The following is a 70,652-nucleotide window of genomic DNA, read 5'->3' as shown; positions in this document are numbered from 1 at the left end:
TTTTTTAACTTTCTGGCATGCAGAACAATTATATCTATGCTTCTGTAGCTAAACCTTGTGTCATTGCTGTATTTAGGAAGGATATATGTTGGAAGTTGGTTCCTTGTCCTCCACCAGGCTAAATATTTTGCAGCTGAATGATCTCTTACTTTAGTGAATCATATTCAATTAAAAAAAAAAAAACCAAACCATTCAAAAAAACACAACTCTCCCTACCCACCCCCCCACCCTCCCCCCCCCCCCAAAAAAAAAAAAAAAGAAGTTGGAAGACAAGACTCATTACAAGAGCTTGTGGAACTTGGCCAGATTTGGTGGTGGTTGTTCAAACCTAGATAGTTAGAGCTTAATAAACACAGCTGAAACACAGACTATCACCTGCAAGTCAAAAGGGTAACTGTCAGATTCTTTCCTCTCTGCTCATACATTGCCAGTTAGTTTCAAATATAGATGCTGCTGGATCTAATTAGGGCATGATCTTTCCTCTACTGAAGCAGATTCTTAGGCCTTGGTTCAGTAGATGCCTAAAACCAGATCAGGCTTCTTTTTCCTTCAGAAAAAGGATACGTTAAACCTTATCCTAATAGCTTAGAAGTTTGTGTCCCTTGTACTTGGTGGTGAGGGACAGATGTGAGACACAGAAAACCTTTATCTATGGTTACAGAAAGAAGTTAAAGGCACAAAAGCACTGCGTTATTTTGATAAGCACAGAATTCCACACGTGCTAAAATCTTTTCAGTATCTTTTGATGTTCCTCATGTTTCACCTCAGAGCTGTCAGATGTCACAGAAGGCTTGGCACTGATTACTTGAGCATTGTAGTAGCTGCAAACCGCTTTTACTGGTTTCCCTCCAGAAGTGACTCAGATACTTAAAATAGTTAGTTTTGAATAGGAAAAAATGGATCTCTTTACTACCATGTAAAAACCACTTTGTTAAAATTACCCATACTGATTACTGATACTGTCATTCTATGTTTAAGTGAACTGTAGCATGTCTAAAACTGCTTTATGAGGAAAAGAACTTGTTACAACAACACAAATGCGTCAATATAACATTCAAATTTGAACATGCTTTTCCTTTTTCAAGCAGGTTTGCAGTGTCAGTTTTTAGGAGAACGAATGGGGTAAAACATCTTAAAAGATACTGTCATTCTTGTCATTTTTGTTATGGTATCCAATGGTCCTATATGTTAGGCAACTATTTAACAGCTTTTAGCATGTATTATAAAACAAAATTTATAAATTTTATTATTTTTGAGGATAGCCTTTTGCACTTAATGCATGTAACATATAAATATATGTTACTCTTCCAATACATATTAGACAGAACTGCAATCTGAAAGAGTTCATAGAGGTACTCCAAGAACTGGGCAATTCCTTTTGTACTGAAAAGTTACTGTAAAGTGTTTGGTACTTCTTTATTTAGGTGGCTTTTATGTAACTCTCCAATCTTAGCTTCCTGGAAACATCAGTTTGTTGTCCAGCGTCTCATTGCTCTGTCATATAGGGATATTCAATATCAGTTGGTCAAACAGGAACTATATTTGTTGGTGTTTATAGCTACATCTATTTATACAACTGCAGAAGAATATAATTTGCTTGTGGGGATTTGTCTTTTGGGGTTCTGTATATGATGATAAATTTACCTGGAATTTCTTTGCAATGATCTCAGAAACTGCTGACTTAACTGCTGAAGTTAGACTTCATTTTATTGTGAGGAATATATAGATATTTTAAAGAAGTATCTTTCTATTTGCATTGATCATTTTTAATATATATCAAGAATGCTTGTTAACAGGCCAGCTGCACCACTTAATATTTTTAAGCTCTAAAATTATACGCCAACCTTCTAAAATTTAATTACATTACATTAAGGGGACTATTGATCTGTTGATTTTCATCAACTGTCAGCACTGGGGTTCTATTGCATGACTAGAATGAAGTGTTGTCAGAGAAGTGGGTGATGTCTGAAGCACTGTGCCACGTTTTAAATAATTTTGGCACAGGGGTTGCTATGGTAAACAAATGTTTTTCAACTTCTAGCTTTAAGTGCTTCTAGTACATACATGTTAATAGGACTTATTAAATGTGGTGACAGCTATTGCTTTCCAATATCAATAGTGTAAATATATTAACTTCTATATACCCAGAGACTACTTCATATTATATTGTCATAGCACCCTATATACTACCAAGGTCCTTTTGAGTGACTGTTTTTGTTTGATTGAAAATGTTTAATATTACCTGCTGTATATGAAAGGTACTTCTGCTGTCCGATAACAGGTATAACTGAAAGATGCTGGTCCTTTTTCTTCCAGGCAACAAGCTGTGCCCTCATGCCCTTTGCAGGCTTTGGTAGAGTGGTTAGTATCCCAGGACCAATAATCCTTTTAGTTCTTGCTAGTACGTGTATACTGTCTGCATAACTAAAGCATGGACAAAGGCGAGTCTCGGTGTGCTTACAAACTGCTTTTGTTGGTGTTTACATGTATGGAACAGTATAATTCAAGAAAGAAATTTTTTTTTTTTTTTTTATTCTTATTAAATGAAAATGCTGGGGTAGACTAAATAGGCTGATACCAAGATTGGAAAAGTTATTGCTTAGCAGCTGGCTTTTCTACTCAGTGATGTGCCTGATCGTACTTAATCTCTGATGGATGTGAATGAAATAATCCCTGGAGACTCCAAACTCTGACTACTGCCTTTGGAAGGTTTTAAAGAGTCCTCAGATTGAAACCTATTGGTTAAGAGAGTGGCTCTCACTTGCAGAGCAGACAAAAATAAGCATGGGTCTTTGACTTTACAGATCTAAAGATATAAATATGACATTACAAAGGCATGAATTTGCATCTTGCTGTATGCAAAAAGTGTATTAGCTAATCAAAGTTCTTTTGCTACTAACTGCATAGATTATGTTTTTTTTACCCTCTTGCTGCAATCTATGGCATGTAATTCCATAGGTACAGCTGATTACTAGGCAATGGCATTGGTGAACACCCGGATTTCTGACTGTAGAAGCAGTTTTCTGGAGTTACTGACACTTGCTATGATTTGATGCCCTAAATTGTCTATCAGTATTGCCGGAGGTTTTGATAGCCCTTTAAGGATTCATATTTCTTCCTACTCAAGAAAAAAATTATTTTCTGTATCTGAGTTTTACATAATTTTATGCTTAAGCTGCAGGTTTTATTTTTAAACTTTTAAATTCAATTTCTGTATTTCCAGTAGTCAGAGGAACGTGGGGTGTTTGCTATTGTAATTAGCATCCTGGTGTTTCGAAGCACCTCAGTAGCGCACAGGGCTGCCACGTGCAGCCCAGCAACCAGCCTCTTGGCAAAGCTGCTGGGTTTTGCGGAGCTCATGGGAGCAGTTTTCCCTGCTCTTGTCACAGTCTTGTGCATGTAGACCATAGTGTGGTGGTGCACAGCGGCTGTCCTGGGAAGCAGCTATGTGCACACGTCCCTAAACTCACCAACCCATCAGTGTGTGGTGTTTGCTCTTAAATAGTGTGCTCCAACCAGAGCTGCACCTGTTGGAAACCAGACAGCCCAGTAGGGAGTTTGAACTGGTTCTGAGGAAAAGCTTGTAGTAGGAATGGAAAGGCATGATGAAAATATTTATCATCACCACCTGCTGCACTGAAGAGGAGCCCAGAGGAGGATGCTCCTTTGGGATAGTATTGCTGTCTTCCCAGATGGTCACTTAGGAGAGTTCACCCTTTCCCTGCTTTCTGTCTACCTGTCTATGTGTTTTAGGTTTCTTTCTTTTGGTTTTGTTTCGTTTTCTTCAAAAGCTTTCATCAGTATATGCTATCAGCTACATGTCCTATTAATAAAATTCTGTGCATGTAAACCTGTCTTAATATCTACCTTTTGTGCAATACTGGATCTTCTACCTTCATGTAAAAATAACGAATGTTCTGTTGATCACATCTATAGCATCAAGTAATTAAGGTGCCATTAAAATACCAAGTTATGATTCTCTGTTTTTCTCTCCACTGCCCTTTTATGAGTAATGTACACTACTTCTGCAAAGGAACAGCTGTGTCTGCTGGGATGCATTTTCAGTGTGACTCCATATGCATTAAGGGATTTACATAATAGAGATAATTTGATCTCCAGTAGATTATAAGGCATGGAGTGTCATATAGTCCTTTTTACAGCAGAAGCTAGTTAGGTTAGAAGGTATTTGAAAATAGTTCTTGTAAACTGGCCACAGTATGAGCTTATTCTCACATTCAGGTGTCAAATCTTTGACTTCTATCTTACCAGTATCTCCAACTTAACAACCAAGCTCCCCATGTTAGCTTACAATTTATTTTATTTGAAAAGATGCATTTTGGCCTGTCTATGTCTATGAATTGCAGCCTTTGAAAACCTTTTTGATGGTCTTATTTGCATTAGAAAATGCATGTGGAAACAGCTTCAGAACTTGAGGAGTTCTAGACTATGTTTTAATTTTAATGTCTTTTATTAGGATGCAGATTTTGGGGAACCTTTTTTTGCAATGGACAGGATGATGTCAAATATGAGAAACAGTATGCTGGAAATGCAAAGAAAATTTGTAAGTTTGTTGTTTGTTGGTTTTTGAGTTTGTTTTTTGTGTTTTTTTTATTATTAAAGATTGGTCTAAAATTAATTGTCTTGGAGAACAACAGCTGTTTAAAACATTACTCAAAGTCCTGCCAAAATAAAGGTTACTAGTCTTAAACAGGAGGAATTTAAAATTTTCCCCCCAGACTATATCGTGGTTATAATTCTTTATGCTGTCATTGATTATTTGCTAACAACAGTACTTTAAGCGTATGCTTGATTTTCTAGGGGCTAGAGCTGCTGTAAGTTATCTGGTCTCTGCCTGTTGCCAGAGCTGACACCTTAAGCGAAGGAGCAATTTAAAGCTTTATTGGACATCTAAAAACAAAAACCACAAAGCCTAAATGTCACCCTCCATATAGGCTTTTCTCTGATTTTATTTGCAGTGCTGCGTCTTTCTTCTTTCTCCACAGTCTTTGAAGTTAACATTGATATCTATTAAAGTGTTGCTCAGTAAATTTACTGTGTTTTATTGGCCTTGTAAAATGGCTTGTAACCATTGTTGCTCAAGTCCTATATCACCTGAACTCTTTACACAACTTATTATATACTGTATGTGGCAAGACTTGTTACAGGTTATGTATCTTCATTACTAAACTATACCAGGGCAAACATTCGAGCAGTTGCTTATTGCTGCCCAGGCTTTGTTACCATGTTCCCTGGCATGAGAGACCTGTGCCCAGACAAGGCTAGGACAAGAGTGAGGGTATATCAAGTGCTGAGGTCTCTTCCCAACAGGCTGCATCTGTGGTGCCAGGAATGAGGGTTAATTTTTCAAGAGGGGTACTCTTTTCACAATGAGATAGTGTCAGAATGTAAGAAGTACCTATTATCCACAAGTTTCATTTCTTATTAATAAGAAGTCTACATTGCTTGTAGGATGACCTGTCCATCCATCCAGATGCACACACATTTAGCTCCTCCTCTGTGATGACATACTCCAAAGTAGGAGATGAACCACCAAAAGTTTTCCAGGCTTCATCTCAGACACGCACAGCTCCAGGAGGTGTAAGTAGTCCTGAGATCCAGCAAAAAGGTGGTATGTAATTACCAAAATTTCATCTATGCCAAACTGCAGGTTCCTTAAGGTTCTTTTTCCTGGAGACAGTTACTCTTATAATTTAGAAAAACATATGTCTTTTTAAACACTGCTTTATATTAAAGGCTTCTGAAGCTGAAGTGCAGTTTTCTTCCTTGTAATTTGTATGCTTCTAAGTATACGTGTAAATAAATCGTATGTATATCAGACTGGAAAAATTGAGTGCCAGAACAGCTCATTCTTCAAGGCAGTCTCAAATGTCTTTCTCTTTACTACAGTTAATCCTCTTCCTGTACATTAAAATTCTGTCCAAAATGTAAGATACAAGACGCAGCCTATTCATGCAAAACATGGCTTCAAGTTATCCCCGTTACTCAAGCTCTTTTAAATGCTTATGTAATGCTTCAGATGAAGATGCCCTTTCATTGACTTCCTTGCAGCTGTTGCATCTAATTCTGCTAAGAAATTTGAATTTGAACCCTGAAGCAAGGTTCACGAAAGACTATTATGTGAGCAGTAAAGACCGTTGAGCATGACTGGCTGTGGGATATGTGCAAGCTCAAGCAGACACTCAGTTATCGAAAAGGTTCTAATAATATACCCATGAACACAGTGATAAGTGGTCACCTGGCTTTCAAGCCAGTCAACATGACAACCTAGTAATTAGTTGTCCCTTCATGCTGAGAATATTGACATTGGTTATTATTCCTTCTGTTGCCAAGGAGAATGTTGAAGACTTGTCTGCACGTAGTATATTTAGATTAGGCTTTTTTTCCCCCAACAATTAATATCCAATATGTATGTTTCTCAAGGAGCTTTAGGAGTTCTTGTTTAATCTTCTTGTCTGTTGGCAAGAGGAACAGACTTGTTTGGTGTGTTTGCAGCTAACACAGTAAATTGGAAAAGCCTGTAAACCCTAACTTTTTCAAAAGAAAGATAAAAATCCTTTGGGGGGAAGAAAAGATTTTATTTTTTTTTTTAACCTTTTCTTGGTTGGAAGGAAATTTACTTCCGTTTTTTGTCCAGGTTAAGGAAACAAGAAAAGCACTTAAGGATTCTGAAAGTGGGCTGGAAAAAATGGCTATTGGTCATCACATTAATGATCGTGCTCATGTCATTAAAAAATCAAAGAACAGCAAGACTGGTGATGAAGAAATGAACCAAGAATTCATCAACTTGGATGAAAGTATGTCTCTTTTATGCAGTTCCCTAATGGGCTTTACACTGTTGTTTCACATACCAATTTTGAAGTTCCAGCTCGAGACATCAACAGAAACAGTTTTTTCAAATATATGGCAGATAAAACCAACACCACAGGTAATGTAGGCCCACTGATGAATGGGGTGGGTGCCCTGGTGACAGAAGATACAGAGAAGGCAGAGTTGCTGAATGCCTTCTTTGTCTCTGTCTACTCTGCTGGAGGCAGTCCTGAGGAGCCCCATACCCCTAAGGACCCAGAGGAAGTCGGGAAATTGGAGGAGTTTGCCTTAGTTGATGAGGACTGGGTTAGGGAGCAATTAAGCAATCTGGACATCCGTAAATCCATGGGTCCAGATGGGATGCACCCCCAGGTACTGAGGGAGCTGGCTGAAGTCATTGCTGGACCACTCCATCATCTTGCCAAGTCTTGGGAAACGGGAGAGGTGCCTGAGGACTGGAGGAAAGCAAATGTCGCTCCAATCTTCAAAAAGGGCAAGAAGGAGGACCCGGGTAACTATAGACCGGTCAGCCTCACCTCCATCCCTGGGAAAGTGAGGGAACACCTTATCCTTGGTGCCATCTCAAGGCATATCAAGGATAAGAGGGTCATTAGGGGCAGTCAACATGGCTTCACCAAGGGGAAGTCGTGCTTGACCAACCTCATAGCCTTTTATGAAGACATAACAAGGTGGATAGATGATGGCAGAGCGGTGGATGTGGTCTACCTTGACTTCAGTAAAGCGTTTGACACAGTCTCCCACAGCATCCTCACAGCTAAACTGAGGAAGTGTGGACTGGACGGTCGGGTGGTGAGGTGGACTGCAAACTGGCTGGAGGACAGAAGCCAGAGAGTTGTGGTCAATGGGGCGGAGTCTAGTTGGAGGCTGGTATCTAGTGGGGTGCCTCAGGGGTCAGTGCTGGGGCCAGTATTATTCAATGTCTTCATCAATGACCTGGATGAGGGAATTGAATGTACTATCAGCAAGTTTGCTGATGACACTAGGCTGGGAGGAGTGGTTGACACGCCAGAAGGCTGTGCTGCCATCCAGCGAGACCTGGACTGGCTGGAGAGTTGGGCTGTGAAAAAGGGGATGAAATATAACAAGGGGAAGTGTAGAGTGTTACATCTGGGTAGGAACAGCCGCAGGTGCCAGTACAGGTTGGGGAATAACCTATTAGAGAGCAGTGAAGGGGAAAGGGACCTGGGGGTCCTGGTTGATAGGAGGACGACCATGAGCCAGCACTGTGCCCTTGTGGCCAGGAAGGCCAATGGCATCCTGGGGTGTATTAGAAGGGTGATGGTCAGTAGGTCGAGAGAGGTTCTCCTTCCTCTCTACTCTGCCCTGGTGGGACCGCATCTGGAATATTGTGTCCAGTTCTGGGCCCCTCAGTTCAAGAAGGACAGGGAACTGCTGGAGAGAGTCCAACGCAGGGCGACTAAGATGATTAAGGGAGTGGAGCATCTCCCTTATGAGGAAAGGCTGAGGGAGCTGGGTCTCTTTAGTTTGGAAAAGAGGAGACTGAGGGGTGACCTCATTAATATTTATAAATATATAAAGGGTGAGTGTCATGAGGATGGAGCCAGGCTCTTCTCAGTGACAACCAATGGTAAGACAAGGGGTAATGGGTACAAACTGGAACACAAGAGGTTCCACTTAAACTTGAGAAGAAAGTTCTTCTCAGTGAGGGTAACGGAACACTGGAACAGGCTGCCCAGGGAGGTTGTGGAGTCTCCTTCTCTGGAGACATTCAAAACCCGCCTGGACGCCTTCCTGTGTAACCTCATCTAGGTGTTCCTGCTCTGGCAGGGGGATTGGACTAGATGATCTTTTGAGGTCCCTTCCAATTCCTGATGTTCTGTGTGATTCTGTGTGATCTTAAAAGGCACTGTTTTTCAGACAGTCTGAGAGTCTGCAAATCTGGCTTCCTTAGCTGATATGAATTTGGACAACTGCGGTTACAGTGGCCATTTATAATTGAAAATGTGTTGTAGTGCAATTGGTATTGTTTGTACAAAGCTGCTTGTATTTGAACATACTTTTCATAATATTTTATGGTTTCAAACAAACTTTTAACAGAATTATGCTATTTGCTGTTTGTTGGTGGCTAATACATGTTTGAGATGTGTGGTTAAAATGTGCCTGTATTTTTACAGCAGTGTCTTTTTTTTTTTTTTTTCCTTAATCTTCCAAACATAAGCCTACTGGCAGTAAGCTTTTAGTAGTCTTTTACAGATCCCCTAGAAATAGTTTGAAGGCCGTGTGGAGAATCATGGCCCACAAGTTTAAAAAACACTGTGTTCAAAACCCCTAATTTTCAATACATTTTATTTTTTCCCCTACCTTGTTAGCATTTATTAAAAAGTGAACTTTAATTGTTTTTTCAGATGAGGCCCAGACCTTTGATGAAGAATGGCAGAAGGAGATTATGAAGTTCAAGCCATCTAGAACTAGATGCACTTTAGAAGCTCCAAAATACAGAAGTACTCATCACATACCCAAGGGGGACGGATTAAGAAGGTAAAAAGAGTTTCCTACCAGAATAAAGAAATACTAGCAGCAAAATGAAAATTGAATTCTGAAGCAATCTGTTCACGTGCAAACAATGTTGCTGGCAATCTGATGAAAAAGTGTGTTTTATTCCTCTTCATGGTGCCACAACAAAGAGTGTAAGGCAGTATTTTGTTGCTAAATTCTGAAGAAATTTAGTATATTTGACTTGGAAAACATCTTAATGAATTGATAGGCTAAAATGGTGTCTTCTTTAGAGAACAGGCCAATGCTCTTAGCTCAGCCATGTACAAATGTTGTAGCTGTCCACACAGTCATTAAACTAGGTGAGTGCTTTAAGCTATAATCCTTATTGAGGGCTAGGCTGATCTCTTCTCTTGGGTAAAAGGGAAGATGTTTTCCATGTAGTTGGAGACAGACACACTCCTCTTTGCAGGGTCAGATTTCAAATCAGATCTCTCCTAATCTTAAAATCGGGAAGTATGTGTAGAAATGAGGCCTTTATCAGTAAATGCAGGAGCTCCCCTGCATAAACTGCTATCTGCCAAGCTTCAGTTTTTTCCCCTCTACTATTAACAAATAGTGTCAGTGCAAGTTGTCTAGCCTTCATCAGCTGCATGTTTCGTAGAGAATGCTACAGAAGGAGATGGTCCTCTTCAGTAAACTACACAGAGCACTTTCCCTGCGGCACCCTTCCAATTCTAGAGGTTTATTACAAAGGCTACTTTACCTTCAGTTTCAGTTTTCAGACTAAGCTGGCTCTTTCTTCTCACCAGAGTGTGCAAGATGAGGAATCAGCCCAACCCTATGGTGGTAACAATGGAAGGAGTTTTTGAGAAAGAATCAAATCTGTGTTACAACTAAAATAACTATACTTTCCACTTAAGTAACTAAAAACCCATATGTTCTCCCATCCCCTTATTTTATGGTGGTTGTGATTTTTGTTGGCTTTTTTTCAGAGAGAAACCACGGGCAGTTGCAGGATCCAGGGAGCCCCGATGTTCTTTGGAGAATCTCAGTGTGAAAGGAACACATGTCCCCATCAGAAGCAGCAAAAAATAAATTGCTTTCATTCTCCATTTGAATGGAGTTTCTTCAGAGAAGATAACGGTGCTGCATTGCTTATGTTCGTATAAGTATATACATATATATGACCAATCTCTGTTTTTTTGTTTTAGTAAGTATTAGTGTGCCTTACTACTCCGATCTTTTGACAACTGAATGTTCTTTAAAACTTCAGATCCTTGATAAAACCATCCAGTTTCAGTAAATTAAAAACATAACAATTTTCCACTTAAAAGCACTTTAATGGGTTATCACTAATTCTGTTTAAAAATTAAAAAATGCTTTGATTTGCAAATTTTTTCTGCTACATCTGTAACAGTCTCAGGCTTCTGATTAAGCCTGCAACTATTAAGTAATGCAAGTATTTTTTCCCCACACTCTTAACTTACACAGAAAGTAAATTCTCCTTTTATTTCGTGTGGCTGAAATAATTACTGATTTTTCTAGGTGATATAGCAATTTGAATGCACTATGGCCACTGTATCTACCTATCTACATATCTGTCTTTAAAATCATACTGCAATCTTTTATAGAATCCCCAGATTTACCCTGCTTTAGCATGAAATGAAATAGTAAATTAACAAATACTTAAAATAAATTTTATCAGTTTTAGTTTTATCAGTGTTCTTATGTTTGTAAGCTGCATTTGCATCTCTTCTGTGCCTAGACTGTTGGTTTTGTGTTTCTGATCCTTTGTATATTTCCTTTGGGGGTGGCCCATTATTTTTAATTCTTGAAGATTCTCTGTAGTAGCTTTTAATTATCCTGTAATAATACTGCTGTGGCCTAAAACACAGCTGTAACTACTAGTTATTGACCAGAAAAAATGTGTGAGAAACTGGTTGAGCTGGCAGTAAATTTAACTGAATAATGAATGATTACACTATTTCTTCTCTCCTGAAAAGCTAAAAGAGCCCTGAATACTGGGCTGAGATGAAACATGTTTGTATTCTTGTGTGTCCTGTTTTAGCAAATGTTGGATGATCTTAAATCTAACACTTCATCTCATGCTGGTATTGGTTGGTTAAGGAGTCTAATGTTCTAGAGAAAAGCAAACTGTGTGACTGAGGACAGGTCTTTGTATCACAAATGTTGAGTTCGTATGCTGTTTTATCACACAGAATTGATCCCCATGCTGTATCACAAATAATTTCTGTAGACTATAATGTTATAGCATCAGCATATATTTCAAGGCTAAAACATTATAGCCTTAAAAAGGCACTATTTGTATGAAAAAAGATGTTTTGTAAGTTAATCTTTGTTTGGCCAAAAAGCAAATGGCCTCTAAATCATATTTAATCTTTCTGCAGATTCTGTGGATTATTTAATTCTATGCTTATTAATGTGCAAATAATCAAAAATACTTCTATTGAACTCTGCCAAGTGCAAGACAGTTGTTTATTTGCTTGTTTAATGCAATAGTCTCTTCCTATTATTAGAGCAAACACTAGTGACAATAAATCTCTGCTGTTGAACCACTCCACATGTGGGCAAGGTAAGAGGGTGGTAAGGAGATAGTAGCAACTCCTGATGGAAAGACGAGCTGGAACTGTATGTAACAAAGTTGCACCTGCCAGAACCCTGAATCTTTTACTCTCCTTCAAAAGTAAGAGTACACCCGTATGCCCTGATCTTCTGTACACTGAAGACGACATTGATTTTGCAATTAATGTCATTGAGAATGTGAGGCCGTGGAGGCATTTTCCATGTATGTCACTTAAACTTCCCAGTGAAAAACAGTCAAAACCTTGTTACTGTTGTAACTTCAGAACAAATCTTTAGTTTGGGAGCTGCTGCTATTTAACAGAAAAAGAGTGTTCATCTTACAAGTTACTTTTTTTTTTTTTCCTATGCTTTACTGAGGTTAAAAATACCCAACCACCTGCCACATACATATAATCAACAAAACCAGTACATACTTCAGTTTTAAAATTATAGTGGAAGGAATCTGAACTTACAGGTTACTTTGTTATACAAGCCAGTCTTCTAAAATGTAATGCAAAAGAAGCTGTTCTATATAGAAACATCAGAAACTGTAATTAATAAAATTATTTATTTATGGTTATTGTTTGGTTTACTCTACACCACAATGTTGACTAGTGCATTTTTTATTTTGGCTTGCTTAAGAGCATTCTTACGTATGACACCAGTAACAATGCAATGAGGTAAAGTGTGCTGCTCTCTTTCCAGAGGGGGAAAGGTGCATTTACCACACAAAAAGCATGGTGCTAGGAGGAAACAGATGGGGGAAGCATTTGCGTGGGGGGTGGCCAGGCTGGGTCTCTGCTTCAGACCTGCTCCTGGAGTGGTCTTTGGTGTCAAAGACCAGCTGTGCTTGGTGTAATCCTCAGCACTGGGCATTTACTTTTTTGTAGTTGAGAATATAGGTGCACGAATCTCAGCATGCCATCCATTCTACCAACCACCATGGACATGCTCTTACCTGATTCTAAATTCTCTATTATTGTGGTATTTATAGAGAGAGGTCATGCAGAGGACACCTGGTGTATCGGTAGTGCTGACTTAACTGAAATTTGGCTATTGTAATGCAACGGTCACAATGTTACAAGCTGGTACCTGGGCTCCAACCTCCATCCTCCTACCTGTCATGAGTGTATTTTCCTTTCGCTTGAGTGCTGCCACACAGCTGTTCTGATGAGGAGTCCAGCTCTTGAGGTGTCTCTAATTAGTGATGCCTGTGAAGGGTAGCCCTGTGCTCAATACTTGCCTGCATCATGTTGATTTGGTTTGGTGGAGTCAGCTAACCTTAATCTGCAGTTACAGCACTGCTCTGATGACTCTGTGTCTTCAAATATCGCCTTCGGTGAGCTTAAACTCTAATCCCTGTGTCCAGGTCGTTAATTAAAGGAGTGACTGGGGTCAGTCACAACAAATCATCAGGGCCTGGCCCAGCACGAGTCTCCTCCGCCCCTTCCCCCCACAGCTTCAGTCGCTCTGACGATATCCGGTCTCGCTGCATCTTCCCCGAGTTTCTCGCCCCCTGCTGCCACCGGCCCCGCTCCGCATGCGCGGAGCCCCGGAAGCGGTGTGGGGCGACTTCGGCGGTGGACGGGAGCCATGCTGCGGGCGCTGGGGACGGGCCTGGCTCGGGGGCACCTGAAGAAGCAGCAACGGCGGCGGCGGCAGCAGGTACCGGCCGCGGCCATTTAGTGAGGGGCTGCAGCGGCATGGGCCGGGCTGGGACGGGACAGTACGGGCGCCCTGCGGAGGAGGCCAGGGGACGCGGCAACTCGGGGCCCGGCGAAGCCTGCGAGGGCCGATCCCGCACGCGGGCTTGGGGACGAGGGGACTGTGAGAGGCCGGACACAGTTGTCGGTGTTCGGGCGCGCCCGCCTACCCTGTTACTGCGGCGGCGGGAGAGGAGCTGGGGTGAAGACATGGTGACGGGAAGAGAACAGACCTGTTCGAAAGCACCGTATCAGCCGCAGGAAAGCGTGCATTGGGTCGGTCAGAGGAACAGGAGGAGGAACAGAGAAGTCGAGAATATAAAGTGGGATTTGAAACACGGGACTTGGCGTGAAGGGGTCAGCTGGGTTTTTTCGAGTATAGTGTGGAGCTTAGAGGTGGCTCTGTGGGAACTTGGAAAGGCTGTTTTGCTCCAAATGACCCATTGATCGTAGATTGACCAGAAGCCATACAAAGGCAGTTGACTGAAAGTTTATTTGTTGACGCAGTGGTCTGTGTTCAATCTGCTCCTAGCTAAACCAGCAACATTCTCTTGTCTTTCAGTTTCTCCTGAGCTCCTGTAGGCACTGTTCTTCAGGATTCCTTCCCAATGAGAGGATCCGGAACATTGGGATCTCAGCCCACATTGACTCAGGGAAGACGACATTAACAGAGAGGATTCTTTTCTATACGGGCAGGATTGCACAGATGCATGAGGTCGGTTTTCAGAGGACTCCAGAGACACTCTGCCTGGGCCGAGTGTGCTGGATGTTGTAGTGTTGCTCTGACTCATTTGTCAGCACGGTGTGAGGGAGCTACGCTTGGTGGGCCCTTCGAGGCTCTTCTGGCAAAGCTGAGAATGAATCCTAAAAGTCTGCTGGTTTCCCTGATACCCCTTTAAAAATAACGGGAGGGCAAGGGGATAAAAAAAAATCCCTCTTTTACTGCAATGTCCTCCCTCTTTCAGAATGCTTCAAATCTTATTTCAAGACTTCCTACTCCTTTACCATCTCCATGGTAATTATATGATTGAAGATATGTGTTTCTTTTGATGTAGCCAAAGATGACTGTGAGAAACAGTGCATAGTGAGGTAATTTTTAGCTTCAGATATGTTACTGTGTTAAATTCACAGTAAAGCGTAATTTCTCACAGACTCCTGATTAGTTTTTTCAGGAATGGACCTCATAAGAGGCAAATACATTAAAGTTGCAGATGAAGCTGAAAAAAAAGACTTGCTCGTAGTTCAAGAACTGCTGGCACATCTGCTTTTCTTCACTGCGTGAAAGATGATGCTCAGTATAGAAAGGATCACTCTTGCATGTGCAAAATTATTGGTAAACTCTTGGACTGAATTTCTTCCACCCACTTTTTTTTTTAGTATTTTATTTTTGTTATTATTCCCTAAGGTGAAAGGTAAGGATGGAGTTGGAGCTGTCATGGATTCAATGGAGCTAGAGCGACAGCGTGGAATCACGATTCAGTCTGCAGCAACATACACGATGTGGAAAGATATCAACATCAACATCATAGACACACCTGGTAAGGGCAGTTCTGAATGTGTTGGCATTGCTGTTCCTTCATGTATGCATAGAACATGGTGCTGTCTTTGTGGTCAGTAGTCGCTCAAGCTGAGCTAATGTGACTCTGTACAGCTGCAGAATGATTCTTTTGGCTGTTGCTCTTTTCTGCTTGTATGAGAAAACAGTTTCTCATTATCTTTTCTCATCTGTGAATAACGGGTATTTTTTATTGTTCAGGGCATGTGGACTTCACAATTGAAGTGGAGAGATCTTTGCGAGTTCTTGATGGAGCTATTCTGGTTCTCTGTGCTGTTGGAGGAGTTCAGTGCCAGACAATAACAGTGAACAGGCAAATGAAACGTTACAACGTGCCATTTTTAACATTCATCAACAAACTGGACAGACAGGGCTCTAGTCCAGCCAGAGCAGTACAACAGTTGAGGTATTTATAATTTAAAATTATTTGTTAAATAAATCTGAAGTATTCACGTAGCAGGTTAAGGAAGAATATTAAAAAGGGATTTTTTTAGATCCGTAGTTGCCATCTAGAGGGTAATACCTGATTTGAGATGAAATCTTAATCTGATCTGTAAAATGTCTCAATTTTCCCAAAAAAACCAAATGTTAATGTCAGCCTGAGCTTGCCGTGGCCGAAATTTGGGGGTTTGGTATTTGTTATTTTGATGGAACTATATTTGGAGCCACTTTGAAAATGGCTTTTTAATTTTTCCCTAGATCCTGGTAATAAATGTGCTGCAGCTTACAGCAGGGAGATGACATGGGGTCGGATGGTTTCTAGTTCAAATAACAGAAGTCCTGCTTGCTCCTTACCTGCAGTCTCTCTGTGCCTAATTTGATCTGTGGGATCAAATGAGATAGGTGCATTAATATGTATTAAGGGAGAAGCAACTCCCATAATCAGGTAATTTATCTGAAACCAGTTTGCATGGCCTTTTTTCCCATGAAAGTCACTTAGTATATCTGCTAAGATATAGAGGGCTGGCTGTCACTCAGGTTAAAATGCAACTGGACATTTTTCATCAGTATTGGTAGATTTTTGGAACTGTCCAAAGGAGAAAAGAGAGTGATTTTGTAGGAGCAATATATTGTTCGAAGACCATCTGGAACACATAATATAGAAACTATTCTTTTTTGTTTGTTTGTTTTTCCCTTGATCTAATTTATATTTGTTCACTTTTTCAGATCCAAGTTAAAACACAACGCAGCTTTTGTTCAGATTCCAATTGGGCTGGAGGGAAACTTTAAAGGAATTATAGATCTCATTGAAGAAAAAGCTATATATTTTGATGGTGAGCTTGGGTAAGTTTTGAAACTTGCATATTTCTTAGCTAGAACTAGCATTTTTTGCAACTACCTACAGTTTCTCTTCAGAGATAAAAAAGCCTGCTCTTTGGGAAGTTAGGGATGTGGCTTGTGGTAGTGCTGAGGTATGGCCTTTCAGCTCTCCAGGTTATGGCAAAATGATTCTGCAGGGTCGGGTTAGTGATGGGCAGTGGCAGCATGAATTGTGTGCTAACTGAAGGAGTGTGAAGGGGTGGTAGCCACACTTGGCAGCCTGAGAAATAGCAGGCTTGCTTTGTAACGGAAAGTGATAACATGGGTTTGGTCTGAGCTTTCTGGGATGAAGATAAGATGTGGGTGAGGTTGTTGAACAGGTTACCCTGCATCCCTGCAAACTCCTACTATGAGTGGGAAGAAACCTGCTAAAGCATTGAAGATAACATGTTGATATTATGTGATTTCTTACCCCTCCCCCATTATCCATGTCAAGAATGAATTTTCTTGGTCAGGCAGGTCATCACAATGATTAGTGACTGAAAGGTTGATTCATGCGGTATTCCTTTAAAGTGGTTATGCTATTTATGTGTATATAGCCAGAATCTTCGGTATGATGAAATTCCGGCTGAATTTAGAGCTGAGGCTGCAGAGAGACGTCGGGAATTGATTGAATGCGTTGCTAACTCAGATGATCAGCTTGGGGAGCTGTTTTTGGAAGAGAAGATTCCTACACCTGCTGAGTTAAAGGTATCTTGTGGTGGTTCTTCCTGTAACACTGTTACCTCACTGTCTTCTGTCCCTATCCTCTTCCCTTTCTCATCCCCCAATAAGAAAGTTCTTGAAGTCTTGAAGAAATTATTTTTGCTTGAGTTCTCTGGTGTGAGTGTCACCTCCCAGAGGTGGACGGCCACTTCACTCCCTGTTGAGGGCCCATTCCAGATTTTTTTCTTGATTTTTCACTGGGAGGTCTGAGCTGGTGTGTGCCCTTCAGAGGCCAGCAAATGGCTCAAAGATACAGCTAATAATTCTGTCATTCTGTTGCCTTCCTGTGTTACAGCTTGATGGTTTTGACTTGCTTCATGTCCCACACCAAGTCAGTTGTTGAGATGCTGTAAGTTGTCTTTGTGCCTAGGAAATCCTGCCTTGTTTTATATTTGCATTGATTACGTTCATTGTAAGTGAAGAGAGCTGTACATTAGAAGGAAACTGGAATGATTTGAGGTGGAAATGCTGGGAGGAAATAAATCTAGGACAAAATACAATTTTCAAAAAAAGGAGAGTTGCATTTCTTGAAAGTGGGAGGAAATTGGGACATGATTAATTTTATGAAATACTTCAGATATGAAGTGGCAGACATGCCAACAAAAAGGGATGCTCACAGAGGTAATGAATAGCATAGTTTTCCGAATATCAGATGGCTGTAGACTGAAAGTTACTTGTTCTTATGACAGTTTGATGTCACTGTTTCCTCAAGAGCATGTCCATGTAGTAAAAGGTGGCAGGAAGCCTTGGAAGGTCAGCTGTGGTTACAGAGTCTTTGTGGAAGCCCTGCCACTGTTCAATCCAGAATGAGATCTGTTGTGCAGTTCCAGGGAGGCTGGACAGCAGGCTAACGTGTGTTCCTTTGCTTAGGCTGTTCTGTGTCAGACTTGGCAATCTGCACATACTGTTGCAGATCATTACGTGTGATGGCGTGTGATGGCAGCCTCTTCTTTAGGGAGTATCGTTGACTAATGATGCCTCTTGAGCTACTGCAGTATTCGCTTTAGGCAGGACAGGTGCAAAGCTTGGCTATCCCAGCATGAGCGTAAGAGAGCCTGCGCTGCATGTGGGCCTGCTTCTACTGAGCCGTGAGCATAAAGTTAACCTGAGGACATGTACCCTTAGAGAAGAAGTGCTAAGCTGTTTTGCATTCGCTTCTCAGCCCCATGGGGTGGATATGTAACTCAGGACAGTGACCTGTGGCTGTTGACATGCAGCAGTTGGCTGGGCTTTGTGTCTTGGCACATGGTAGTTCAGGGGAACCATACCAAAGGCTGGATCTAAACATGGTTGGTTTTTCCTCTTAATGCACCCTTGGTATGGGGATTTGTGTGATGCAGCTTGCTGTTTGCCACCACCTCTTGCTAGTGTTGGAACTTAAGCAGTAATCTTCTAGTGCTCGCTGTTAATTGTTATTAGTCAAAAACTGTAACTGCTGCAGGAAAGCAGTTGCTGATGTGATTAAATGAAAAAGTGAGGTCTGAAGAGCCTTGCAGGCAGATGGCTTTTTGTAAGGGAGCTGCTGTTGAAGATGGAACAGCTTGTCTTTGAGCAGTGATGTTGCACGGAGTCTCCCTGGAGCCTGCCTGACGTTGCACTTTCCACCTCTTTTTGCTTTTCTTTGCCTGCAGCTGGGAGCTAGAGAAGACAAGCTGAATTGAGACATAAACATTATAAGCATGAGCTGTTTCTCTGAGTGGAGTGTGCTAGGCCAGCTGAGTTTTAGTCAGATGTGATCACTGAGGTTGCTACTTTAAAAAATAGCTTTGAAATGTAAGTCCTCTTCTAAATATCTGGCTTGTTAGCAGTGCCTGATTGCCTCTGTGGTTGTCCTTTCCCTGTTAGGGTTTGCAGGGCTTGCTTGCTTGGAAGTTGCCTGCTCTCTCTGTTGGTGTATAGAGGACTGGCAGACCCTGAAAGCTGACGAGTGTTGCAAGTCCTCTAAGGTTTGATTATCTGAATCTTCCTGACCTCTGAATTCTGATTTCTTTTTAACTTTGCTACAAATGTTGGGTTTGGAGGTGTTTTGGTTGGGGTTATTTTTCAATTGGTTTAGCTGACCTACTGGTGATTAAAGTCTCAGGAAGAATATACAGGAATCTGTGTATCCCAACTTGGCTTGAGACAAAAGCACAAGGTTTTTTTTAAAAGTACCAAGAAAACATATCTCTTACTGATAATCAGACATTTAGTTATTCCATTAATTAAATATTACTTTATGAAGCCTGAGCTATTCCTGTTACGAAGCAGCTCTTCTCTACTTTGATAAAGACAGAAATGTAATAGCAATTAGAGAGACCTGTAAGGATCTGTCCTTCACCTGGCAGAGGGAGTGGTACTGGTGTGAATACACCGTATTGCTGTAAGAGGTGAGAGATTTTTAGCAAGAAGCTGTTTTTAATAGCTCCTGCTGGAGAGGAAATCTGTTACCAAGACAAATTTGTCTATTCAGCATGCCTCTGCTTCCCAGTTCTGAAAGCCAATTAATTATAGCTCTAATGGCTGTAGTATTGCAGATGCAGGTTAATTTGTACTAATATGTCCCTGAAGATGGATTTTCTTTCAGTGGCCAGCAGCCAAGTTTCCATTGAAAATATCTTTTTGTGGAAATGATGCTAAGTATCACTGCTGGATGCCACAGTCATAGCATATGATGTTTGCTGAAGATCAGCTGCTTAAGCATCATCTAATTTGCTGCTCTCCATAATGCTGCACTTAAGGAACTGATGTGCCCCAGGTACTCAGTGGGGCACTCAGTGACTATAATCTTTATGTGAAAATAAGATTACTTTTTTCCCCAAGGTAATTGATGAGGACAAATTACAGTCATGTTGCTTTGTTTGAAAACATGTGGCCTAATAAAAACACCAGGCCTCAGCACAGCCATATTTCCAATGCTCTAGGGAACAGACATGGGCAAGATGAGCAGAATTGATGATGTAGGATTTTTACCTTGTATTTTTGTGAAGTCATTACCTCAACAAATTTAAGGAACCACTGTTTTCTCTGTTAATTATGAAGATAGCTTAGCCATCTGTCTTTGGGTACTTTAAATAACTCCCAGGTTAGATTATGTGGTTAACTTGCTCTATCAAGGATAATTCATTTCTTTTAGCTTATCAAAGATGATAGGAGCTGCTTTTGGTTGGAGTGAAGGCCTCGGTAAGCACAGGGAGATGGCATCCTCTAGTGGCAGGGAGAGGTGGGACAGAAGTGGCAATCTCTGTTTCAGTAATTAATTCCGTGGTGGGGCAGATAGCTTCTGTCCACCTCTATGGAAGACATCTACGATCACTGTTACAGAAGCTGGTGGTTCTCAGTTATACTTTGCAACATTGTGTAATGCTTTGGTGAGAGGTGCCGAATAACCATGAGATTACCATGCAGTTTATCTTGCTCAGTTTGCCAGGATGTACTGTTTCCCAAGACCCTTAGTGCAACTTCAGCAGGTTTGTAAATGAATGTGAAGAGGTTCTTCAGTTATACTTTTAAAACATCCTTCATAAAAAAAGTGATGATTCATTGAACATGGCACTTACCAAAATATCACTTCCCTACCCAACTGCCTCTTTCAGAAGAGTTTTCCATAGTTTAAAGAACTATGGAGATACTGAAGCATCTCCTTTTACTTTCACAAATTTAAACATGTATTGTTCCTGACATTAACTAAACATTGGGAATGAGGCATCCAAAACAGAAATAAGGAACCCTGACTTTACCAGCAGAGAATCAAGAAACTTTTTCTGAGTATTTGGAGGTTATCCTGGTATTTATCTTAGGCATTTTCATTTTTAAGTTGGATTTAAGATGAAGGAAAAAGAAAATCTCACTGAATTCTCTAGAATTCTGGTGAGCAAGTTTTATGGGAAGCACTGTGTAGGGGTTGTACAGGAGACTGTGTGGGAGTGGGCGCTTTACTCCAGGAGTAGAGATGACCACCAAAAAGACCATCTGACTGATGCTCGGTTGGTACTGCATCAGACTTCTGAAGTTGTTGGAGGAGAGTAAATACACTGGTATTTTCCAGCTTGCAATCAGAAGAGCAACACTGAAGAAGTCCTTTACCCCAGTGCTTGTGGGAAGTGCTTTAAAGAACAAAGGAGTACAGCCATTGCTGGATGCCGTCCTGGAGTACCTCCCCAATCCTTCCGAGGTTGAGAACTACGCTATCCTTAACAAGCAGTGAGTATAGTGGCGAGCATATGGAGGGGTCTTGCAGTCAGGCTTCAAAGCAGTGTAATGTGTAGCAGGAAATATTAACAATATCCATGATCATTTCCCATTTGTGTTAAGTAATGCCACCATAGTTTAGCACAAACTGCCAAAACTAAGGAAGCTCATCTCTCATTTGAGGGTTTATGCTGGCATTTTTAACACGTGTTAGTTGTTACATTTGAAAAATTATTTGATTAGGTAGTTAGAAATTAGTGGCAACCCTTAAACTCACGCTTACAGTAGAGGAGAGAGCACATGTGAAATGTGTAAAGAGCATTTTAGTCTTTGGATGTGTTAGTTAAAGTAGATGTATCTTCACAGTTAAATAGCATGAAACCCAACATTTGAGCCAGTAAATTGCCCTTAACATTTCAGTCTTAACTTAGAAGCAGCCATCAAGTCCTCGTAATGTGCTCGAATTGTTCAGACAATATAATCGTAGCTGAACAGAAATGGTGCTATAAATACAGTTTATGACTCCTCCCTGCTGCTGTGCCTCTCACTGCCCCTAATGTCTGCCTGCTGAAATAGACTGAACTTCACATGTGGTGCATTGTCAGGAGAGATACTGCAGTGTCTCTTTCTTCACTCTAAAACCAGACTTGCTAGTGAGTTGTGTCTGAGTGTATGATTAATTGCGTTCAGGGCAAAATAGTTGGATGATACGAAGCACTAGTGAAACTTGTCATAGTTTTGTCCTCCTTTTGGGGATCTTCTGCAGTTTCTCTGAGATACTTGGGATTGGACGAGATGATCTTTTGAGGTCCCTTCCAATCTCTAACATACTGTGATACTGTGATACTTTAGGAGCATATGGGAGCTGCATATGGAAGCTACATATGTCAGCATCTTTAGGCCTCTGTTATAAGCCTGTGGAACTGAAAGCCCTTGGGACTTGCTGGGGTAGGGCTTAGGTTTAGAGGACACTGCTATGTTTGCTTCATAATGTAAACTCCCTCTTCATCCCTGTTTTTAAGGGATTCTGAGGACAAAACCAAGTTCCTCTTGAACTCTGCTCGAGACGATTCCCAACCTTTTATAGGCCTTGCTTTTAAACTGGAGGTAAGCTGTTATCATTTTCCTTCCTAATGCAGCAAACCCAGTAGAGAAGCAAAGCATTTCCTGCAAGAGTTGATGTATGCAAGTTCTACTTGCAGCAAGATACTGATGGCTTGTCATTAATGCCTGGGAAATGCCTTTCATTTTAGGGGAAAAGCACACATTTAAAGCTTTGTATTTTCAGTGTGTCTATCTGTGCATGTGATGGCTTTTCCACTTGGCTGCTCTGTATACAGTAGAGCTAAACTGAAAGTTTCTGGAGAATGGATGTCCAGAGCATTACCTAGCTGATTTATTCAGTTGCTTGCAAGTTTTCCATGATACCAGGATCTGAGCTCTGTGGAGCAAAAGTTGTAATTGCATTGTGCTAACCTTGAAGGAGAAAGGAAGGTATTCAGATTCATTATTGGTGATTTCAGTAGAAAACAGAATGAGTCCAAAAAGATGGTCCTACCAAAACTTGTGTTTAAAAAAAAAAAAAAATCAGCTTATATTTACATTAAATTTTATTTTTTTTTAAAAACTGGTTTCAAGCATAAATTTCATTAATGTGTTGAACACTGCCAAGTTAGAAATTTTAAAATGGGTTATGTCCCTCAAATATTTAATGATTTTCTTAGTTAAAACCTGGAAATTTGGGGGGGTTGTGGGCTTATTTCACATACTTTCAGAGAAAATTCCTGTTTTTTTTGAAGTTGAAAACAATGGAATGCAAGAGAGTCAGAGGGGGAAAAGCACACAGTTTTAACCAAACAAGTTGTTTGCTGCCTAAAGAGTAGCAGTTCAGATTTTGTATGGACAGGGCTGGCCAGATTGGTAGGTAGCATAAGCCTCTGCTGGGAAGGTCTAGGAGTGGTAAAGTTGGTGAAGTGAAGAAAATTGCCAGGAGATGCCAAGTTCCATTCCAGAGCTAAGGGAAAGCTGAGACTATGTCAAAAAAAGTTTCATTTACATATCTAGTATGTAAATTCAAAACACAAACATTTAGTCAGTCAGCGCAGATGATGCTTTGAATAGTAGTAGCTTTGTCTCCCAAAATGATTATATCTGACTTGTAATGAATTTTTATTCCAGGCTGGACGTTTTGGGCAGTTAACCTATATTCGAGCATATCAAGGGATGCTGCGGAAATCCGATTATATATATAACACTAGGACTGGGAAGAGAGTGCGCGTACAGAGACTTGTCCGTATGCATTCGGACAACATGGAGGTGAGAGTGAGAGGTACAATCCGCATGAGTGGCCTTTTGAGCTGCTCTCGCCAAGCGAGCTGATTCCCTTTCAGCTATTTCTGAATGATGTGATATGCGAGAGCTCTGCTTTTGTTGTTAATTCATACTTGCCTCTAGCAAGAAACTGGAATGATTTCTAGTGTATTACTTCCACTGAAGTGGAAGAATCTTTGCCCAAGAAGCATTATGTCGTGGTTTAAGCCCAGGCCACATTAGCCACATTTAAGCCCCAACACATTATCAAATGGCTTTGAGGTGGTAGGTAACAAAAGCCAGCTGTGGTATTATCCTCATACTCCATACTTTTGGGAGAGGGGAAATTGGATTGGCAAAATACGCGCAAAAGTTTTCTTCCACATGAATACTGAATACAATTCTGAAACTAAAACAGCTGCAAATACCAGTCTTTCCTGTTTAGGATTCCTGAACTCTATAGGTGGGTCAGGACTGCCTGATGAAACGTAGTATGTTGCTTGCTTCACATCCTTAAACTAGAGTAAGCTAGCATCCAAGCTGAGGTCTCCTTTTTGTGCTTTGAATAAAAAGAGGTATTTACAGAGCATTTTATCAAACCTTCAATTTTCAAAGGAGCTTAACTTCAGACTTTTTAGCACATTATTTATGTATCTTCTTAAAACCAGGTGTAGGTTGTAAGATGCCTTTCAGTATTATCTAAATAGTAAACTTATCTTTCTTAAGGATGTAAATGAAGTTTATGCAGGAGACATATGTGCGCTGTTTGGAATAGATTGCGCTAGTGGGGATACATTCACTGATAAAACCAGTACTGACATTTCCATGGTGAGTATGCCTTTTCTTCTGTATGCCTCATGCATTGAAATCTGCCAGGATTTTGTCGTATGTAATTATTTATTCAGTTTAAATATTTTATGATGTATATACAACCACAAATACTTCTTCTGACTATTTGTTATACCTCATGGAGCCTGTGTGTATGGAAGTATGGTATGGGCAAGAGAGATACACACCTGTTTACTATGCGTGAAATCAAATATTATTTCAGTGTTAGCAAACTGTTAGAAGTGGATGTTGTTACTCAAAAGTATTAAGCTATGTATTTGTATATGTATTTAAATACATCAGTTTGGGTTGGGCTTTTTTTATTTATATATATTTACAAAATCTCACAGAAAGCAGACTTCTCACCAGTGTGAAATCCAGGGCATCTAGGAAATGGTGTTGGAAATACTGTGGCTGGCAGTACAGCATGCATTATGTTATAGCCTTGTAGTAATCCTCAGGAGAGTTACATAATTTTGTTACACTATGGTATTAGATACAGGGTAGATAATTGAAACAGTCATCCCTGTTTGTAAGCCTGGGTTCTTGTGACCAAACTGTTCTGGAGAAATTACATCAGCAAGTGTAGTGGAACTCAGTTGTATGATCTCTTCCTTTATGGCCATTGCAGGAATCAATCCACATCCCTGATCCTGTCATTTCAGTAGCTATGAAGCCTTCCAACAAGGTAGGAGGAGCCTATGAATCAACCTTCTTCTGACTGAGTTACCTTCCTTTACTGCTCTTATAATTTTATGCAGGTTAGCTGTTAAATATGGAACTGCAGACTAAAATGAGCAGTGTTTTCAAATGTTTTATCTGAAGTACTTAAGAATATATCATACAGGTAACGCAGCATGTGACTGCATTAGATGGTATCACTTAGCCATAAAGAAGGTGCATGTCTTTGACCTGTGTAAACATGGACTCCAAGTAGCTGGAAGGATAAATACAGTTATAAATGTGTGGCTGTGTTTCAGAAAATAACCTCATGAGAGTCAGAGTGATAAGCAGTTAATAGGAAAAATTTCAGGCCTTTTTGTGGTGCAACTTCTGGATATTGAGTTAATATTTTCTTGTGTGTGTGATTGTTTTTCAGAATGACTTTGATAAATTTTCAAAAGGCCTGAGCCGCTTTACAAAGGAAGATCCCACTTTCAGAACCCATTTTGATGATGAGAGCAAAGAGACCATTGTTTCTGGAATGGGGGAACTGCACTTGGAAATCTATGCCCAGGTAATATGGAAAGCAGATTCTATGGATTCTACTTTTGCTGGTTTTCCAGTCAAGAATTCTCCTTCCTTTCTGGCTGCGACTAGAATCTATCTGCAGATGGACTAACTGATGCCAGTCTTTATGCCTGATTTTGTAATTGGGTGCTTAAGCGCACATCGAGTTTACAAGATGTTTGGAGGTGTACAACTCCATTTACTTTAGTGTAATCAGGGTTATCCTGTGACAGCTATTTTGAGATCTTCCCAGCAGAAAGCACTAATTAATGTGAACAACGCTAGCTGCTTAGGGAAGAGCTTAACTTCCTAGTCAGCTTTTGAAGATTCTTCCTCTCCAGTGGTTCTATTTTGAAGGCTTGTAAACTATTTCAGTGAAACTTATGCCTGAAATATTTTTACTCTTTGATTCAAATCCATAAAAAATGTATTAAGCACTATGCTTTGCTTTAGCAGCCTTTGCTTATAATTAATGTTGGCAGTTTCCTACAGGAGAAATACTCTGTTTCTGTGGTTTTAAATGTATCATTCCTTAATAAGAAATTATGCAGGCAGGAGGGAATAGTGATTTATTTGTTTCTTTCAATCTGATGTCTGTATTTTAGTCTAACACAATAGATGTATCTGAAATGTTGACAGAATGAATTAAAAATGGATTTTGTCTTTAAAAACTTAAATTTGAGTAAAATAACTAATGCTGTTCCCTTTTCCTGTATATAAAGCTATAGGCCCTAAACAAGGCTGACTGCAAAATGACAGTTAATAATTTGTGATGTTAAAAAAAAAAAAAAAAACAAACCAAAAAAAAAACCACCAAGACCCCAAAAATCAGTCCAACCCCAAACCTAAAAACCTGGTTAACCCTGATTAAGTTTCTCATGTCAGAAAGATCTGTCAGTAAAATGATTTCCAATAAATTGTTCCACCTGAACAATTATGTATTTATTTTCCCCTGCAGCGAATGGAAAGGGAATATGGTTGCCCCTGCACCATGGGAAAGCCAAAAGTTGCCTTTAGGGAGAACATCTCTGCCCCTGTGCCGTAAGTATTCTTTCTGGTAACACAGCTTTTTTAAATATATTTTGATGCAGACTTTGATTATGTAGCAGGGAAACTGCCCTTTGAATTATCAGATCAAAGCACAATGTACAGGAAAAGTTTAGCTGAGGAAGAAGTCAAAGTCCTTAACTTCTTTGTATCTTGGTTGTGTATCCATCATCATCAACTTATTTGGCCTCCCTTCAAATGCTTATTGTAGCATTTGAGCTTCTTCCATTGTGGTATCAGGTGGTTCGTTATTCCAGTGCATGTTCGGCTGACGGCTCTCCCGTGTCACTTGAACACCATGCTGTGGGTGCCAGAGAACTGTCATTTGCCAGGGAATGATCTCCTGTGGGTAGAAAATAATACTGTAGAAAGTGATACTTTCTTTGAGCGATAACAAACAGGAATTGACTGCTGCAATACAACCATACCTGGGCTGAGTATAAGCAGTTGATCAAGCAACAGCACAGGGTAGGCACTGTAACACACAGTCCTGTGACCTGTCCAAATATCTGAAGGTCTCCTGCAAGTTTTCTTTCAGCCTGTGTTGTGCTCCATGCTGCCGCAACTACATTTTTCTTTCATCTCAGCAAGTTTTGCAGCTCGAGCATGTCTATGTTGGATTTCCCCTCTTACTGTTAGTGCTATTGCTCTTTTGGGACATTTGCCCTTCACTGAACAGAGCACAATGAAAAACCTGTGCTTTTATTCTGCAATGAGTTAGCTACTGCTTCTCTGGAATTTTTCTTCATAGAAAATTTAGGAACTAAAAGCGCTATAGGTACCTCGACTGAGAATGTAGTGGGGTAGCAAGCACTGGAGCTGTAAGTGGGAGTGAGATCTCTGATTATTATCAGTGGATGATTTATTACAGGAGGCTGCACAATTGGGAACTTCTCCTTCAAGTTTTTCTGTATTTCTCTTATGAAAACACTTGCTCAGAACTCAAAATTACGATGGAGAATAGCATACAATGTAAATGCTGTTTTGGGAACCAAAGTTTCTGCTGCTTTCTTCCATGAACTGCTGGGTTAGATGATGCCTCTCTATACTGGTCCAGCACTGCTGTCCTCTAGCATAGAAGCACTCTTTAGCTCCGGCTGGAATGCAGCTAAGCAGTCCTGGATGCAGGCAGCTGCTGCTTCCCTTTATCTCTGGCCAGTCTGGCAATAGTACCTCCCAGGAGGAGAGAGCTGTGAATGACCAGTATATTGGAACTTCCGGCATTCCCAAGAAGGCCCAGAAATAGCTGAAAATTACTGTCTGCTCTGAAAAGGTCTTTTTAGAAATGAAGACTTTACCTGGGACACCATTTCGTGAAGTAGAATCATGTAGTCAAATTCAAGATACTCATCACTTCTTTTCTGGAAAGACAAGATGAAAAGGGCTGAATGAGGGGCTTCCCCTTGCCTTAAAAAAAGTGACTCAGTTCTCTTTGAAATACATCAGAGAATTTTTATGATAACCAAATGAAACAAATAAAGTAAATGGAGCTTAGTCACTATAACAAAACTAAAAGATACTGTTTTCTATTTCTGTGATCTCAGAAATTGCACTGGAGAGACTGAATGTGGAACCTGTGCTAATTCCTCCCTTAAAGAAGCTAGATTTATCTCAGCTTCAGGAACTCATTTGGGAAGGCAACTCCTGATTCTACAAGATGTCAGTTTAACCCAAATACTACTAAATAAAATTGTCAATAGGATAAGACTTGGAATACACTCCAGAGGCTTTACAGGTTACCAGTGATTGTGTGAGCAACAGTGCATGCACTGGCCACTGGAACATACTCTTTACATATCTGTTGTTCAGGGAAAACAAAAGGAACAAAATTATTGAAGAGAAATGGCAGCTAGTTTAGTTTAAGATTCTTACATCTGCCTTATACTTAAATTCATCTGGTTTGTTAAAGAGGGTTTTTTTAATCTTGCTCATGCACAGCCCTGCAGCATCTGTGAACTGCTCTAAAATAGCCATCAGAGGGAGCAAAGCCTTAAACAGTGCTCCCAGAATGAGTTTCTGCATTTCTTTCATCCTCAGAATTTCATGGGAATTCACTGGCTGTTCCGAGTGGCAGAACATTTGAGCTCTAGAAGTCTGTTCTGAAGAATCCTGATCTCTACTGGGTGTTCTTAAATATGAAACCCTTCTTCTTTACCCTGGCTTGCATACTAAATTTCCTTGAATTTTAAGTTGGCCATCCCTTTAGGAGTTGTTCTTAACTTACAGTATATGTTCTCCAAATAGAGAAGAATGGGCAGAATCTACCATTAAATTCTATTAATTTAAAAACAAACCCCAAACATGCTCTAACAATAGCTTTTCTGAAAGCAAGTTGCTTTATTAGTTAAGCCTGTTCCTGGAAAGATGTTTCCAAGGCCTGTTGATAGTGGCAGCTAGTGACTGACTTAATTTGAACAGCTACAGTGAGATTTTCCAGTTATTTTTATTGCTTAGCTTAGGGCAGATCCAGATGTGCTCAAGATAAACACTTCACTTGTAACCACTCAGAAATAAGTGAAAACACAAAATATTTTGCTCTGAAGTATCCTAACCCTAGTAACTCTAACCCTAACCCTCCCCCCCCCCCCGCCCAAATACTTACAAATTAGTAAGTTTGGAGAGAACAAAGTAAACCAGCTAATAATGAGGGCGGAATTACATCAATACTTTCTTTCTTGATTAACATTTTGTGGTGAACTAGCAAATGGATGGAGACTGCAGGAGTGCAAACAGAAGCACTGTTGCTATTTGTCTAGACACAGCTATTGTAGAGACATCAAGCAGTATTACTGTGACTGATTGCTAGATCATGGTGTAGATCAAGATATAAGGGACAGTATTCCAATGCATCTTACGCAGATGCAAGAACACTGTCAGATTGGCCTACATTAAAGATGGAAGGCAGAAAAGTAATATAAAACTGTAATCAATGTGATGACCTTAAAGTGGAGAGTCAATTTTCTTAACTGAGTAAGCGTAAAATGCTGCTCTTGCCAAGAAAACATGGCTTCTATAAGCAAAAATTATGAAGAGGAGTGATCTAAATAAACACTGAAGAACTTATGATTTGTTAGATGGAAGGATTAGGTCAAACAAAAACTAAACTAGGTGTTCCTGCTCCGGCAGGGGGATTGGACTAGATGATCTTTTGAGGTCCCTTCCAATCTCTAGCATACTGTGATACTGTAAACACTGGCTTAAAAATGTAACTTAACTTCTGGATCTGGTTCATCTGAGGTGTCTTGCTTAACAGCTGTAATCCAGTACATGCCACAACTCCTTAGCTTGTAGATGGTATTTTTCTTGCAGGGCATTGATGACAACTTACCACTTGCTTCACATGTTTAATTTGGGCAAGTTGGAACTTAGTGTTCTCAGTCGAGTTCTGCCATATCACATAGCCAGAGGCAACCCATGCTAGCAGCCGGATGGGCTCCATTTCTGGGGATGTGTTGCCGTGGTTGTCTGGCAAACAAAATGAATAACAAAGCAAAGTTCACGTAGTTGCAGACATTAACAGAACCTTATCACCTAATAGTTAGGTTTGGTGCTAAAGTCACTTAGGTTCCTCACTGAGTGTCACAGATCTTCCTTATAATTGTGGAAGAGCTGCTGCATCACTGCTGTGTTTTTCTCCCACTTCTTTCTCTTAATATACATTCTATCAGGTCTTCAAGGCAGCGGTTGCTCTAAAGTAAGAGCAGACCATAGTACTACAGCGGGGGTGTCTGATGTACTATGCCAAGGACAGGCACAAGCAGTAAGCAGTACGCTGGTAAAGGAAGAGGTGACAATAGCAGGTGATTTTCAAGAGAAGTCACATGTAAATCATATAGAGGTTGTGGATTTCATAAATGATGAATAAAACTACTAGTGTTGTGATTAACACATCACTGTGAATAAGAGAAGTGAGTCAGCATGTGTTCAGAGTAGGGCTAATGGCCCGATCTACCTCAGCTCTGGCTTTTGTAGTAGAGGTCTCATAGGGATCATGGACCACTACCAGCTGAGCTCAGGTTTGCTTCTGGTCATGGAGATGTTGCCTTAAAAACTTCCTTCTTGCCCAAACCCCTTCTTTGTACCTGGTATGTTTTCTGCCACAAGCTCTTTTTCCAGGCTCTTGATTCGATTGTAGAATATGTTATCTGCTTCATCTGTGTTCTTAAGTTCTCCTTCAATTGTGAATTGCACATCTGGAGCAATGTTTTTGTTGCCCAGATGATGAAGAACCTCAGCAGTGCATTTAACAGTACTGTCCTGTTACAGAGTTAATTATGTGTATTAATATTTGATTAAATAGACGTATAATATTCGTAATTTGTAGTTCTAAAATTTTTGTTTTCTTTATGTAGTTGCCGTTTTTCTCTATGTCTGGCCCATACAGATTTGCTGATTATCCAAGAAAAGGTTAAATTCATAGTATTTCCATGAATATACTGTAAGGGCAGTTTTCTTTCTGCAGTGACAGAAAGGGCAGTGGTTGTGGTGCAAAAGAATGTTACTTGGGCTCTTCAGGTGGAGTAATGGGTTCAAATAACTGCAGTTTTCAACTGAATGACACTGAAATGTCCCTGTGCTCCCTCAAGCGTTTTCTTGTGTTACAGTAGTAGGTACCAGATGTTCAGGGCTTTTAAGGTGAAAGAAATGGGGGTTCCGTTATGGTAAAATTTAGGTTTTTTTTTTTCCTGATTTGCAGTATAGAAAAATCTGAAGCATGCTGTCAAGTATTATTAACTGGTGTGTACACTGGCCTCATCTAGGATAAGCAGCATAAACCGATGCATTTTTATTGCGTGCCAGTAGTGCCAACTTCTGCCCACAGAATGTGTTAATTAAATAATGTGAACTCACTTTGTCAAGGACATCTTCTAACACCATTTCCAGATAGTACTTATGCCCAACACCATCGATGTCCTAAATATGAAAAACATTAAGAACATTTATTTTGTGAAATGACTTTGCATTGTGTAAAATATTCTAGTTACTGTGAAACGCTGCAATGGTGTGATTCTCTACAGGGCCCATACAGAGCTAGGATATTCTTCTAGTTTTTCCTGCCATGTTAAGATCACTTGTTTAATATGCACCTGATTAGTACCTCTTCATCCATCTCTAGTCTTGTATACTACGTATATGTCCAGTATTTGGGCTCGCTGTGTCTTTCTGTCCAATAATGTGCAGCTTGGCTTAATACTGAAGAAAGTTTTAACTGGGTTCTTTATATTAAGCCTGTGTGTGCCGTTGCTTTCCCGAGGCAGCCTTGCCTTCCTCGCAGCCTGCCAGTCAGCCCCTCCGAGGCGATAAGCAATGCCGCTGCCCGCCTTCGGGAGGCAGATAACCTGCCAGCCGCCCTCTTAGAGCTCCGGCCCGGCGCCGCGGTCTGCCCCGGCTCTTCCCCCGGCTCTCACCTGCCTGCGGCCGCTGCGAACTGCCCGCAGCGCCAGGCCGCGCCCGGGGCTCCCCCGTCGGTAGCTGAGGTAGCAGGCTGCCAGCGCCGCCGCCCGGGTGGCGGAGTGGTGGCTCGGCGGCAGCTCCATGGCGAACGGGAACCGCTTCCTCCTCCCGCAGGAAGCGACCAGGGCGGAGCGGGGCCGCCCCGCCGGCTGCGGCGCCCGTCCCCGCGGCGCTTCGGAGTGGAGCGAGGCCGGGCCGGGTTTGCCCGAGTCTGGCCTCTGCCCTGCTGCGCTGGGCGCTGCGAGGAGCATCCGTGACACACGGGGGTTGTTCCACCGCTCAGGCACCGGACCGAGTGCTCACGGGTGGAACCGGTGGGACCGCGGGCAGATGTTCTGGAGAGGATTCACATCCCTCCAGGTTCGCTTAAAAATGGGTTACCAGTTCGTGTTCACAAGTTTTTTCCCTGATTATCTCCTTGTCAGCGTCTGTGCTGCTTAGCATCAAAGTACTTTGTGGGTGGAAACTGTAGGTATGTGCAGAAACAGCAATAAGAATCTTGTTACTCAAGTCAACAAAAAGCACACGCCTATTAGCGTTGCTTGCTGAGGCTGTGTTTTGTTGGATTTAACTCACCGAAATCTCTCAGCTTTCCTGCTTGCAAGATGAGTCCTGGTGCTCCCTCTTTGGGCATTAAATATCCTCAAGCTGTTGTTTCATCTGCTGTTGTACGGTGTTTAGCCATTTTGTTTACACAGAACCAAACAGAATAAAGCAAAATGAAGAATGGGAACTTCTGTTTTTTTCTGTAGAAAACTGTGGTTTGTGTAATAAACAAAACATGGTTTTGTTCTTAGGTTTGAGTACACGCACAAGAAACAGACCGGTGGAGCAGGCCAGTATGGCAAAGTTATAGGTGTGCTTGAGCCCCTGAATCCGGAGGACTACACAAAAGTAGAGTTTGAAGACAGAACCATTGGCACAAATATTCCAAAACAATTCGTGCCTGCTATTGAAAAGGTACAAAATATTTGTGTGTGTATATCATATAAAAAATACTGGTTGTTTTCCTGCTATACAGTCCGCATTTACTGTGACTGCCTTGCCCAAGGCAAGGCAGCTTTTCCCATTACTTCAGTGGAAGCAGAATCACATTTGTGTGGTTTTCCTTCATTTCTGACATTCCTAGGTTTTCCACTTAATTTAGAAGCTGCTGTTTGTTTTCTTTGGTGGTGTGTGCTTGCTCTATTTCCACAGCAGTGCCTCCATACAGAAGGTAGGCTTTCCTGTCTCGCAGTCAAACAAGCCTCCTGTGGAATCTGCTTTTTAATGGCCCCCTTCTGCTTTTGATTGTGGCCACATGATTCTTATTGCTAACCCCAAAATATGTAACTTTTTTTTGTGACTTCTCTGAGGCCAGCTATGTAGGAAACTATAATTAAGCTCGATTTCCTGCATGAATTACCAAATATTCTTTCTCTTTTCTCTCTTCTGCAGCCTTCCTCTCTGTCTCTCTGAAACTGTATAATTTACCACGTCCTAATTTAAGTAGTACCTACCATGATCCTTGAATTCTTACAATAATGGATTCACCCAAAATAATTCCTTCATTGCTACATGATGCAACACTTAAAGATTTTTGCCAAATACTGGAAAAAGCCTGCAGTCTTAAAAGATTGTTGTTCTTTAGTTAAGTGGTTAGAGTAGTTCTTTCCACAAAGAGCATTCTTTTAGGTTTTGATCGTACAGTCCCTTATCAAAGCAAGGTTTTGAGTTGAGACCTTTCCTTTTCTTGTCCTTAGCTTGTTACGTGATTTCTGCTTTTTAAAAAGAGCAATATTGAACTGAGGTGCCAAAGAATGGTAGCACAAAGTTTTCAAATGCTTGGGAATGGGAAGTTTTCCCTGCTGTTTTTTCTCCCATTATCTTACCAAGCAAGAAGGTCCATTGGGTAGATGCAGGATTGCTGTTAGATATCATGAAAGGTTTTGGTGGGGTTTGGTGGAGGCTTTTTGTTACTACTGCTTTGGTTTTTAAGTTTAATGTCTTTTACAGGCTATTGTTAATGCTGCTCTTTTTTTAGGCTTTGTTTTGGTCTACAGACTGCTAACTTGGGAGATGTTATTTCACAGGGATTCCGAGAAGCATGTGAAAAAGGTGTAGTGTCAGGGCACAGGATCTCTGGAGTGCGGTTTGTCCTAGAAGATGGTGCACATCACATGGTGGACTCCAATGAAATCTCTTTCATCAGAGCAGGAGAAGGAGCCCTGAAGCAAGGTATAAATCTGATCATTTGGATCTGTGGTCCTGCTCACTTCCTGATTCTTGGAGCTGAATCTAATGTGCTCATTTCTATAGGTTCATTGTTTGCCTGGTGTATCCTATGGATACACTCAAAGTTTGGCCAGTTGTGTAGAGCAGAATATCTGCAAGAGTTTATAGAAATTTTAAGGGAGGCACAATAGTTCTTTTGGTTATTTGGAGAAATCCTGTTTATAGTACAGAAATACCAACAGCTTCATTTTTAGACAGTTACAAAAAGAACATTTTATCAAACTGTGTGTATTCTGGCATTGCAGTCTCAGGAATAAAAGGCAGGGGAGATGGAATTCCACATAGTTGATTATTGTTTTCCCCCACTGATGTGAAAAGCACTTAGCATTAACCATAGAACACCTCTTTGGTATGCACAGGGGTACCTTGAATTACGTAAGGCTTGTTCTTTTATGTTTGATTATTTAATTATTTTTTTCTCACCCCAGCTATGGAGAATGCCACGGTGCGTATACTTGAACCCGTTATGGCGGTGGAGGTGATGGCACCCACAGAATTCCAAGGAGCAGTGATAGCTGGAATTAATCGCCGCCACGGCGTGATCACAGGACAAGATGGCGCAGAGGATTACTTTACTCTTTATGCTGAGGTTTGTGTTGTTTACTGATTCCTGACCTTTCCTTTTCTTGTGCTGCCTTTCAACTCCCTTTACTGTTTTACTTCCTGTCTAATGTACGTAAACTTGTAGCTGTGTTTTTCAGTGGATGAACATGACATTAGTTTTTCAGCAGATAAGCATAACAGTGTATTGTTGTGGTGTTAGTAAACCTATTGTAGATTTGCCTTGCTCCAGAGAAGCCAGCTTACTGACCTAAAGTCAGATGATGGCAGAGAAAGAAACAGCACTCTGATGGCTCGAGATGGACCGCCTGTGCTACCCGAAACAAATCTGGGCAGCAGTACAGGCACACAGAGCTCAGGGGAAGATCTTTTTGTCTGCTGTCTTCCTTCAGCTGTTGCCTGTGTTAATGTAATAATTACAGATAAATGCAAATTACTTGTCTTCAATGTTCCTTTTTTTTTTCCCCAAAAAAAAACTTGTGTTCTTGGGGTGGTGAGGTAAATCGTCATTTGCCTTAGCTAAGGGCAGGCTACACACTGCATTGCTTCTGCTTCATAAATTGAAAGCTTCATAAATTTAGAGCTCCAGTCTTGAGTTATTTCAAGCGCAATCTTGTGCTGAGTGTCACAGATTACTGAGTCTGGGGTATTTCAATATGTGGGGCGTTCAGACTCTGGTGGAATTTTGGGGGTTTCCTGCTGGAAAAACGTTGTGAATACAAATTAGTTGAAATAAGAGGTAATTTACAAAAATAGATAATTAGATCACTACTGTTTCAAAAGAGCACCAGATTTTGCTGACTCTGCAATTGTAATTGAGATTAATTGGATGATGACCAAAGTTGATGGAAAAACATGTTGTTTTTACAAGAAGAGTCTTTTTGGATTTTAGGTGCCACTGAATGATATGTTTGGATATGCTACTGAGTTGAGGTCTTGCACAGAGGTATGTACTCACTGGACTTTTTGCTAAAACATGTTTATTTCTGTAAATCAAGTATGCTAATTTGCATCATTGTACACAGTGTATGCAACAATAAAAGCAGTAAGAATCAAGTGCAGAATCAGAAAATAAGCTTAGAGGTTTTGCTGTTACGTTAACTGTAGCTTTTTAAGTAGCATAGCTATCATCAGCTGTGTTATTTCTGGTCAGAAAATTCTTTCATGCTTTGAGGATAGAAGAGATTCAGAATTGTAAGCGATACAAAGTGGTCGGTATCAGTAAAGGTATTAAATTCACAGGCTGGAAAAGTTTAGGCGTACGCCTTAAAAATTATGGATGTCTGCAGGTAGAAGAGATTTTTTTGCAGCAGTGCCAAAAGGTTAAGGTGTCCTTTTTTTATAATGTATATGCCTGTAGTTATGTGCTCTTTGAATGCATTTGAATTGGGTAAGTCTGTGTGTGACATAAAATCCACTGTTCCACATCTGGTGACACAAAAGTGTTGGTTTTCTGTGGGCACTCAAATGAGTTGGTATGAATACCACAGTCACTTTTAGGTTTGAAGCAGAATTGTCACACTCATGTAGTAGGAACCACAGGTGATCTTAAAGCCTTGTTCGCAGGAACAACATCCAGATACTGTGTGGGTTTGTATCTTGTATGTGTGTGCCTCAGTACATGATGTATGGTTCGTCATACACACTTACTGCGTGTATTTCACAGATGAGGGTGTGGCCTGCTAAATAAGTTCACACTGTTTGTGTCCTTACTTTGACTGTTCTTTCTCTAACTCTACAGGGAAAGGGTGAATATACAATGGAATACTGTAAATACCAACAGTGTTCGCCCAGCGCTCAAGAAGAAGTAATTAACAAATACCTCGAAGCAACAGGGCGACTTCCTGCAAAAAAGGGCAAAGTCAAAAACTGACTCTTTTCCTCTCGTATACGTTGAATGTTTTTTCACAATATTCTCCCAAAGCTCCATTGCCCAAGCTGTGGCAACAGTCAAGGCTGGCTGGATAAGTGCAAGCTGCAGCAGGACTTGGACTTGTCATTTCATCGTAGTATCCTTCCTTTGTGGTGTTCTCAGAAGCCACCAGGAGATTACAGAATTGTTCACGTGTAAATGCTACTAATTAACAAAATATATAAATGTTCAAACACGGATGTTAATTTGTCTTAATCTATTTGTAGTAAAATAATTTTAATTTTTTACTTGATACATCATTATTTTGTAATTAGGCCAGTTCCTGTTTCCCTGGTTTTGAAAGTTTAAAAATTTTTATTCGGGAGACTTGGCAAACGCTGACCTGCTGGGCAGGCTTGGGGGGATGAGCCACAACCCCATGCTCAGCGTTGTCTCACATGTCCTCCAAGCACAGATCCTTTGGCACTTCCAGCATCCCTTCAAGAGAATGAATGTCACTTTTCCCTCCACATCCTTCAGAAACCGTGCCAGAAGCCTCCAAAGTCTTTCTTGTCACCAAATCTGCCTGTCTCTGACAGTAGAGGGTATTTGAAGAGGATTGAGGAGAATGTATGTAGAAGTTAACTCTTTCTGACACTATGAGTGACATGGATTTATCTTATGGCCTTGCTTTCTTGTTAGAAAACTAAACCAAAGTTTACTTTTCCCAGAATCTTCCAATCAAGAGGACATGTTACTGCTGATGCTAGCTTGGGAATCACTTGAATGGTTCTTGGTCACTGAGAAGAGAGCTGAGACAAGGGTACTGCAGTTAGGTGAGAAAGAGTAGTTATCATTATTTACTTTTTTGTTAATTGCTACCAGAGGATCCACACTGGGGTTTCTTTGCGTGGTCTCTCTTCCTGTCCTGCTCAGCTTAACAATATTTTTTGCAGACTTCCAGTAAACAGAGAATGAATTTCCAGTTCAAAACCAGCCACATTCCTGGCACAGGATCAGGGTTGATGGTTACCAGACACAGACAGAATTGTAGCAGCTAGGCATCTTCTCAGCCTTTGCAGGCAGACAGTGAAAATTACTTACTTTAACCTCAAGAACAGTGAGAGATTGTTCACGGGTGGTTAAATGCTGTCTAAACACAGGCAAAATGCGTATGAGTATGATACTGCTTTGGGCCAAATCCTTCCTGATTCCCTTACACTCATAGCTTTGGTTTTGTGAGAATACTCAGCTGGGACTTGTTTCACAAAAAGCCCTGCAGGTTCTCGTGACATTTGGAGATTTTCTTAAGCAAATACAGCACGTTTACCAAAAGTCAAAGATGGCTTATAAAAGCAGAATCAATGCAAGGAAGAAATGGGGTAGTTATTATTTTATTTATACATATGGCTTTTATGTTGTGCTTGGTTGAGGCCAGTTGTGCAGTGAATTCCTTGCTTATGGGTGCAGCCAGGGGAGCACTGTTTCTCTGCAGACCTGGCACAGTGTGGTTGGCCCAGCTCAAGCACCGGGAAGAGAATATGTGGGTGAGGAAAGGCTCACAGGAAATGGGGCACTGGAGGTATGGTGGAGAGTGAGAGCCTTGGGACACCCTGGCCTTTGTTTCTTTGAGCATGATGGGGCTTTTATTTAGTCAAATTTTAGGTAGTGCTCACATTATGTCTGAGTTAGGTGAACTCTTCCTATCAGCAAAGAGGGAAAAGAGTGATTTCTCTTCTCTTGCCTCCTCCTCTTCCAAACAGGCTCTGCATAGGTTTTGTAGCATGGAGAATTCACTGTGAACCTGCCCAGGCCTTATCTCAGACCGCATCTGCATTGATGTAACCAAGAATTTTGCTGTATGATACTGGGTTCTGGCCCACTAACTGAAATCATGGCCCTAAAGAATCTGGTGGAAATTTTGTCTTTGAGTTCCAACAGGTTTGCTACTTCTCCAGAAGTTACAGTGCAGCTTCTCATCTGACATGAGTTTGTGTTGATTATTAGTAATCAGTTACATCCATCTGGCAAGTTAGAAGTGCCCAATCCTCTCTTTGGTGTTTGGAGAGTCTCACGAGGTAAGGGAACTGAACTTGTGTTTAGGTGTGTGCTAAAGTAGAGCCCCAAAGTGCAAAATCTGTGCTATTCTTTTAATTCTAAAAAATATTTTCATCACCAGTTTCTTTAAGAAATGTTGCCATTACAAACTCTGATTTCATGCTTTAGATGATGGAGAATGTTTTACCAGCATGAAGGAAAACACCAGGAGTATGTGAAATGCTGCTTCATGGAATTTATTGTAATGCCTGTTATGTGCTGATATAAAAAGCTTCAGTCAGTAAAAGTACATTGGACTGTAATACGCTTGTGTAAAATGCCTGAATTTGTGGGGGTTAACAGATCACCTGCCTAAATAGTTAAAGCTGTCATGTTAAGTATCTTAAATCATGGTTCCAGTTACAGATCAATGATAGTGCGATGTAGCACAAATTATAAAGAACAAAATCATCCCAGAAGCAGAGGCCGTGTTTCCCGAAGGAGGAGGTACTTACTGATAATGAGTTAATTTAACCTGGGAGAAATCTTGCTCATGGGGGGAAGAAAAAGCAAACTGGAGACAGTTTGGCACTATCTGAGCAAATGGAGGCAAGGCAGCAGCAGCTCTGCTGCAATGCAAATGGAGATCTGGGCATGACGGGATAAAACCACATCATTACACAATCATTGCACAACATGCTGTGTTTAGTATAGGCACAAGATGTAGCAGCTTTAATCCACGAGTTATTTGATGGGGTGTTCTGCACCCCAAACCCCAGTGTGGAAATTCATCCGTACAGAGCTGTTGGTAGTTCTCTTTTTGTTCAGAGCAATAGAAAGAACTGCAAATACACAATGATAGTGCCCTCAATTTCTGCCTGAGCAGCACTGCCGTGAAGGGCTCTGGGATGGGGACAAGCACAGGCAGACCCAAAAACATGTTTTCCTCATATCAGTATTTTCTGAGTTGCCTTCACAAGTAAGAGAGAAGAAACTGTCAGCTGGTGCTGCAGGGCACAGCAGTGCCTCAGCAGGATGAGGCCATGCAGAGGGTGGTTACCAGGGCCTCCTGGGGAGATGTGTTGCTGCCTGCGCTCATCCAGGTCCTTCTAGAGGCTGGACAGCAGGAGGAGATGGACAGCTGGGGTCAGACAGCAGTGTCAGAAGGAAACCCAACCTCCATCCTGCGGAACAGTATTGTTTATTGGAGTTGTAAGTTAAAAATCAGCATGGATCTAGCACAGCCCTCCCCCCACCCCCCAAAAAAAAGAATCAAAGTCGGTAGACAAATATTTCTTAGCAACAGATTAATACATTTCTCAAGTTTTTTATCCCAATATATTAACTTTGTTTACAAACTATGTTATTCAGAGCTACAGTAAGTCAGTGACATAAAATCAACTTGTGTATGTTTCTCTGTGTATATATGTAGTAGCAAAGTTTCTTATGTGGAACTGTACGAGTGCAGCAGTTTAAGAAACTATGGGAATTAATTTTGGAACAAGACAGACTAGCGAAAGCACTCATTCATGGTTCAACTTGTATAGAAAAATTGCAGCTCCAGGTCTATTAATACAAGGATTTTTCATTTAATATAGGTATGTAAAACTGACAAGTGCTTTTAAAAATGGGATCCCTTTTCATGTAGAACCCCAGCAGCTGATCCAGATTCCATTCCAGATCCATCTTCCAGCCCACGGTTTTCTGAAGCGCAGAAGTATTTTACTTTCAGAGGATGACTAGGAAGCCAGGTGAGGCGCATGTGACATGAGATAATGTCCTGGAGAAAAGAATTAAAAATACACATCTCTTACAGTTTTGATGCTCTTCATGAAAGGAGGTAGCGCAAGCCTGCATTTTCTTACCTGTGTTGGAATTTCATGAAGCAGGATGGTGTAGTCAAACTCAGTAAAATCATCTTTCCTTATCTGGGCATGTTTCAAAAAGAAAAAAAATACCAAAGACACAAGTTACACTGTTGAAGTTCAAAGGCTATTCAGATTTACTTGACTGTATTTAGCTTGCTTAGAGAGCGAGGTGATGTGAACAGGGCTTGAGATGGCTGTGGTCAGTGGGGCAGGTTTTGTGTGTGGAGAGACAGGGAATTAGGAGCATGTCCTGCCTATAAAAGTTGAAGGCACTAACTGTGACGTGGCTGTACAGTCTGTTTTCTGACCTGAAACTCAGCTGACTCTGGTCCTAATTAATTGACTAACCCTCAAATAACTTTGAGAATCCTCCCTGCTTTTTAATTTTTCCCTCAGATTCTCGTTTGAAATAACTCAGATCTCATTCTAAGTAACTAGGGATTAAAAACTGAATGCTGTTTATTGATCAGAGGTGATGGGGGGGAAACAAAGCTTTGGAAACTCCTGTTCATTACGCTGCAGGTGTAAGGTGTGCTCCCTGAGAACTCAGGTTGGGCACTGGCTGATGCTGTCTTTCAGCCTGGCTAGGCTTCACTTCGCTTACCCACTTCACTTACTCCGCTTACCCACTTCACTTACTCCACTTACCCACTGCTTCACAGACTTCACTTGTGCCATGAAGTAGCCCATGTTTTCTGTTGACTTTTCCCACATTATGTAGCTGCTGCCAGCAACAGCCAAAGCCCACACTGATTCCAGTGCAGGTTCGATATTGCCGTGGCTGTCTGCAAGGGAGAGAAAGAGTAATATAAAATGACTGATTCTGTCTGTTCAGTGGGAAAATTATAAACCTATAGCGCTTCTGCCTGGTGCAGCACTACTCCTGGGAAGCAACGTTTGCTTTTGGTGTTTTAGTCTTGAACAGGGAGGAAGGTGATGCTGAGCCTGCAGTCAGAGTATGAAAGCATGACAGGACTGAAATTGCCAAGAGACTCTGCTCCCTGGGTCCCTGCAGGGAGGGGAGAAGCCCAGTATCCATGACAGTGGAAGCCCCTACCTAGTGGAGAGGAAAAGAGGGACCGGCGTGCTCTGTTTCCAGGATGGAAAAATTCTGTTAGTCATCCCTTGTGAATTCCCCCCTCAGCTGCGGAAGGGGTGTGGGTTAAGGCAGTTGTTACCACTGAGGATGTTTTGCATTTACTTGAATATAAAACTGCACAGGCTTTGCTTTTAAATCCAAAACACCTTCACAACAGGTGTTGGGTTGGTTTTTTTTTCTCCCCAAGAATTGCTGGCAAGGTCACTTGTTCTGATAGTTAGCTCTATGGTATTAGGGTGCTACTGCAAATGCATGTGTCTCCTTTTTAAAATGCATGTACATTTGCTTCTGTTCTTAAAAGCACCCAGGCTCTTTAAGATAAAATGAAATACAGTCAGTTATTTAGAGGAATATACCTGGAATATTGTTTCCAGTTATTGGTTTTGTTTGGTGCCTGATTTTTTGGTAAAGTCTGTTGTCCTCTTCCTGGATTTGCTCCTGGTCTTTGCTCTGCATGCACTTGATATTGACAACAGGCGGAGACTTTGTCTTCAGATACAACACTGTAGCAAGGCAGCTCCCAGCATTTTCCTGGAAAGATAGAATTTAAACCTGTTGTCTTTAATCAAGGTTTTATTTACCAGCAACACGTTCTTAAAAAGGCTCTTGGTACATGATGTGAAGTATACATATGGAATACGCATATGATTTTGTGAGATACTTTGTATAAAGCTGTACAGGGTCAAGAAAGTCTTCAGAAGGCTATAATTTCTATCTTGGGTTTGGTGTGGGTTTTTTTTGTTTGTTTGCTTTTTTTCCAGAAAAGTAAATATGTTAAACCCACAAGGCTGAAGTGATTTAACAGAACTTTTTAATCAAAATGTGTCAGAAAAGCACTAAGTCATCTTGGAAATATGTCTTGAGTTCTCAAAAAATAACCTTAATTGATAACAGGGACTCTTCTTGTGTACTTTAGCCTTGAAACAAAAATAATGCTTCATAGTAAGTTCTGAAAATAATTAGAATTTGATAAAATGTGTGTGCAATGGAAAAGCAGATGCTTACAGTGAAGTTGCTAATGACAACTGTCTGACAGAATGAAGGGGGGGGGAGTTCTAATGAAAAAACCATACAACCTGTCAACTCTTTATTCTCATTTTGGTGTGCACAGCAAGAGCTACAGCTGGATAATGAGGACCATACTCTCATGTTGAGTTTGGACCATTGCAGGTGCGTGTGACTAATATGATTTGAAACACAACAGGCTCTTCAGGCACTGAGCAAAGTGGGTGACTACAGTGCTCTGACCACTTGGACCCAGGCAGAGACTGAGGGCTGATGAGATGAAATACTCGAGTGATCCCAAGCACAAGCCATACCCCATGCTGGACAGACAGGTTGAACCAGAAAGGTAAGTCTTTCCATTGTGAAAGACCCATTTATGACAGCACTTAAATGTAACCTGTTATGAAGATATTGAAGTTCATTTAACACACCAGCAGAAGAAACATGGAGGACCATAAACTCACCCCACTTTTGTAGTCTTCAGTAGTGAACTGCAGGTAGTACTTGTGACCAGAGTCTGGGATGCTCTGGAAGAAAGAAGGATTCAGCAATTGGCATAACTATAGCCTTATGTACTGTAACTTGCCATAAGCGCTGAATAATGGAAACGAGGGCATCATGGCTACCTCAAGGAAATTGGTCAGATGAGATGCACTGAGACGGTCATAGCAGCAAACTGTGAAGGATCCTGATACTACTGTTAAATAGCCCTTATGTTAAGGTATGGTTTAAACCCTTTCCTCAGAGAGATACACAAGTAGAAAAATGCAGCTTTAAGTCCTTCATGGGACGGATTGATACTGAGTAACTTTAAAAATCATAAAATTACAGATCTGTGTTCAGCCTCCAAGGAAGTTTCTTTTTTGCACAGGCCATCACAGTGCCCTTGAATATATAAATGAATCAAACCTTGCTGACTGATTCACAGCTGAACAGGAATTACACTAAGGCTTTACACTAATTTAGCCTTAAGGATGCTAACCTTTCTAGTTATTTTTTTTTCTACAGTGACTGGAAAGAGACTGATTTCACTACACAGCATGTCAAAGCAGGATTCTGATCTGCTCTTTTTGCTCTGGAAATACCAGTCACTAACTTGCTCAATCTACTATCCAAGATTCTGCTTGTTAAGGAAGAAATAAAAGAATACTCCTTGCTTATGGAAAGCAGCCAGTAGCATCTCTTATAGCATAATGCATCAGAAAAGCCTTAAAAGAGTAAACTTTGAGATACGCCATTTTCTTGGATATCAGTTTTTTCTGTTTCTTTATTTGGGTGGGGTTTTTTTGCTGTTGCTGACAGAAATGGTTCATTTAACAAATTGTATTTTTGGTGTGGGATATGAGACTGTCCCAGCCCAAAGCATGCTGAAACAGAAACTGTCTTTTAATGTTGACGATAAAAAATATTAATTACACTAAAACAGGATCAGTGTCTCATTCCATAATGAAAGAGCAGAGCCAATAAAAAGTATCTGCATTATCTGGCCTATACTTCATTAGTCAGTCTCTTGTTTTCCTACCAACTTTTATATTAACTTTAGAAATTCCTGTATTTTTGAGTGGGGAGTCTGAATAACAAATAGTGTGGAAAAGTTTCTATTTCTTCAACTACTTCCTTATAAAATAAAATTATGTGTTATCTAACATTTTGTTACATTTCCAATCCTTTCTTTTGATTAAGTCAGCTAGAAGTAATGAAAGTAAGTCTTTTTGTGTGCTGTACTGTGATTTCATAGACAAGCTTTCTGACATACAAGGTCACTTTTGTGTCTGAAAGTTTATTCCTTTTGCATCTATTGCCTGGCTTAATAAGAGGCATTCTCCCTTGTCATAAACCTCTTCTTGGTTCTGTTTGCTGCTGATGGGGGATATATCTTTACCCAGGCTTTTGTGTGTCGCATGTGGCAGAATATAGAAAATTCATCTTACCGGAGCAGCAAGCTGCCTTCTCAAGCATATGTTTAAGTCAAGTGACTATTCCAGCAACAGCGCTGATTTGTTAGTCTTATTTGGTTTTTAAATGCAATACTCCTCAGATAAACAGGTAGGGAATTCTGGCTGTTTGCATAATTTTGAAGCTTAGAACCCAACGCAAATGGACATGGTTTATTTATCTAAACTTGGGCCTCTGTGTTACTATCATACTTTCTTCCTGGTAGCCATTAATAGCATAACCATTAGCAAAATTTCATTCCCAGTGCAAGGCAAGCAGCCCAGCACTTGCCTTTAGTACACACATGGAGTTACGTGCTGCAGATAAGAGGACAAATCAGATCAGTTGCTTAATTTACTTCTGTAAAACACTCTCTTGAACTTTAAGATGAGGCAAGTCTGGAGCTGGACCCTGATCACACTGTGAAGGAAATGGACAGAGGACGAATTCAGATTATCTCTTTCTTCTCTGCCTCTCCGTTCTTCCCTTCTCCTGCCCTTGTTTTGTGTATCAGCTAAAATGCTGTCCTTGAAATGTCAGAGAATGTGACATGAGGAGATATAGCAAAATAGTAAAAGCTATTCTGAAATGCAGGCTGACAAAAGAATCAGGAATTTGTGGGGCTGAAAGAAAGGTCTAATCTCTTACTAATTACTACAGTTAAGTCCTAAGTTTCTGTCTATTGTAAAGCTACCCAAGAGCTGTGCTACCGCTGTTGTTTCTAACATTCATTTGATTAAGCATGGGTATTTTTTAAGCACAGTGACTTAGGCTTACTCCTTTTCTTGACACCAGTACCACAGATGAAAGAACATGAAATAGGTGGACTACAACACCTCTGAAGCAGAAGGAGAAACTTAGTTCCCATTTAGTTGATGATAATGGATGGGATAGGATGGTTCCTGCTGAAACTTTTCCTGAAGGGCATAGTGCCACAGGCTGCCTAAACACAGTTACATCGGGGTCTTAAAGTCTGCAACAAAACTTTTATAGTTAAACTGGATCTTTTCTGTCCAGCGTATTCAGTCATTTCAAATATGTTCAGCTATTCTTCCCATATTATTTGTTCTCACATTGGTGTTACCTGGTCTCTCTGCTAAAGAAAATATTATTTTTATAGCTGTGATAACTTTGAAAATAGTAATTAGATTCAAGCTTTCAAGTGGTGCTACAGAGCTAAAATACATGTTCAGTCTGGGTATGCATCCCACAGGACTTTGATCGTACCAGAGAGAGGTAAAAGGTATATTTGGCATGAAACAAGTTTAACTTTTATAAAAGTATTTCCACTATAATTTTGTACTGCATCACTATAAACCATCACATAGTGTGAGTTAAATCTGAGCTCAGGAATATTCAACATCATGCAATGATTTCTGGCTGAAAGCAGCCAATGTGTCCAAAAGAGAAGAAAACAAGTGAGTAATTCAGTTTTCCACTGAATATCTGGGTCATGGGATTCTTTTATTTCCGGGCTCAAACTTAATGCAATTTTCATGACAGATTTTTAGTACTGTGAAGGCCGAAACAGCAATTTAAGAGCAGTTTCATTCCAGGTCCCAAAGGAGGTGGTTTTGCAATTGGTGTACACTGCTGTAACTCCCCTCTGGCACAGAAAGCGGTGATCCATCTCTCACCCCTTGCTGCAGGTTTCCATCTCTTCTTCTGTGTGTTTCCCCACTAGCATTTCTCCCCTGGGACCAGTTTTCGGTTGCCTGATCAGAGGGCTGACCTGCTCACTAAGTGTGGAGGAGATAGCACTGCAGAGAGGAGCAAGGGCAGTGTCACCCATGGGGATTCCTACCTCACAGCCCTGGCACTGCCCCTGCAAGCCCACTCTGGTGGCTTGCAGCTTCAGGATGTTCTGGAGATGGATCCACAAGCAGCCAGGTGAGTTTCAGGTCACCCAACACAGGCAGGAAAACGCAGCAGAGATGGATAATTTCTCAACCTCTCTGTACCTAGCTTTCCCTAGACAATTTACCTACCCTGCCACGGATTCTACTGACTGTTGGAAATAAATAGAAATCTTTTAATTGACTTCTAATATTAGGATCATGGTTATGGTGTTACACTGGTTTGTGTCAAGGTGAGCTTGTGAAGAGAAATATTCATCTGTAAAATTATATTTTGTAGTCCAATTTAAGCAAGTGTAGCAGTTCAGCCAAGCAATTACCTAGCTTTACGTCTGCACCTCACTTCCTGGTCCACCTACCTCCTGCTCAGCTATGATTTATTTCTAGGTCAGCTTGGTATAGGAGACTGCTACTACATCAGTGTTCTGAAAGTTTCTCTCTTGAATTCTAGGATCTTCAGCTGGCACACACTAATGCTTCTCTTCTAAAAACATGTATTTTAAAGTGCCTCTCTCAACTATTCCATGAGGTGCATGCTGCTGTTTCCTGGAAGATACTTAATTAACAACCCACATGAATGAGAAGGGACAACAAAAAGAAAACTGTAGCCAATGGCAAGGTAGGATTTGTTATATATTTGGCATATCTCTACTATTTGTTGCTAGGACAAAAGAATTACTGAAGTCTCATTTCACCTGAACTTGAAAATGTCTTTACATCTAAGAGAGTTATCATACTGGTGACTTGTCTCCAGTCCTGTTTCCAATTACGAGAGTTTCACTGGCTAGTGGGCTAGTAATGTTAGTTTCTAAAATACGATGCTCATTATTAAATCCCATTATAAAATTATCCTATTATCCCATTATAAAATTATCCTATTTTTACTAGATACAGTAATATACCAACCAATATGAAGTTAACTATCTTTAAAAACAAACAAAACCCCAAACCCCAACATTTCTGTCTCTTCCATTTACATAATATAGCACATTCCTTCCAGGAAATGCTTTTCATTGTTTACAGTGGAGGACAGAAAAGAAGGAAGTGACTGTGTCTAGTACATTTCTCCTCTTGTTTTCACAGTGTGCAAAGAAAGAGAGGAAATAAACTATAGAAAGTGGTTATAGAAAGCTCCTACAATATCCAGTACTGTAAGGAAGTAATGAGACATTTCTCTTCTCTATGAATCAGTTTTTTTATTTCCTATCTTAAAAGACAGGTGGCTCATTGTGGGTAGAAAAAATCCCTTTCTCTCCCTGCAACCAAAACTACTTTGCAAATATTTAGTTACATGGGGACTGGAAAGAGGATCTGCACCAACTCCTTACTTCTGAAGTGTCTCTTTACTAGGCAAGTGCACTGTTTCCAGCAGCACATACTGTTGTTCTTAAAAGAGGCACAAGCATTTGTATATGTAAATATATACATATATACCTATGCACACTACCCAGTAAAGTGCCCAGTAAATACAAAAGGAGCACTTGTAAGTTTCGATAGAGAAGTGTCAAGTATCATAGTAAATTTCTGTCATAGGTGTCTGCAGCAATTTCGTAAGAAGAATGAAATGTCATTCCAGCATGTCCATGCTCAGCACCTTTTAAACTATATGTTTAATGACATGTTTGGGAATGGTGGTGAGAACAGAGTTACCTAAAGGGTGGTGTTGCAGATAAATCTATAGCAGGACATGGTGTTTGCATTCTCTGACAGGTAGCACGGCTAACACTATACTTACTTCATATAGTGCAAGGCTGAAAGAACACACACATTCTGAATTTTCAGGTGGTAGTTTGTGTTTCGTCAAAATTAATTGGAAATTATTCTGCTCATGTACTGTTGGCAACTCAAACAGGCTTCAAATTGTTTTGGTGCAGCTGCCAGCTGGGATACATGCGAAAGACTGAGGCTCATCCTAAATGTTTTAGGCTGGCTTGGAAATTCTTTCTTGAAACGGAAGATTTTACTCTACACCATCTTACTCTCAATTTGAGGAGTGAGGACCTGAATTGAACATGCCATGCAGATGCTGAAGGACAAATGTTGTAAGATCTCCTTTTTTAAGTGTTTCCCAGGAGGTTTTTCCTGTTCTCTTACTTTCAGAAACTGAGAAGGATGCAAAATCCCCCAAAACTTGTGGCCAGAAGATGAGAACGGAGCACGACAAGGGTGCCTCAAGCATCCCTGACTAGCTCTCCACGACATGAAAGCTCTGCCCCTGTAGCTGCTTCAATCTAGGCCTCTCATCCCCTTCTGTCACCTCGATTTGACATGTGAAAATAAAGACGTTTTCTGATGGGAACTGTGCTGCCTTTAGTTGAAGCTCTCAGTCTCCAGAGGTAGAAAGCCAAGTCCTTTCTGTCCCTACTCTCACAAAATAGATGGTCACTCCAGAAGTGCTTCTGCTGGAAAGATTTCCTTATCAAACTGTTTTCTTTCCCTCATGTGCCCTCTCTGTTCCTCAGTTTCCATGCTATGCTGCTTTTGATTCCAGGACAGGGCACTTGGGGCACCCTTCAACCACCGTATGGGGCGCTGGGCATGGATTTTGGGGTTATTTAAATCGTGACCTTTAGCGACGGATCCCCTCGGAGGTGCCCACTGAGGGAGGAGGCGGTGGGACTGCCGCCTCCTGAGGGCACTCGGTGGCCCGAGCCCCCTGAGGGAAGGGGGCGCGCTGAGGGCCGCGCTCTTTTATTACAGTAATTATTGTTAATTGGACTTTTCCCAGAGTTGCTTTAAAGACCGCGCCCGCCAGCCCCGCGCTCCTCCGGCCCCGCAGCTACCCCACTATCCCCCCACCCCCGGCCCCCCCGCCGGCTTCTCCCCTACCTTCAGCGTGGCCTTGCGGACCTGCCCCAGCGCCTGCAGCGCCCCGGGGGACGCAGTCTGGAAGTTGAGGTAGTGCAGGGCCACCCGCGCCGCTCCCTCTGCCAGCCGGCTGCTGGGGCTCAGCTGCCGCTCGGCGCCCAGAGCCGCGGCCGCCGGCAGCAGCAGCGCGCAGAGGCAGAGGAGGAGGGCGGCGGGCGGCGCGCCGCTGAGCCCCTGCATGGTGCTGAGAGGCGGCAAAAGGCCGGGGCGGCTCCGCACTGAGGCGGACTCCTCCGAGGGCCGGTACTAATAGCTGGGGCCCGGCCCGCTACCTCCCGCCCTCCCTCCGCGCGCTGTCAGTGCCTGAGGAAACTCCTGTCTCTTCGGCTACTCCCCTCAGCCCTCCCACCTGCTGCAGCCCGGATGGGGGTTCAGGGGACTGGGGGAGTCCGAGACCCCCGGCTCCCTCGAGACAAACCGATGCCTCCTTAGCCGGAGGAGGTGCCAGTGTGAAGTGAGAGACTACCACTTGGAGACAGATGAGCAATCATATAATGCGTATGTTAACAAATACAGGTAATTATTAGGAAAAAACCCCAGTTATCTCCTCAGATTTATAATAACTCAACACTACCCAAAACTAAACAGGCTTGCTTACAGATAGACAGACTTTCCCTGAGATGCAGCTGAAATATTCCAAAAACTGTGCACAAGATGCAAATGAAGCATTCCTCCCTGAAATAGATCTCACTAAGTGAGGTTTTTTGGAACCAGAATGGTCACCTCTCTTGTAGTGTGAAGAAAATGAACTGAGACAGCAGCCAGGCAGCCAGATTCCCTTAAGATGATTTTTAGGACACAAGTGAGCTTGCTGTGTGCTACTGCTGGAAGCATCTCTTTTGGAGAGACTGAGTATGGTATAACCTATTTTATATACAGGTTTTTTCCTGAGTTAAAAATGCTGGGGTTTTAATGATCTGGTCTATTACCATTTGAGCAGATGGATGGTTGTATTGGGCGCTGCTGGGAACCTGTTTTTACGCTTCTGCATGTGGGGCATGCTTCTGTGTTGGGGCATCAAAGTAGTAAATCAGAATTCTGGTTAAAGACTCAAACTGTCTCTCATAGAGCATTAGGTTCCCTTTATTACTGTAATGCTTTTTCATAGAACTTAAAATTCAGTATTTTTGAGGCTTTACTATGTGAGGGAAATAATTAGTAGAATAGAGGCATAAGAGCAATCTTTATTACACTGTTTTCTGTGCCACCTCACTCATTTAACTGCCCTCACTTTGTTAGTGATTATGATTTTCCTTCCTGAGATATTGTCAATAAATAATATTTTGTATCTTCACATCCTCTGGCATGCTGCTTTCTTTCTTTCCACTGCAGTAACAGATGCAAATGTAGTTCCTCTCCTTTTTAACTTTCCTTCCTAGAAACCCTGTGCTGTTTCTGTGTTGTCCCTTCTGTAGCTCCCTTTATTCCTTCTTGTTGCTTGTTAGCAAATTCTTTGTTACAATTTGTTACAAATTGAAGAACCTCAAGAAAAATGAGTTGTGTTTTGAGTGAAAATGTAGGATGAAGACAGCCATATGGACTCAAGCCAAGAGCTCACCTCACTCAGTACCCTTGGACAGAGCTTTTTCTTTGTGAGGACCAGAAGAACAAGGCAAGAATAACTCATGCTTCCCAGGAATACTCTCCCAGCTTCCTGCCACTTACAGCTCTTTGCTTTCCTGAAGTGGTAGGGGTATTTTCTGGGTGGTTAGTAACCTTCAGTAGATTTCTCTTCTGCACAGTAGTCCAGTTGCCCCTTGAGCCTATGTCAGTTGCAGGCAAGGCTCTTAACACTACTCCATCTTTTTTTTTAATCCTGACTGTACTCCTACCCTAATGGTTGTTTTTCTGTCATACACTATGCTTGGTTGCAGACAAAAGTATGGAACCATCTCTCTCTTTGACGTTATTTAGCTTTTCCTATCTCTTTCTTTGACATTATTTAGCTTTCTGTCTTCGTCCTCAGAATCTGGGTAGCAGTTTCCCCCAGGACTTGTATTACAGAAAAATAAAAGAATTTTTTTCTGACACCAATCATCCTAGAAGATGGTGAAGTTTCAGTAAGTTCGGCATCCAAGAGAAAGTGTGCAACTATGCAGTTTGGGAAATTTTTTTTTTTGCCTTCAGTCTTAACTGACACAGTCAATAACTTAAGCAGCAAATTAAGTTTCTTTTATCCAATTTAGGAGCCAAACCTCTCATCTGCATCTGAGTTATATCCCATATAGAAAGGTTAACTTTAGATTAATTTGGCACCTCTCCCAGCTTTACAATGCACTGCTTGTCTTGGCATCACACAGCTGCTTATGAGAGGATAATGGCATTTTTCATATATTTTAGGGTGAAAGTGTTTATAAAATTTTGCAAAGGGAGGAGGTTAACTTTTCCTGACTGTAATACATGCCATGTTTTTTTCCAGTGTTTTCTGTTTAGCTGGAAGAAACTGTGGTCTAGTCTTGTCTCATTTATCTCTGCTGCAGTGACAGCTCTGATGTTACTTTTAAAATGAAACTCAAAGTATGATTCTCCTTAGCTGACACTGGAGGGGTTTGATCAGTGTCAATGGTCTCCTGATGCTACCAGTTCACTTTGTGTGCTACATTTCTCACAGTGGCTCTCTGAAGGTAGGACAAGTGGCTGAGGACATCATGGGAGGAGAGGAAGCAGAGGCCATGAAGGGCAAACAGCAAGGTCAAGCAGGGATGGCTAGTAAGAAAAGCTTTGATGCAGGATGTGAAACAGGGTGGGAAGGGAGGAGGCGAGGGCTGCAAGGGGCCAGTTCTCCAGCTCATGACAATAGCGTACTTGCATGCTGCAGCTGTCCCTGTTGGAGGAAAGAAGTTAAACCAACCCTGCACAGATGTTTCATGCTCATGTTTTTGATGCCTTGGGTTTTGTGGAAGTTCAGAGGCTTAAATAAGAGGTAAGAGCTTAAAAAGAGGTAAAAACTTGTAAATCTGGCTCTCTGCCTCTTGTTCCATAAAAGCCTGCAAACCTCTGGTGTCTCAGTGCTGAGCTGTGAGGCTCTGACCCACCTATGACTTTCTATGTGCTTCCTTTTCCCTCTTATGTCCTTTTTTCCCTCTTTATGTTCCTTTTCCTGCTGTCTCAGTCAGCATCCCTGTCAGTGATACAGTTGTTTCCTTCCTCCTGAGTGCAACAAAGATGTTGTGAGTAACCAAGACCTGCGGGTCAGTTTGACAAGGACAGAGAACCTCTATCACAAAGCAGTGACAATTCCATGGCAGTTTCCTAAAATACTGCAGAGATTATGTTGCTATAATTTGCTGTTGATCAAATGTAAGTGAATTTACAAAACATTTCAACTTGGCAAATACAAGCTCAAATGCTGAAAATGGCTAGGTCAGGGCTAGCGGAATATTCCTAAGTATGTGCAAACACAGACATTTTATGCTTTCATAATGTTTAGAATATTTATTTATTTTAAGCCCTGATTTTATGAGGCCTTTAAAAGCTGAAAGCACATCCTCTACCAGCCAGATCTCAAGCTAGGCCCTGCTCATTTGCTTCAGACTCTTTGGTGGCTGTGAAAACGGAGCTCTACAGAATGTAACAGCTGAACAGAAGAAACCGGGGTGAAAGATCTAACTTGAAGTGACATACATATTCTAGTTAAGTTAGTATGTGGTGTGTGTAGCTTTTGTCCTTCTAGAATATCTTTTTACCTCTCATCTCAGTTAACTTGGTCCAGATCCAAAGGATGGCAGTGATCTAAGTTACCCATCAATAAGCCTCTCTTGCTCTTCCTTTTTCTGTTCTTCTTTAGCTAACTGCATGACGGCAAATTTCTTAGCATTAACATTGTGTGGCTGTTTGCATCATGCTTATGTCACCTTTGACTCAGACCCTTTGGAAATGGAAAGGAGGGTTGTTTCAGGCAGCTGGTCTAAAAAGCGTTCTGAGGTTTTAATTCTCTTACTATCTTTTTTCATACGTCAAATACTTGTTTAGAGACTGTTTATTCCTAATTTGTTTCATATTTGAAGACTGTTTCTACATCTTTTGCATACAACAGACACCACTGGCTTGTAGTCACTGACAGATGACTGTAATATGTGTGAATACAATGAATTTGGACAAACTTCAGTTTATTTTATTTTGCAACTTTTCCAGTTCTAGCCTCAGCATCATGCTGTAGTTAAAAGTAAGCTCTCTTACTTGATTTTAAGTGAATTGTTTATGGCTTCCTCCTATCCCCCAATATTTATGGTTTTATTTTATTCCCCATAATTAATCACAAGAGCTTATTTTCTGTCTAATTAGTATCCAGATTTTTTGCTGGATAAATTAAGGTTTGAATAAGTGATCATCTCATGTATTGCTGAGCTGACTTTGCGTATGGTTAAGCATAGGCATAAAAATACATATGTTGTTTTAGTGTGGCTCATTTTTTCAGGGAAACTTGGTTTTGAAGGCTTCTGGCTTTTTTTAAACCTTTCTGGTTATGAATGAATTTTTTTTTTTTTTTTTTTTTTTTATAAAGATAGACATGTATGTTTGGTGTCAGCAGTGGCAGATGCTGTTCTTGCACACCCAGGTATCAGAATTTTCCCAATGGGTTTTGTATATGTGACTCAACATAGACTGTTTCCTGCAGGTGCTCGTGCCCAAAATATATGATGTGCTGTGTTTTGACAAATGGGCAGGCTATGCTAAAGCCAAAATGAAGTCTCTTATGGTCCGAGTGAGTGTACAGTAGACAAGTTATATCAAAACCTGTGTGTCGTGTGTCAATTGGCCTCCGGGGAAGTTTGCTGTGTAGCTGTAATAGTTCCATAGGGAACTGACATTAAAATAAACAAGGAGGGAGAAAGCAGTTGAAGCCACTAAATACTCACTATGACATGAATTACCTTCTAGGCCTTTGACTTGGTCTGCTATTAAACTTACAGGATTGTTTTTGACCAGAATTGTTACAGCCAGGAAATGAAGAAAAGTGAAAGGATGTGAAAGCCATCACTTAAGTGCAACTTAGTTGGGTCAATACAGGAATAACATTTGGCATATAAGGGACTGCGATACCTATGTAAGTCCAGAAGGTCTAGGAACCCCTTCCAGCCAAAACCTTGCAATATGATTGATGCTACCTGTTTCCATTATTTTGTATGTTTGTATATTGCTTTTCTAATGCATACAGACATCCTATAAAATTGAAACAGTCATGAGTAAGCTTCTGAGCTCTCTTTTAACTGCCCCTGTGCTGTTAGCAGACTTTTCCCATGAACTATCTGTTAGGACTTTTGGTCTTGCTGCTTGGAGGCTCCTCCTGTTCAAAAGGAATGTTTGATGATCACCCTTAATCTCCCATTACACTCGCTTTGCTAAGGTGTTTGAAGCCTTATGGGGTTCGATCTACCATAGCTTTAGTGTGTCAAATCAATCTCTTTTACAGCGTCAACTATTTATGTGCAGAAAAAACCTTTGTGAACCCAGTGAAACAGAGAAGCACAGAAATTCTCAAGCATGTAAGCATTTACAGGGTCCTTTTTAATTGTACTTCCTCAAAAATCAACAGTGGCTGCAGTATATGTGTGCTAGCATCAATTTTAGTAGCACAAAGCACATGCAGTGTGGATCTTCCCTCTTTACTTGTGGTATTGTGTGCCCTGGGGAAGTCAGCATGAAACGGCAAGTCACTGTGCTGCATCTTCAGCCGTTTCAAGCCACTCATGCAATACACATCACTGATTCTTCGGGGTTTTCTTGAGGCTGTTTTTTCAAAATAGGACCACATTTAAAGTCACCCACCTTGGGGAATAGTCACAAAGCTCAGATTTACCACGTTCACAGCTATTTTTAGTTTCTTGACCTTTATCAAGCATACAAGATGGGTGCCACATTTCTAGAGTTTGTCTGGCAGAAAAGTAAGTTGCTCAGCATGTCAGTATGACAGGTTTGGAGGGTATTTGTTGGGGTGGACTTTGCTTGGGAGTTGCTGGGCTGGAGAAATGAGATGAGCTTATAGCAGATGGCTAAATTTAAGAACTAAATGATGGAGTCAGAAATGATATTTTGCTAGAAAATAGGAATACATGCAAAATTACCTAAATCCAAGAAAAGTGAAAGGCCATGTTTTATAACCAGTGGGAGTAAATCATTGCAGATTGTTATCACTGTTATTCTAACATTAAAAGGAGGCACAGATTTTTTTTGTAACCTATTTGGATAATTTTCTTTTGATTATGGAACAGATATGGAACAAAGAAATCTCAGTTTATAGACTGGCCCCAACAAACAAATCTCTTACATGCTCAGTGAGATATAGTCACACAGACCCAAGAACAAACACAAGCAATAAAAACTACCTATTAATAGACTGAAATCACAAATCTGCCTTGTAAAACTGTAATAAATAGATCTTAGACACATGCTCACACCTGTTTAAAAATTAACAGAAATTAAAGTAGCCATTAAAGATTAAATGCTTATAGGTTTACATGCCTATTTGAGTGTTTTATACCACTGGTGGCTGTCACAGCTGTAAGGTCAGGCAGAGCTGTGATGTTTGGTTAGAGTCTCTCATTCCTTCATACTGCTCTTTCAGCCATACTACTTCTCCAGAGGTGTTTGGGCAGTGTTTCAGATCTCCAAATGACAGGGTCTAAAATAAAGCCTCTAAAGCACTATTTGGGTTAAATTAAATCTCCTGGCAGATCCAGATGGATGCTAAGTCACAACCCCTCGCCCCACACACTAGCTGTTTTAATTTGTTTGAGCCTAATGTTTACTTATAGCTGATAGCAATAAAAATCCCCTTGAAATACTGGCTTTTTTTGACACTGGTTTATAAAGATTCGATGTATGTCACTGCTGAATGACTATTGCAACAGAACAATAATTTTTGAAGTGTTTAGTTGCACAATGTTTAAACAAGACATTAAATATTTGCACAATAATTAGGGAATGACTGCTCGGTGTTTTAAATAAGGTAAGGACAAACGAGTGAATTCTTATGCTAAATTCCACAACACTGTATCACAAACCGTCTTTCTTGCAAAGTGACGTGCTTGAAAGCATCCAGCAGAAGTAACAACTGAGAGGAAACACATTTTCTGTGTTTTGCTGACTATATCCTCCCATTTTTCCTCTCCTTTATGAATGCTGTTCTCTCTGCCCTTTGCAATGGTTGTTTCCAGGATCTGCTCTCCCTAGGAGCCGTGGATGCTGAGCTCTAAGGTCCCTGGCTTGTGTAATTGAAAGCCAAAACGGGAGAAACAGTAGTAGAAGCACAGCTGGGGACAATCCTGCTCTGTCACTCCTGAACAAAACCTTCTGGGCAGACAGACCGATAAGGTGATCCTAAGTTTTTTTTTTGGTTTTTTTTTTTCATAATTTCTGATGTCTCTCAGACAAAAGATGAAACACAGACAAAAACATATTTGGCATTGGAGAGTTCACTCGATTATCTAGGGATGTTATTTAGGCTGGAAAATAGGTATTGTTAATTCTCTAGTAAGAAGTTTTGTTGCAGGGAGGTATTTTGGAGATTAACTAATTTATGTGTGGCATTTTCTCTTCAAATACTGAATTTTGTACTTACTTTCCTTGACGATTTTCTCCAAGTTAAATACTGTCATCTGTATTTATGTTAGTAGATATATTACCCAATTTCCAGTTCACACCTATAAAATGGTGTGATGACAATTTGCAGGATGCTAATTTACCCTTCTGCAGGGTTTACTGTACCCAGGCAATACAGTCCTGAAACAGATTGACCACCCTGATAGCAATAAAGGCAGGTTCAGTAGCTTCTAAAACCATGTCGCAGAACCAATGAAAATCCATATTATGGAGGTTTGTTGTTTTTTTTTTTTTTGATTGTGAGGTTCATATTTGGCTATTGTAGATGCTACTTACTTGTCTTAAAAATAAACTGGAACTAGATTTTTACTCTGAGCATTAGATGAATGCAAAATAAAATAACCAAGCAACTGACTCCTGTTCTTTAAGTAAGTCATGTATCTAGATATTATCTCCTTTACATCCTAATGAATGGTTTGATTTCTCAGCATGTCTGTCATTGGTCAATGGCAGTTTTCTTATCATTGCTCTATCTCATGATAATCTCTTTTTCTTGGTTCTGATTAGGAATAATTCCTCCTTTGTCCTTTTCTGCATCACTGTATGTTCCCAGAACTTCAGAGAAAATGATCTTTTCTTTCTCGATTAGTCATACCGTTTCAACAAATACCTACTTGTTTCCTCATGTAAACGTATAAGAACTATTGTGTTTATTTCTTCACATTGCGTAGTTGGGCTCAATCAGCAGCGTGATTGTGGAGTCGAAATGCAAATCTATCTGTGAGGTTTAAGGATTAAAGAAAATATGGAGAAACAGCATTGCTTACAAAGCACAGACTTCAGTGTGGCCAACGTGGTACTTTTCTTGACCATTATAGTCACTGAAACATTGTATATACTGAAAAAAAAATCCATGTGACAACCAAAAGCTATGAGCTTGGAGGCAGCTTTGATCCTGTAATAAGACTGACTAAAAGACTTTCAGCCGTCTAAAGCTCAAGGAAAAAAGAGTTTGTAAAGAACAGTAGAGGAGCCCTAAACAGTAATTTTCAGTGACATTAATTCCAGTTGGAGAGACTACAAAGAGAAAGTTCTTCAACTTTCGTTGCTGTTAAATTTGAGTTTGTGTAATCTGGCAAAGCTCCATTGCCATGAGCTGAACGCTGCACAACTGCATTATGCTACAGCAGAGTGAGCTAACCACTTGTGCCATCACCCCTCACTACATGCTGTGGTAAAAATGGGGGGTTTGTGTTTGGGTGAAAACACTGTAATGGGCACTAATGTTTAGCATTTGTCCTTTATATTACAAGTTTCTATGAGAAATAGAGCAAATGAAAACCAGAAATGTTTAATGTCATGTATAGTCTAAAACAGTAGTTCTGATCTGCGAAAAGAAGCCTTTGGTATATTCAAATCTTCAATTTTTAAAAAAATCTTCACCATGGTATCTAATTTTGCACATCAGCAGATTGGTAGGTCAAGACTTAAGAATTTTATAGCTTTTTACTGATATTATACGGATGGGGAATGCGATATTAAACTGTTCCCTGGAAATGATTGACATATTAGTATAGATCAGGAGATGTTTATGATGTTTATGCCCAGCTCCAGCACAAACCACAGATCTGTTTTTTGAGTTTGCTTTTTTTTTGCATCTCTAGATCCAGACATAATGGCATTCAGCAGTCACCAGCTTTCTCCCACAATTTGTAGAAGACATTATTTTTCACCTGGCAACCACCTTTCCTGCACTCTGTTTGTTATCAACAGCAAAATGCATCTCATTAGCTAAGCTGCTTCTGCCCAGGAATACAATGTGATCTGGGAAATTATTCTGCTGTTTCACTAAATCAAAATGAAATGTCAGGGATTTGGGCTTGATACCCTCCCAAGACTTTAAGGAAATGCAATTTATGGCAGAAACTGGATTAATATTTTATATTTTACAGATGCAAATTTGACATTTTCTGTTGGAAAACAAAACTGCCATTTTCCTTTTTTGGGGGAGTTGCTTTTTAATGTCAGACTGCCTGTACTGAATCAGTGTTAGCATGAGATCTGCGGTTTGGGTTACAACATGAAACTACGTTTAGGACGGTTTTGCTAATTTTTTTTTTTTTTTTAAGGAAAAATCCATCCAATGTTGTGAAGTTTTATCTTGCCTGATATCAGTGTTATTAGGCATTATTATAATGTGCTGCAGTATTTGTTTCAACCTCTCACATGACATGATTTGCTGCCAGTTTAAGAGCCTGACACTATAATCTTCTGTTTTGTACGGCTGGGCTTCAGAGCTGTAATATGTTTGTGAACAGAACATATCCCCATATGTATATGAAGCAAAATAGATATATATTGACAGAGGTCTAACATATGACTGAAGTATTGCTGTGAATATTGTGGTTAAGGTTTCCTTCCTGAATCCCTGATTGGATTCACCCTTTCCTTTTGAAAGATTTTTTAATTGAGGGTAATATTCCATTCTTGACTTTGTCTAAACAAATCTAGAAGATTTAAGGGAAATTATTGTGTAAAAGACAAAGAGGGAGAACTGTTACATTTTTCTGTGCAAGACATGACCATTATTGCAGTTTTCCATGCAGATAGCTCAAGCCTATAATGACAATTTTTTTGACTTTTTTTAAGTAGCCCTGACTGACCTTGCTTCCAAAGGTGAATGTGAAAAACAATAGCAGGGGAGTGAATGCTGAGCATATTTAAAGCACAATAATGGGAAATGCTCCCGTTGCCACTGAGGCCTTTTCCTTCCCTGTAGGAACAACTGGACTGTTGTACTAACATGAATTAAAGTAACAAAAGTAACATGATTTAAACTGAGAAGTTGGATACAAGTTCCTTTGTTGCTCTCGTTCCTGTATATGCTGCTATGCCATAGTCTAGAGGCTTTCTTCAGAAGGTTAAACGTGTATTTTTAACTGCTATAACTTTGCTATAATGCAAAAGCTGCAGACAGAGATGGAGAAAAATGAAGTACTTTCCTAGTGGCTGAGCATTTTCAGCAGTCAGTGCTTGGACCTGTGCGAACTGCAATTGCAAGTTTGCACAGGCAGAAGAAAATGTGTTAGCAGGCAGAGAGGAGAAGGCCAGGGATTTTACAAAGCACTTGTGAGAGCAATGTAGTTTGCCGGGTAGTATATCACTGGAGGCAGCGAAAGCGGGGAGGATGATATTTTTAACCCATGTTTTCTCATGGGCATAAATGCAATCCCCATTTTGCACTCTGAACATTTGTCGGTGCAGAAGACGACAGATTTAACCTTGTATTACTCATGCAGAGCTTTCATTCAGCCTTCTACGTGGAGCCAAGTGCAGTTATGTGGTTCTGTAGTATTAAATTGGTGAAGTGTGACCTTGTTTAAACAAAGTTGTGCAAGTTCCTCTTTGTGAACACTGGCACTGCTCAGGGGTCTGGCTATAGCGGCAGGGCAAATTCTCAGATCTGCATGTCTTTTACTGTAACTGAGGAATTAGGAATAAAAGGGCAGAAAGAAACATGCTGTACACAAAGGCAGAAGGAAGCACCTCTAGCAGGTTTTCACGAGTGGTGTTACAAACTAGGCCCCCTCACTGACTTCTGGTGTAGACAAATGACAAATGTTTTTCTGTATGCGAACTTGTTTATGAAGACAACCAAAATCTACTGGAATAGGTTAGAGTTTTGCTGAGAGCATACAGATGTTATGATTAAGGTATTTATTTTTAATGAATTATTTTTTCTAGCCTTCTGGATTCTAATTAAGCAACTTTGCATATTTGTAGTGAATGAAGGATTTTAGAAGGAGCAGAGTAATTTTGACTTAGGCATAAAAACTAAATCAGGGGTGTTTGATATTAATATTTCACTTATGAAGGCAGCCTATTGATTCAAAGAGGAAATGCCTGGCAATCCCAGTGAAAGAGTCACAGGCACCCACTCTTAACTCAAACAGATTTTTGGCAGGAATGATCTAGCTGCTTATGCTAATTGTGGTAGAAAACATTTTCTTATACAAATAATGAAGGTGCCTGAAAATAGAAGACTGTATCATGACTTGACATCACTGAAATGAAAAAAAGTTTTAAATGAGCTAGAAATGGCAACAGAAATCCACTGTTATATTAAAAGAATATGAGATGGTGTAATATAACACCAAAAAAATCATAGACAGTGGGATGGGAATGGACCTGAGGAAGTCACACAGCCCATCTTTTACCAGTTGACACTCCCGAGAATAAACTTTATTGTTTATCACAGGAAAAGCCATGGTTTTGTCAGGGTAAAGGTTGTAAAATGCCATAACTTGTGAAAGAGCACACGATCTTAGCCCACAGTTTGTCTGACTTTGCTGTGGTCTGCATATGTGTGTTTCTGCATGCTTGTACACACACACACTCACACACACATATATGTATGTATATACTGGATATGACAGATATTTATTGAAAAAGTCTCTAGATAGCTGCATCTGTTTATACTGCTAGAGACTGTACAATTACACCTTGCCAATACAATTCCTCTCTGTGTTTTTTTATGAAGTTTGTGTTGTGAGGATTTAGTGTGACAATGTCCTTTTCTCACTGCCAGTCATGGGGCCATCAGAGAGCTTGAGAAGGGAACAAAATTTTAAATGTGAAAGCAAAGGTACGACCCAACCTATTGAGATATTTATAACCATCTTGAATATTTGCATCCAATCCTTTCACTAGTTCTGTGAAGTGTTAGGAAAATGATTTTTTTTCCTGCAGTTATTTTTACTGTGCTTCCATCTGGCAGCAAAGTAAAGAGGCAGCATGAGTTTAGGACAGGCTAGTTCAGGAGAGTGTTGCTGACACTTTAAGCAATTTATCTTTCCCTGATCAATCTGTCTAACTAAATAAAACCATAGAATTGAAAAAGATGTTGGATATTTTTGCATTTTTCTGAAGTAGGCTGTGGTAGACTTTTCTTGGAGTAAACCAAAGATGACCTGTTTATGGAGCCAGCATGTTTCCAGGGTCGGGAGCAGCTTTGCAGTTGCTGGTCAGAAAAGGAACTGCAGACATCAACTCCTCGGTTTTACCCGTTTTTTCTTGCTTATCTGTTAGCTGAGAGGCAATGAGAACAAGCAGCAGCCTCTCAGGTGGGAATGCAGGAGCATGTGATAAGCTCTGAGAATGAGTTGCTGTCCAGAGCTGCACTTTAGATATACCATTGTTGGGCTCTGTGTCTTATCCTAGCTAAGACAACAGCATCAGCAGTAAATAGTCACTTTGTGGACAGCATGCAGTGCTGAATCAGAGAAACTGCAGGATTGCTGTGGCAGATATTGATAGTAAGCATATAAAATATATCTTGAAGGAGGAGCATAACTTAGTTTAACAATGCCTGGTTACTAAATCTATTTGCTCAGTACCCAGTGTACACATAAACGAGGAAAGCATTGCAGCAACAAAAGATATTCTTACTAATTCAACACATCATGCTGCGTCAGCAAGACCATTTACCCATTTACTGCTGGACACTGTTTCTTTTCTTAAACATGACCCTGCCCAAACTCTGACAAAGCCAGTTGCTGCATACATCAAGATCAGGGTGGTATGGTTGTAGGCTGAAACCTGGCTGTTGGCTTCAGCAAATGGTCCCCTTCACACCCCCAGAAGCTAATTAGAATCATAGAATAGTTAGGGTTGGAAAGGACCTTAAGATCATCCAGTTCCAACCCCCCTGCCATGGGCAGGGACACACCACACTAAACCATATCACCCAAGGCCTCATCCAACCTGGCCTTGAACACCGCCAAGGATGGAGCATTCACAACCTCCCTGGGCAACCCATTCCAGTGCCTCACCACCCTCTCAGTAAAGAATTTCTTCCTTAGATCCAATCTAAACTTCCCCTGTTTAAGTTTGAACCCGTTACCCCTTGTCCTGTCACTACAGTCCCTGATGAATAGATGCTCCCCAGCATCCCTGTAGGCTCCCTTCAGATACTGGAAGGCTGCTATGAGGTCTCCACGCAGCCTTCTCTTCTCCAGGCTGAGCAGCCCCAACTTTCTCAGCCTATCTTCATACAGGAGGTGCTCCAGTCCCCTGATCATCCTTGTGGCCCTCCTCTGGACTTGTTCCAACAGTTCCATGTCCTTTTTATGTTGAGGACACCAGAACTGCACACAATACTCCAAGTGAGGTCTCATGAGAGCAGAGTAGAGGGGCAGGATCACCTCCTTTGACCTGCTGGTCATGCTCCTTTTGATGCAGCCCAGGATACGGTTGGCTTTCTGGGCTGTGAGCACACACTGCTGGCTCATGTTCGTTTTGTCATCAACCAACACCCCCAAGTCCTTCTCTGCAGGGCTGCTCTGAATCTCTTCTCTGCCCAACCTATAGCTGTGCCTGGGATTGCTGCGACCCAGGTGTAGGACCTTGAACTTGGCATGGTTAAAATTCATAAGGTTGGCATCAGCCCACCTCACAAGCGTGTCGAGGTCCCTCTGGATGGCATCCCTTCCCTCTGGCGTATCAACCAAACCACACAGCTTGGTGTCATTGGCAAACTTGCTGAGGGTGCACTCAATCCCACTGTCCATGTCACCGACAAAGATGTTGAACAAGACCTTTCCCAACACCGATCCCTGAGGGACACCACTCGTTACCGGTCTCCAGCCGGACATCGAGCCATTGACCGCAACTCTTTGTGTGTGGCCATCCAGCCAGTTCTTTATCCACCGAGTGGTCCACCCATTAAATGGATGTCTCTCCAATTTAGAGACAAGGATGTCATGTGGGACAGTGTTGAACGCTTTGCACAAGTCCAGGTAGATGACGTCAACTGCTTTGCCCCCGGTCCATCAGTTTTGTAGCCCCATCATAGAAGGCCACCAAATTGGTCAGGCAGGATTTCCCCTTAGTGAAGCCATGCTGGCATTGGGAGCCCATTTATTTTTCTGCTGACTTCCTTGAAGACATGTGTTGTGAGCAGTGATTCATCCACCAGTTCTTCCCAGTCCCATGGGACCTGTGAAAGGATTGCTCAAGCCGCTGTGTTTCTTTTCCATTTCCTGGAAGCACTGGTGTTTGAGGCAGGTTGCTGAGCTACATAGTGCTGCTGGACACCTTCCATGTCCACACTGGGGCCAGGAGCGGCCATCAAAACATTATCCCATGAGCCTAATGTCCACGACATAATCTCCCTGAAAATGCCAGCCCTTCAGTTTTGTAAGAAAATTACTTTTCCTGTGAGAGACACAGGGTGTGAGGCTGTCTGTGGGAAATATTCCCAGGGAATAAAGGCTGGGAATGTGCTGAGAGCAGCATTGCTCTTTCAGGTGTCAGTATAAGGAACTTATAAAAACACCTTTGTTCTTTCTTGTTGAACAGAAAGTGCAGCAAAATGGGAGCCAGAGCTATGAAAAAATGGACTAGAAGCTGAAATGATGTTGGGGTAGCTACGAAAGGAGGCAGGAGGGTCCCTTCTGGAAGATCCATATGAAGAGTTGTACTTGAGTGAAAGCTTATATTAAGATAGTTTGTTTTGCTGTTGATTACATTCATGAAAAAGCACAGTCTGGGAAGCATGGAAGCCTAAAACCAGAGGCTGTATTTTCTGGTAAAGCCTCTTTCTAGCCTCCTTCTCCTAGGGTGGTTGTTACAAGTGCAGGGTTCCTGGCTTTACTTTCTTTTTCTGTGGGGCAAAGGAATTTTCAGCAGCAAGTAAGTGAAGCTCATTTCAGCAGTGTCCAGGCTGTACAGAAGTGCTGTGTGTTGCACATATCAAGGCTGAAGTCTTGCTGCTGTCCGGGGATCACAACATCCCACCCTCACCCTGGGAATTTTCAATGCTCCAGCTCTGCCTGGGCTGATGTGCTTCCTAGTAATTACCAAATTACCAATCTGCCAGTAGTAATAGCCACCAATGTAATTTTATTTTGGGCCAACTCTTCACAAGGCTTAGAGCAGATAGGGATCTCAAGGTCTTGGAAATGTTTTTCACTTTGTCAGTCAAAACGTTTTGGCATGTACAATGCTTTTAACAACCATAACAGATCTGTTTGAGCATACTCATACCACGAAGAATTTCATCAATGCTCAACAAGAAAAGCAGAGCTGGGCATAGTAAAAGGGAGCCTTTAAAGGAAAAGAAAACTTAAAAATCTAGATTCTAGGCAAAAATTTATACAAAGGTGAAGAATTATGGTTAGTTTGCAGCATGACTTTGATACATGTGAACAGACTTTGGAAAGTGAGATTTTTGACTCCTAAGCAGTGCAGATTTTGAGCACCTGACTATCAAACCTATATTTTTGCTCACTGTGATTAGTTGTTACTGAATCATCTAAATCTACACAGTACAATATCTAAATCTTATTCAGACATACAGGTCTAGATCCTCAGTCACACTGAGATGATCCAGGACTAAATGACTGGAGAAAAGTGTCGTCTTTGGGAAGTCTGTGCATGTTACTCTGGCTTGGGGAATGACCAAGGACAATGCCTCTTTTAAAGAAATTTAATGACATTAAAAATGTCATTGTAAAATGTTTTTTTTTCTTTTTTTAATAAGAATCCCATGTAATTCTGTCTCCTTTGTGAGGTCAGCCCTGTGTCTGCAGCTTGGCTGTGAGAGGAGAAGGAAGCATGGGTTACTTCGTTCTTGCTGGTGCCACCCTTCCTCCATAGCCTGTAAGAGAGCAAGCTTTAGATGCAAGCACCTTTTTCCACCCCTCTCACCTCTTATGTATCTATTGACTCTCTAATTCCCTGGAATAATCAGATTTTAAGAAGTTATAAAAGGTCTAATAATTTGTTTCTTCTCTTTTTGTGTTTATGCAAATGTTGCCATTCAGCATGGAAAAGCCATCCAAAACAATACAGTTGTTCCCAGCACTTAGAAACACTCCGAGCAACACATTCCCCAAAGAAATTAAGAGTCAGTTCTTGTTCACTGTGTAAATTGGATAGCAAGGCACTGAACTGGAGATCTTGGAGCCCAAATCTGTCCCAAAGCACTTATTGTTTAGAGCATAACTATACTGGAAGAAGTGTGATTTTATACAGTTTGCCAAGGGAAGCAAACAATTCAGGTCTTGTGTGGGGGCCAGAATGGGATATTATTACTTGACGTCATTGTCAAAAGCTGGATTTTTATGTTTCCTTTCCTGAGTTCAGTTTTCTCTTTCCATTTTACATTCTCTATAATTTTACAAATCAGTACGCTTGGCATTTGTTGTTAGATGTTCGATATTTGAAATAAAAGTGTCACAGCAGTTCACTGCCTTGTATTTTATTTGAATGCTTTGTGGTTGCGGATCTCATTGTAGATATGTGACATGAACTGACCGACCAAATTTCCAGGAAAAAATGTTGCACTTGCTTTCCTTACAAGAAAGGATAACTTAGTATTTTTTTCTCTTCAATTTCTTCTTAACTAAGACTTCATGTAATGGTTACCATGCGGTCCCTGGCTAAGATAAGTGTGAGCAAAGCACCGAATGTGCACCTCTGAGCAGGGTGCTGGTGTTCACCTGAGGTTGCAGAGGTACAGAGCATGCAGGCAGGACAGGCAAGGAACCATAAGCTGCTACTCATGGTACATGCAGTCCTTTACACCGCAAACACCTGGGACAGAAGGAATTCCAGGAGCTTGGGACAGGAGAAGCCAATACAAGTCCTTTCCAGGCCATCCCTCCTAGGCCAATGGGGAGTACTGGAGATGTTCAAGGGACAAAGAGGGGTGCTCAGAAGTTTCCCATACAGACACCAGTGTGGTGTGAGTTCTTCTCTGAAGGTTTAGCTTTCTCTTTGATCTTCTGTTTAAAAAAGCAGACAACTTGTTTTAGTTCAGAAGGAAAAACTTCATGTTTGAACAGTGTGTAATCAAAACAGAGTCCACAGGAGATGTCCACAGCCAGTTCAGTGTAGTGTAATTTGCCTTACTCATCCAAGTGAGATCATGGTTTATATATCTAGTTATGGTAACTTTATTATTAACGTTATTGGGAATTTCATTCCTGATGGAAGGAGAGGTAAGGTAGCAGCCTTCTCATGTCATTGGGATCCATTTCTTGCTTTCTGCCTTACTGCTGGTGTTAAGAGATAGATATAATTAGGATTTCTCTAAATGGAAAAAATTAATATATAAATAAAACAAGTTGTAAGTGAAAGGTTATACAAGCATAGCATGATTTCCAATAAGAACCATCTCAGAACTTTTGCCCATTTGCTTAGCTCATATAACATTATTTTCAAAGAAATCTTTGTTCTTTTCATCCTTTCTGAAAGAAGCTCAGGAACACATGTGATTTGCTGTGGGTAGGTCTGACTCAGGTTGCAAACAGGTGACATGCACAGAATGGGTTTTCCTACCTGTGTAAGTCAAGGAAGGGCACGTTACTTGGCAGTGAGTCAGAAGTGTGAGTCCTCCGCTCAGCCTCAGCTGGCAGATCCCCAGCTTGAGGTCCAGACAGCTTCCCAGCTCTGGCCCAGAGGGAGGTGAGAGAGGAAGAGAGGGAAGGAGGGTCTCATAAACAAAGTGTCTCAACACCAGGTGAAATCTTCCAAGCTAACAAAGCTAAAATGACCTTTCAGTGAAACTCTGGCCTAGGGATAATGTTAATTTAACATGCATTCACTCAGTATTGATTACAGCTGTGTGTAGCAATCATGATATGCCTATAGTACCAGGAAATGTTAGTGTAATATTTCAGTTAGTCACGCATATAACTTGTATTTATTCTCTTGTCATTTGTGTGGAAGAACATGAATCTACTTGGGTTTCTTTTTTTTTCTAATGCTATGAATAATATTTATGAAGTTGTTTGTACTTCAAAACCACAAGGTGGTGAACACAGAGATATAAAAATGCAAAGAATTGTAATCTCTACGGAATGAAAATGTGAAATCAAGTGTTGAGCAAGATGCTTCTAAGGGAAATAATATATTTTCTGAATTATATTACAAGTGATTTTCTTGCTGTGTAGAATAATTTTTCATTCATTCTTTGAAGGGAAGTAAAAAAGAAAACTGTGCATTTCATCCCCTTCTCCAGCCCCTTTAGCAAATGCTTAGGCAGAATATTTTGTCCTCATCTTATTTTTGATTACCAGTTTGTGAAATTTTTTCCTTCCTTCTCCAGGTAGATAAACTGATTGTTTCCAGTTCTTTGCCAATGGGGAAAGGATTGTGCTTCCTCCCCCTTCTCTTTTTTCCTTCTAAATGAGAGATTTTTGTGATTTTTTTAAATTTTTTTCTCTCTTTCCCATAGTATCACTTTATCAGGGTTGTGAAACAGAACAAAGCCTCTTACTTTCAGAGTTAAAGCTGGATATGTGGAGCTGACTTAGAATTATTAGAATTATACTGATTTTGCATTTCTTGGTTTTGAATGGTTTCAACCCAGTAAGAATATTTAAGATAACCTGTCAACTACAGGTATAGAATATTGAATGATAGATGCACAAAGATGACCTGAGGTCTGGGGCACCTCTCCTATGGAGAAAGGTTGAGAGAGCTGGGGTTGTTCAGCCTGGAAAAGAGAAGACTCTGGGAAGATGCTAGAGCAGCTTCCAGTGCCTAAAGGGGCTGACAAGGTCACAAACTGTTCTAGGATTCAATGAATTTTGAGAATTTCTGCAGTGAATGAAATATCTACTTATTCTGTGATACCTGCTGCAAGTGTTGCAGCTAGAATAAGAATTCATGTAAATGCTGGAGCAATGCAGCAAGGGGGAAGTGGCCGCAAATCAGGAAACAAAAAATTGATGGCAAGGTGTTTCCTTGGAGTAACAATTGCTAGATAAGACTGTGCAAAGTGGAGCAACGGTTATCAGGGTGTTGTCAGGAAAGAGCTCATACTCTGAGGCAGGTTATACCTCGATAAATAGGACTTCAAGTAGAAGGTTGCATAGCGGAAGAGTAGTTTCAAACAAATACACAGATCAGAAGTGGAAAGCAGTTCTTTAGATGTGGGGCCTAGGAGAGACGGTGAGAAGTGAATTGCACAAAGGTAGGAAGATTCACTTGCAAGGAAAGGAAAGTGAGTGATTGGGTGTATCAGCAAAGGAATTAATCACTAAGTTCAGGGAACAACGGTGTCACTTAAAAAAGCTGTTTGTCTGGAATGTTCTGCTTGACTCTGGGCTGCAGCCTAGAAAGTGAAGGAAAGAAAAACAACCCACCTTACCCACATCTTGGAAACTCCCAGAAAAGGTCAATAACTTGAGGGTGGAGGAAATGCCTGATGAGGAACTGCCTGATGTGCATAAAATACTCAGTCTTGTGGGAGGAGAAGTTTGACAGGAGGTCTGCTTTTGGAATACAAGTTACTAAGGGAGATCAATTCAGAGCTAGGTGGGGACACCATGAGGCTTTATGCTGCAGTTAGAAAGTTCTTGTTGGATATTTCGAATGTGTGACAGCCTATTGCTAGCCAAATTGCCAATTCTTTACCAAAGTTACCTGCTAGCCAAATTAGTAATATACATCAATTTAAGAACAGAATAATATCTGTCCAGTGAACTATGCACATTATATATTTACAGGGCTATTAAGGGTGTACAGCAAGGCCTGCAATGGAGTCAGTGGGAATCAGCTTCTTTCTCCCATCCGTCTCTGCATTTCTATATGCTTTCATTTCAAAAGAATGAAAAGTCTAGCCCTGGTGATAAAGAGTGCCTTTGCACCGCTTTGCTTGGTCTTCAGCCAGAGGGAGAGAAACAGAGCCCTTGTCAAGGGTGTGAACTTCCTTCATTCCCAGGGCAGCGGGGCTAGCAAGCAGTGGTGGCGTGACACACCAAAGGTTGAGCATTTTATTCAGAATCAAAGCTTCCTTCCAAAATTGCTGGGCTTAGTTACAGAGTGCTTCATGTCCACCCTGCTGAAAGGAGCAGTAGAGCTTCTAAAAAGTTGAAGTGTTTCAAGAATGCATCTTCCCAGTGATGAACTACCCAGTAAACACTTTGGTTCAATGCCTCTCAGACATCTGTAGTTGTTCAGTATTTCAACCAAGTAAACTGGAGACTTTTTAAAGCTTAGCACTGTTAACATACAATGCTACTGCGGTGAGAGACAGGAATATGTGTATCCTGAGGAAAATTTTTGCAGGCACAAAGGAAAAATTGTACACTGAGTGAAGTAGAAGTGTTATCTAGTAATTCAACTGCAGTCCCAAAAGCCAAAATTTCTGAATTCCCTCCTCTCCCAACTCTGGACATTTTATTATTATTTATTTATTTATGTTTATATTTATTATTATATTTATATTATTATAATATTTATTATATGGACATTTTTATTATTATCATATATGCTAAGCAGCCTCTGATAAACTATTTTTTTCCTTAGAAGGCTTATTAGACATAATAGCTGTTTTCAAAGTGAACTTCTCTAGGTTACACTGAGGAAAGCAACAGGATAAGAGAGGTGAATTAAGCTCTGGAGAACACATACAGTGCCCTCCTGCAGAGTGCTTGAAATTACACTGCTCTGTTCGCTCCTGTCTCCACTAGGATGCAGAGAAAGTGGAAAGAACTCTCTTGCAGCAATACAATAAAGCAACCAGACCCAGG

At 40.9% G+C, this 70,652-nt stretch overlaps 4 protein-coding genes and 1 long non-coding RNA gene across 10 annotated transcripts in view; 3 read left to right on the top strand and 2 right to left on the bottom strand.

Annotated features, from left to right (window-relative positions):
* The window catches only part of MLF1 (myeloid leukemia factor 1), a gene marked incomplete at both ends in the record, with an annotated part of 15,581 nt that extends 5,180 nt beyond the window's left edge, over nucleotides 1-10,401 (top strand). Inside the window, 6 exons of the mRNA XM_080623391.1 lie at nucleotides 2,317-2,361; nucleotides 4,475-4,561; nucleotides 5,470-5,598; nucleotides 6,656-6,815; nucleotides 9,216-9,348; nucleotides 10,299-10,401. Of these exons, the coding sequence (XP_080479517.1) occupies nucleotides 2,317-2,361; nucleotides 4,475-4,561; nucleotides 5,470-5,598; nucleotides 6,656-6,815; nucleotides 9,216-9,348; nucleotides 10,299-10,401 (657 nt within the window). The remainder of the gene's footprint in view (nucleotides 1-2,316; nucleotides 2,362-4,474; nucleotides 4,562-5,469; nucleotides 5,599-6,655; nucleotides 6,816-9,215; nucleotides 9,349-10,298) is intronic.
* A 3,067-nt stretch (nucleotides 10,402-13,468) lies between these two features.
* On the top strand, nucleotides 13,469-40,647 carry GFM1 (G elongation factor mitochondrial 1). 6 transcript variants are annotated; one of them, XR_013957417.1, is made up of 20 exons: nucleotides 13,469-13,554; nucleotides 14,155-14,307; nucleotides 14,998-15,130; nucleotides 15,349-15,553; nucleotides 16,315-16,431; nucleotides 17,007-17,157; nucleotides 21,200-21,354; nucleotides 22,365-22,449; nucleotides 23,521-23,658; nucleotides 24,379-24,480; nucleotides 25,112-25,168; nucleotides 25,580-25,717; nucleotides 26,669-26,751; nucleotides 33,009-33,171; nucleotides 34,284-34,428; nucleotides 34,914-35,074; nucleotides 35,939-35,992; nucleotides 36,788-37,528; nucleotides 37,630-37,734; nucleotides 40,616-40,647. XR_013957417.1 is itself a non-coding variant. In XM_080623196.1 (18 exons), exons 1-18 carry the CDS (start codon nucleotides 13,483-13,485, stop codon nucleotides 36,917-36,919), a joined length of 2,244 nt encoding a protein of 747 aa, XP_080479322.1. In that variant the 5' UTR covers nucleotides 13,469-13,482; the 3' UTR covers nucleotides 36,920-39,414. The 6 variants fall into 6 exon arrangements, 2 of the variants coding, with proteins under 2 accessions (XP_080479322.1, XP_080479323.1); XR_013957418.1 differs by lacking the exon at nucleotides 40,616-40,647 and adding an exon at nucleotides 40,534-40,570 and having other exon boundaries at nucleotides 36,788-38,976; XR_013957419.1 differs by lacking the exon at nucleotides 40,616-40,647 and having other exon boundaries at nucleotides 37,630-39,414.
* Nucleotides 26,960-32,294, bottom strand: LXN (latexin; the record flags this gene model as incomplete). The annotated part of the gene is made up of 6 exons (XM_080623225.1): nucleotides 26,960-27,100; nucleotides 28,056-28,118; nucleotides 30,086-30,222; nucleotides 30,840-31,014; nucleotides 31,609-31,671; nucleotides 32,166-32,294. 6 exons carry the CDS (start codon nucleotides 32,292-32,294, stop codon nucleotides 26,960-26,962), a joined length of 708 nt encoding a protein of 235 aa, XP_080479351.1.
* Nucleotides 40,404-49,746, bottom strand: RARRES1 (retinoic acid receptor responder 1; the record flags this gene model as incomplete). The annotated part of the gene is made up of 6 exons (XM_080623198.1): nucleotides 40,404-40,715; nucleotides 40,801-40,863; nucleotides 41,452-41,588; nucleotides 42,259-42,433; nucleotides 43,372-43,434; nucleotides 49,528-49,746. The coding sequence occupies 6 exons, from the start codon at nucleotides 49,744-49,746 to the stop codon at nucleotides 40,557-40,559; spliced, it is 816 nt and encodes a 271-aa protein (XP_080479324.1). The 3' UTR covers nucleotides 40,404-40,556.
* Nucleotides 43,112-48,934, top strand: LOC308223760. The gene is made up of 4 exons (XR_013957421.1): nucleotides 43,112-43,253; nucleotides 46,527-46,732; nucleotides 47,150-47,317; nucleotides 48,799-48,934. It is a non-coding gene; the product is annotated as an uncharacterized lncRNA (long non-coding RNA).
* Nucleotides 49,747-70,652: the final 20,906 nt, after the last annotated feature.

The sequence above is a fragment of the Psittacula echo genome (genome assembly GCF_963264785.1).
Source record: "Psittacula echo genome assembly, chromosome: 7".
Taxonomy (NCBI): domain Eukaryota; kingdom Metazoa; phylum Chordata; class Aves; order Psittaciformes; family Psittacidae; genus Psittacula; species Psittacula echo.
The sequence above is the reverse complement of the archived record's forward strand: the minus strand, read 5'-3'. Positions and strand labels throughout refer to the sequence as shown.

Coding starts and splice junctions, on each gene's coding strand:
- GFM1 (XM_080623196.1), top strand. CDS start 13,483: ATGCTGCGGGCGCTGGGGACGGGCCTGGCTCGGGGGCACCTGAAGAAG. Junction 13,555..14,154: donor AACGGCGGCGGCGGCAGCAG/GTACCGGCCGCG, acceptor CTTGTCTTTCAG/TTTCTCCTGAGCTCCTGTAG. Junction 25,169..25,579: donor CTATGAAGCCTTCCAACAAG/GTAGGAGGAGCC, acceptor ATTGTTTTTCAG/AATGACTTTGATAAATTTTC.